Source organism: Corapipo altera, unplaced genomic scaffold (genome assembly GCF_003945725.1).
Source record: "Corapipo altera isolate COAL_440 unplaced genomic scaffold, ASM394572v1 56, whole genome shotgun sequence".
Taxonomy (NCBI): Eukaryota; Metazoa; Chordata; class Aves; order Passeriformes; family Pipridae; genus Corapipo; species Corapipo altera.
The window spans coordinates 2,264,357-2,336,445 of NW_020884896.1; the positions used below are offsets into that span (position 1 = coordinate 2,264,357).

Consider the following 72,089-nt stretch of genomic DNA (forward strand, 5'->3'; position numbering starts at 1 on the left):
ATTACAGTAATATAATTCCTGCCATAATGGCAGTCAAGCATTAGAAAATATAAAACTTAGAATCTAGGGGTCCCTGAATAATACAGAGATACCTAGCATAAGGTAGATTTGTGATCCTATCTCTTCATTTTTGTACTAAGCATCCAAGGTAACCTTATTATCAGCTGGTAAATTAGCATTTTCCCTAAGCAAAGGCTTTCAGATTTGGAAAGACCTCCAGAATCACCAGTTTAAAAAAATTTGATGGTGTTCATCTCTGACATGATTTCTGCATTATCAGACACCTGGCTTCATACCTTTGCAAATTTGATGTCTGAGAGAAAGGGACAGATGTTCTGATAATAATAACCTTCTTACTGTATGAACACCAGAACTAACACCTTCCAGGTAAAAAGACAGATGTTTCTCTCCTTGCATTGCTGCAGTTTTTGGCACGGGGGTTGCTGTAATGGAGGGTCTCTGTCTCAGGAGCAGTTCCGCAGGTCTCCATCACTGCCTTATAACAGTTTGGTTACCATCTAGACTGTAATGCATATGTGGACTGGATCCAGCTGCCAAAAGCCATCTAAGTCCCCTGTGGCTGCACAGTGACAGACGGCTGTTTTGTAAAGCCTGGGTGCACAAATGCATCTGATCTTTGCTGGGGCTGTGGGACTCTGCAGTTCAGCTCCCCACATTGCAGAGCCACTGGCACTGCCAGGGCTTGCTGTGAAGCCTTAATCAAGGGTTGTCCTCCCTAATCCTCTGCAGGTGGCTGATAAAGCCATTAGCTGGCTGGTGGCTTAGCCCAACACGCAGCAAAGATGGGGACATGAAAGTAAAGACAGTCATGTCAGCCCTGTGGAGCTGCTGTGGTATGAGATACATGCCACCACTCCTGCTGCAAAGCCAGTGGATCTCTGCTCCAGTGCACATCTATCACAGGAATAAAGACATAGCAGCAATAGTGCTAGTGCTGGCTGCCAACCTGAGAAATCCACTGACTGCCAGGGCTCTGCTCACCTTTGGCTGCCTCCAGGATTATGAACTAGGCTGATGACGGAAGAAAATTTACAAGGCAATAGCTTTTAATTGCTGTCACCAATTAACGGTCACAAATACAGAGGCAGAGCAAAAATGCTTCTCTCATTCTTCAAGGAAACAAATGCCTCATCCGTTTCTTGGCCTTATAGTAAAAAAAGAACCTGTTACAAGGATTTATCTGAAATTTTCTGCTTGTCTGAGCAGGTAGCTGATATAAAAAGATCAACACTTTCTAACAAAACAGGGCAGGGCTGGCTTTCATTTTATAATGACAAGAAAACAATCTTTGGCTTTGTAAAATGAAATGAAACACAGAGAGAGGTGGGAATACTGGCTTTGCTAAGTCCTTCACTCAGTTTTTCCTCCATGCTTTCTGATCCCTCCTTAACTGATTATTTTGCTATTTAGCATGGTTATTTTGGTGGGTAGGACTAGAGGACTAATTGGATGGTATTTCACTCCCCTACTGCATCTTTAAGACCCTTTGGAGAGTTTTCAGAACATACTTCCATCTCATGTAATTTAAACTGAATTTAAAATTAAGTTCTCAATTTTAACTCTTCTTTTTTTCATACTGTTTAAAAGTGACATTAGAATTGGCACCAAACCCAAAAATAATCTGGGGTTTTCTGTAACATCGGGCAGTTACTGGCCTGCTCAAGGCAGCTGAAGACTTGTATGGCATCTGATGTAATTTTATCCCAGGCTCTGCTTGGAAAGTGAGGTCTTGCTATACCTCTGATGAATCTTGAAGTTCAGTACATGAAGTTAACCCCTCACCTGGCCATCTTTGTCTCTGCTGTGCTGGAAGGACAGGGCTGATATAGCTCCTGCACTGAGGCACTCCTTCATACTGTAAAGGTGGTAAATTTTGGTTGAAGTTAATAATGCTTGAACTGTGTCACTTCTCTACTTGGGGAGCTGCTGCCTGAGAACCTTAGCTGAGGCCAGAGTTCCTCTGTCTTCTAAACTTGAGATTTTAAGTTCACATCTTTCTAACTCATTTAACCGTGAGCTACCAGTACTGGTGTCAGTTAGATAAGAAGGTTAATTTGTGCTATTGTTCCTATCTATTGTGATATTTCATTGGTTTTCTAGGCTGCATGACAGGAAGGGAGAGGTTAGGTCTATCTTTTTCGTGCCTGTGTGTTAGCTATGCCAGGATAGGACTAGCAGCACCAAAATTATTACTCCAATAATGTCTCCAAAACACTTTGTCCTCATTGCTTGGTTATGTTGGAAATTATAGTGGGCTTGAAGCAGAGCTTTGGGGCCTGGGTTTCATCTTCTTTTTGCTATAGCTGCTGCACAAAGTTCTTGTATTGTGAGTGAAGAATTCCCTCTAATGATCTCTTCAGACATGTTCCTGCTTGCTGCATATGTCCTTCTAATGTCATAGCCCAGTACTGAATTAGTGTCAGGATTAACATGAATTTCCTTAACATGGGGAAGTGGGACAGGGCATGAATATTATCTTTGAATTGCCCCTGGCTGGTTTTGCCAGCCATCTGTCCAAACTGTAGAACAACAATCATTTGTTTAGGCTGAATATGGTACTCTGGTTCAGATCTGTATTGCTGTTCCTTTCCATGGGATCTGACTTGCCCCTCTCCACTCTAACCAGTATATCCCAGCACAGAGCTCTCTCAAGACATATGGAGAGCTTAAATCACATTTTATGGTGTGTCAGAAAGAGAAGGCTCTAGCTCTGAGAGACTTGCTCCAGAATGGCCAGCAGCCTTGTGCTTAAGGCTTATGCACCAGCAAGGCAGCAGACCCAGGGTGAATCAAGGGCTCTGCCTGAGAGGGAACAAGAACTTGGCCTGGACATCCCACGAGTGCCTTGAATGCCAGGCTGATGTTCTTCAGAAGGTTTCTGTCTTTATTTATACCAAGCAGAGAAGCTTTTTCTCTCAAAGCTACACTGAAAAAAACCAACAAAAATACAGTATAGCTTTCTTTGGCAACTAGCCTGGCAGTTTAAGTTTTCCTAATAAAAGCTATGGGAAGTAGGGAAATTCTGTTTTGCCACATCAGGACATGAGAACAACCATACTGCAAGATAAAATAGCCCTGATAAAACAGAGCACTGACACAGCTCTTCTCCTAGTTGAACTAGGCAATGCTTCTCGTGGTTTCATACCCTGGGTGACACAGGCTATAGACAAACATGATAACCACTGAAATGTTTATACCTAGTCCCCTTCTGTGGTATGCCCCAGCTGGCTGTCAGACCTTCCTAACTTCTACCCCAGCTTCTGTAACTGATGGAATCTGGATCTGCCCTCTCATGCCCAAATTTGGATTCAGAAGTCAGGCTAGTATATACATTTTTAAAAGATAAATCTCAAAATCTTCTAGTAAGGCAATCTAAAAAGGCTGCAATTTCTACAGGAAAAAATACATGATGTATGTTTTTCAAAGGCCTAACTATAGTGAAGTGTAATAATTGCCAACATGTGTATCTTATTTTCAAACTGTAATCCAGCCAGTTTCAGTTAATAAACTGGATCGTGTATTTGTTTACAGTATTCTTTGTTTAAAAGAGAAATCCCATTTATAATAATCTCATACACATGAAAGTCATTTTACTCATGCCTTATCAATTGTTCATGAATTTTAGAATATTCTTTATTTCAGTTTCACTAGAGCAAGAATTATTTTAGTTCTGAATATGATTAAAGAAACATTACTGCAATATATTTGTTTGCTAAAGCACCGCAGATGAAGTGAGAATTATTTCTGTCCAGTACCAGATCTATCCTGGGGTTTCTGTTGGTGTACAACACTGATATACTTTTAGCCAGCCCAAATACTCTGCCATGTGCCAGGTAAGACTTTGTAGCTGAGTGACCAATATCACCTTTTTTCCTCGTTTATTCCAGTCTTTCTCACTGTGAACGCACATTTCAGACATTCCAGATCTAAGTGCTGCTATCACACAGCACAGCCTTGCAAACAATATCTTTCAGACGCTGCTCTCCACATTGTCCAGGTTGCATCATTCCCATGCAAACTAAGTCAAATTAATGACTTTTTAAAGTCCCAGTTAGAAAAGAGTAGAAAGCACATACATAGGAGTTTCAAGGAGCAAGGACTTGTTTACAAAATCTGTGGTGAACTTAAAAGTCGCGTTCAATTGTTTTTAACAGCTGCAAAACAGAATGTTCTCATTTCCAGGTCATTTAAGTTTTATGATGGATTTAGCCTAAAATATTAACAGAAAAAGGTAAATGGTGATGGATTTTCTGCTGGAATATATACTTTTTTATCATCATGCTTCAGCTTTTATGTGAGGAATCATTTTCGTTAATCTCGAGTTTGAATTGATACATTTATATGCCCTATTTTCCTGTATTTTGCAATCCCAAAATAAGTATTTAACCATACAAAAAGACTTTTTAATATTTCTGCCTGGTTTTGTTCCCCTTACTTCCCCATTCCTAGCAAGCAGGTCAACTGTGAGATACCCATATTCCCTTTGAGCGGCATCTTGCTTCACAAATAACTTCCCTGACATCAGTGGATGTACTTATTATGTCTGGCAGCAGCTATTGAACTGTGATTTACCAGCCCAGTGAGATTCTGGCAGTTCCAACAGGGTGACTAGCCTGACAGAAGTACAATTGTTCATATAGTTTATATGGTTACAAGCCCAACAGAAGTGGGATTAAATGGGGAAAAATTTGGGAAGGGAATCTAGGGTAAAAGCTAAATAGCTGTGAACACAGGTATCACAATCTGGCTTTTGATCATAAACCATTTTATCAAATGCTGTAAGATTGCTGCAAACATTTTGTGATGTGAAATAGAGAAGCAGTCCTTGTTGTTTGAAGATCACCTGTGCATGCCAGGATGCTTCATTCAAACAAACATTAAGTTTGCACCCCAATGGCCATCTGCAGATACCATTTCAGCTCTACTGGAGAAATCGTGCCAATAGCTTGCATGAACAAATGGAAATTATTATCCCTTGTTTTTTTTTCAGCTACAATGTAATAAGGGATTTTTCTTTATAAGACTCCATCCTACTTACACTATGTGTCCCCAAATCATCATACTTGTTTTGCTGTTTCAAAAGAACAACTTTACAAGCTTATCCTTATGTTTGCTAAATGATACAATAAAAATTTAGTTCAAATGCAGAGCTAATTCTGCAACATTTCATTTAATCTAGTTTATTGTTTCATCATGTTTATTAAATGTTTAAGACGCCAAAGTCTTGTAATACTCAAAGAATGGAAGTTAGTTAAGAGCCACATTTAAAACTAATAAACCTGTCAAACCCATGGGGTCTGAAAATAAACAGCAGGTTTGTTTGTGATGATAACTCTATCCTTACAGAAATCTACACCTCATAAAATTGGAATTGAATTGTTAGTTTCATATGTCTGATTACTATGAATAAGGATGCTGTGTACCTGGATGACTGGCTGTGGGAATGGCTAAGGGTGTGCAAAGCCTTCTAGTTCTCCATCAGAAAACTTAGTGTGGAAAAGTCCATATGTAGGTATTAAGGGAAAAGCCGCCCCGAGTATTTAGAGCAGTGAAGTGCTGCACTTGTGAATACCAATTTTAGAAAGTCAAAATTGATCTAGGTCATCCAGCTCAGAGGTTGGAGGACAAACAGCAGAAGTCTTAAACTCTGGTTCTTTCCTTCTTTGTGGTATTCCCCCGCATTTGGGCTGCTCAGTGACACAGGGAGTAGGCTGGAGAAGTTATTGCCCCACGCTCATAGCCATCACTGCTCTTTGGCTGCAATGGTCTTGGTTTACGCAGCTCAGCCAGCACAGAGCAGCCACCCACCCTTAGCGCTCTCACCTGGAGGATTATACAAGCAAGGGACAGGCAGAATGCCACTGTGAGCCCCTGTGCTAATGTCTTGTAGCCCAATTGCTTCTGTTATTCCAGTTCTCAATGTAAGGGTTCACTTGGATGCTCAGCCAGACTTCCAGAGTTAGGCAGAAGCCAGGACAGAGGAAGGTTCTGTGAATTGCAGCTAATGAGAGATGGGCTGCTGAAGGTTGGCTCTGAGTAAAGGAAGAAGAGGGAACTTCAAAGGGTGAGATAAAGAGCCTGGACTTTGCCTTACATGTGTTTTCCTCAGTGTACACAGTGCATGAAAGGACTGTGGGAAGAGCCTCTGAAAGTGTATCTGAAATGCTGACACCCCAGGCCACAGGCTGTACACAGGGCTGTCTTGACCTTGGCCAAGGTACATGGAAAAGATTTCCAGCTTCATACTGCAAGTCTTTCCATTTGATCAAATGACACAACTGTTGGACTTGGAGGGTTATTTTATTACCTTTGGGCCCATCAGATTGTGAGAGGGATATAGATGGAGGGTTGATCGGTTTGGTAGTTTGGTTTTTTTACTGCAACAAGAGAAGTGAGGTCTAGTGGAAACTACTTACTCCAAAGTGGAAACTTTCTTAACTCCAAGCATGGAGGTGTCTAAGCAGACCTTGCTTCCTTGCTCAGGAACGCATACTATATCAGACTGACCTGGAGGGTTAAAGGGTACTTTGTTTATGAATGCTGCTTTGGGAATTTCCACTATAGAAACCAAAGGTAGTTTTGGCTTGACAAAAAAGAAAACTAAGGATTAAATATTTGAAGCTTTGCTTCTTTTTTACTAATGAGGCAATAACTGGTTAACTGGGGGGTTTCCAAACCCCACACCTTTTCAAACTCTGTCACTTCCTTATGTGGGAGACACTAAAAAGTAAAAATGAGGAAATACTAGAAACAAGAACTTTAACTGTCAGATGAAATTAGTTTTATAGTGTTAATGCAGACAATATAGAAAAATGACAGGATTTGCCTTTAGTATAGGTCTTGTTGAAATAATTAGCACTAAAGAGATGAAGCTTTGAAGATCATAGTCCTGATATGCCATGAAATATTCATTTCTAGTAAATCATTTAAATTAGAAGCATTGAAAAGAGAAATTATTCTAAGATTTCTCACAAAGTCTGTTGAACAGTTACATGAGAATAAGGAGGGGGAGTGGGGAAGGAAAAGTTGTTTTGGTTTTGTTTCATTTTTGACTCAAAACCTGAAATGTGGCTTACTGCTATTACTGATTAATTCCTTGCTATTTCTCTCATGTAGTCATATGATGCAGACCAAAACTAGGAAGGAAATGTTTGAAGCCCCTTTTCCTGTTTCAGCAATTTGTACTGTGGGATATAGAGTAATATCAATCAGCAAAACTGCCCAAGGTGTTAGTTAACACAGTTGTGGAAGATTTATTACCACCCAAAACATGAGAAATTCTTCTCAGTTGGCTGACTTTATAGTAGTAAGATCTCAACAGAAAAAAAAAAAAGGCATTTACTTTGGTAATGTTTGGAAAAATTCCCTTTGTACTACTGTGTTGTAACAGGCTGCCAGCCAATGTCATCTGCATCTGCTTGGTAGTAAAAAGATTTTCATCATTTCTTCTTACTAAAATGAAACATTATAGATATATATATTTCAAAAGCACCCTGACATTTTAAATTAGATTACATACATTTAGTTCTACTTTGAAAAGGAAAACAAGGTTCACACCACTTATAGTTTGGCTTCACTTCCTGTCATTCAGTTCTCTCTTTTTTCAATCACCTTTCAGCACTGTGCCAACCAGTCTTAAGCAGAATGCCTTAGATTAAATGGGCCCAAGTTTATACAGCAGAGAATAAAGGGCACAGTGCTACAACTCTGAAGGAAGTACCATGAGTGGAGTTTCACCCACATACTGGGAGTCTGGAGCCTGACTTACCATGTGAGCTGAGCTCACATGAACCCTGAGTTCATCACAGTTAGTGCTTTGCCCACAAAACTAGAAACAAGTCAAGAGAACAGATAGTCATTGGAGACATTTGCAACATGAGCAAATGGAAAATTACTGAGACAAGGACATCTTGTGTCCTTGACCTGTGTTTTCAGCTGTCCAGCTGTCTGTTACCATTAATAATTTTTACTTATTTGGATTGGGACTGTGTTATCCTTGGTACAATACAAAGACCTAAGTGATTTTTTATTCTGCTTGAAATACATTTTGCATGATCCATGGAGACTGGCAGCAGCCAGAGCTCTGCTTTATTCTCTTGATGAATCTATACCAGAGCCAGAGGTGCTGGATTTCTGGCTGCAGAGCACCACTGCAATGGTGAACTCTGGTAGGGCCAGATTCAGCCATAGGACAAACCCCTAAGGTTTAGGGGTCCCTCTTTAATCCAGAGATCACAACTTTGTAGACAACCAAGAAGGTTCCACAATAGTTCATCAAACATGCATAAAACATAAGAAGAAATACTTCAAACTCACTAAATACCCATCAGTGTTAAGATGAATCTCCACTTAGACTGTAAAAAGACTCTGAGCAAAGTCCTTCTATTTTTGCTAGAAAACAAGATGTTTTTACCCTCTCACACCTTCCCTGCATATCAATTCTTCAGAAGGCTGAAGAGTAATAGTGTTATTTCCTTATTTCCATCTATTAGCACTCATTTATCATCTGTTGTATCACACACAGCTCTCTTTGGGCCTGCCTTTCTCTTCCAGTTCTGTACAACAGTCTGCACAACAGCTTTAGGGGCTCCAGAAACAGGGATGAATAATGTCTGTACAGAACTTTGCTAGCTTCTAAAGTGTAGCTCTTGGAAATGTGGATAAAAATCCAAATTCATATCATTTTACCTCACTTTTCCCCTTTCTTAGGGGCAGTAAAGTGAGTTCCCTCCCTCCAGAGCTGTTGCAGCGCTGAGCCAGCTGCCCTCTCAGTAATGCTCCTGAAAAGAATGGGCACAAAGGGTGTCTTCTGGGGTATCACTTCTCATGGCTGTAATAAAAAACTGCCAGCCACTTCCTAAATGTAACATTTCTTAGGAAAGAGATGTTACCCACAGCTCCGTGCAAAATTCTGCCAACTTGTTTTTGCAGAGTATGTCTTGTATACATGCATATTAAAGATCATGATTCTCCTGAATAGCCTTAAGTACTCCATGAATAGCATAAAAGAAAAGAACAAGCAACTCCTTTAAAGCAGCTCAGTGCTGTAAGTCACCCCTTTGTCCTCGTATCATAGAGTCAAATAAAAATGTGACAAAACAAAAAATATTAAAAAAACCTTCATGGATGTCATGCAATACTTTACTAAAATTGGTATTTACAGCATAAACAAATGGAGAGCAACTCTTCTAAATTAATTATTAAAGTTACCTTTGTACAGGTTTTGGATTGTTAATTTTGGGAATGCACCTTGTAGATGCAATTATGAGGCACATCTGTTTTTATAGTAAATAAATGCCTACGGTGTGCAAATCTAACCCCACTGGTGTTTGCATGGTATCATGTTCCACAAGACATGCAGTTCTGTGCACTCATCATCCCTCTTGCACATATCAGATGTTGTCAACATTTTGGCATGGAATTCACTCAGTGCCACCTTCTGGATTCACACTCATGGCCCCGAGGTGCCACATTGCTCCTGTGGGCAGAGTGAGCAGACAGTTGTATCATCCTGCTCTTGCACCTGTTTTGGATGTATTTACTTTTCCTCTGCCTTTTCTGTGGATCCTGTATTGACATATGTTGCTCAGACAGAAGAGGGAGATAAGAGTGGTTTAGCAGTAATGTGAAGAGCATTTTACAACATGGAAGTATAAAAGCACAAGTTTTAACGAGTATGACTGGAATTATTAAAATGCATAGCAGCAGAGAAGCAAAAGAGCAAGTTATTTGTTTTTATTATAACTGACAATTTACTAAGAAGCAGATTGTTGTTAATGAAACTACTCATATGGGTAAAATGGGCAGGAGTTGGCTTTATAGTTCTCTAAGGCTGAATTTAATAACTTTGTTATTTATCCAGAACATTTTGTTTATTACATTGTTGTCCTTCCCGAGTAACTCGGTGTATAAATTTCTCTGCTCCCCCTCTTCTGATTCTATGATTGTTAGAACCAGAATGTATTCATTTAAATAATTCAGCAGATGCTGCTGTCTCTAACCAGAATTTCACATCTTGGGTACTTTTTCTAAAAAGTTTGTCAGAACAAGTCTTCTCTCATGGATGCTCCCTTAAACCACAGTCATGGTGTGCCACCCAGAGTTGGGATAGCAGAGCCCGGGCACAGACTGGGTTTGGAGAGAGGATGAGGTCCTTTCATGTCAAGCATCCCCTCCATGTTTCCCTAGAGATGAGTGACTTTAAATACAGCTTAAAAATAAATGCATCTTCCCATGACAAAACACAGGGAGGAAAACAATGTCTGCAGTAGCTACAGATATATGATGTGTAGTGGAAAATTGATGCCTAATATGGTGCAAATGATTACCTATGCATGTTTTATTTAGCTATGACTCACTTCTAAACAGATCATTTGTCATCCTGCAAGGGACAGAGGGGAGAGAGAGATAATATCAAGCCAGCCCCAGTTTATCTTGCTGGCAATGCAAAAAGGCTTACTTTAAAATGTCCAATGCTATGTTTTCCCTCTTCTGTGGTGACTTCTACTGGGACTGACATTCCATTTCCCCCTCTGTCTGCGATAATATTCTGCATTTCCACATGCCCAACAGTATTTTTAGCACATATTGCAGTTCCCTATATGGAAAGCAGCACCACGATGTTGTATCTCAGTCCAATGGTATCACTTCAGGCCATTAGCTGGTACTTAAGTCATACATCCTTAATTATATCAGATACATAGTGGGACTGCATTCTTTGCCCTGGAAGGTTGCTGTGGCATGTCATGTGTCAAACCACACCACAAGCAAAAAATATTCACTGTACCTTTTTGGGGCAGTTCTTGCAAAATATAACCTGCATGCACATTCCCCTTCTGTGCACATGAAGGCAGCCAGGCACCAAAAGTGAACTTGGGCTCTGAATCCCAGGGGTGCCCAGTTTGCATCTCCCTCAGAGGTTGATTTTGTCACCCTTTCCTGCACAGAAGCTACATCAGTGTGGTGAGTTCCAGCCTTGGAGCTGGTGCTTGACGTTCACGTACTGCCCTGAGCCACTTCTGAGCCTAGGTCCTGCTGCTGCTCCTCACCATCTTTTCAAGAATGACGTAGCAACTTTTCTGAGTTTTTCCCTGGATTAAGCACAGCCAGCTCTACACATGACCACACAACATGCTCCTGCAAACACAGGGGAGTGATAGGATTACAGCAGGTATCTGGAGGGTGAGAGAGGGTGGACAGCTTCTTTTACACCAGAACTTGTTTATGCTACCTGAAAGCATTCATGAAACTACAGCCACTGCTGACTATCAACTGCATGAGTAACCTACCTAAAAGGTTCACCTTCTATTTGTCTCACTTGAAGACAGGTACAGATGAAATTCTTGAGAAATAGAAATCTCTGGCATAGACCATGTTTCCTGAGACCTGGTGTTCATGGAGGCTGAAGAGACACAAAAAGCACCTGGCCTAGGTGTGCTCCTCTGGCCCGTTCCCTCCGACAGTTTGGCCTCAGGAAAGGTGTGGAGCTGCTGCAGCTGCATACCAGCTGGAGCACACATGGCAAGCACAGAGGTCACACTTAGAGCTCTGAACCTGGAGAACCACTTAGGCTGAACCAAGTATCCTAGAGAAGCTCTGAAAGTGAGTGCTGGCCCCATGGCATTCTGTGCTCCTCCTGAAGCTGTGCCCAGGCATCCTGAAACCTCTTTCAAAGTAGGATACAGTGTTAAAGGAACACCAGTTTATGCCCACACCAACAGCATGATGTATAAAGTCAAGAGCCTCCCATTCGTGCAGCTCCAAGAGGTGGTCTGGACAGACACCAGCACAAGCGTGGATTCTTCTGCTTGTATCTTTCTAGGTTGTCTCATTTTTATGCCTAACAGGAAAAAAATGGAATCTCTAAATTCTTATATGTATTTTCAAAAGCAAAGGATTAGTAAAAAAAGAATCCCTTGTGGGCTTGGGATTTTAAATTTTTTTATTTGTAAAATTAGTTTAACATTTTGAAATTACTAAAAAAACCCCAGATTTGTACCACACTGAGGCTTAGAGGTTTTTTTTAACAAACATGATTTGGTTCAACCTCCATGTTTTCAGAGTTAAGAAAGTGGACCCTGAGTTTCCTCTAAATAAGCTTTTAGAAAAATAATTCACAGAACACACAATGACCAGAAAACATTTGCTATTTCACAGGGACAGCTGTAGCAGCAGGGAAAGAGACTTCTGAGCTGGTTCCCATCAAATGATAATGTGAGATATGTGACCTCCCTAATAGAATACTGGAGCACTTGTTTGAAGAGTAAGGTACTGCTGGCATATTTTCAAATCCTGACCATATATTAGTTCTCATCCACAGCTGTCTAAAGCCCAAATAAATTAGCTCAGGTTTTTCACATTGCTTCATTCTGACAGGAAAGACTAAAATGTTTTTATGTTAGGAGTGCTGTAGGTGTGCAAATATTGGCTACTAAATAGAGTGTGATATGGTCTCATCTATTATTTTGAGGAATTTTAGAGGAGAAATTACCACTGAAGACCTCTAAAAAGAGGTATAGCTAATGAGTATTGAAGTTCTACCATTTCTCAGACAAAATAAAATGAGTAAGTATTGAATATGTATAATGTATGAGCAAATGCTTCGAGCTTACAATCTCATGATTAGTCTTTATTCATATTTGTATCTAGTTAGATTCAGTGGAATGAAAGGGTCTAAACTTAAAAATATTTTTCTGCAACCGTTGTGATTTTTTAAACAGATGGAGTATGCCTCCCCAGGAGGGGTAGAATAAGGGAGTCATGCACATTAACTTGTATTGGCACAAGTGCTTCTGCAGAGAGTAAATTGCTCACTGGAAAAAAATACAGCTATGAATTTGAAGATAATGTTAAACGAGTAAGTTCAGTTGAAACCTGATCACAATCTTTGCAACCTGTAAGTTTTCTTAAAACTTTTAAAATTAACAAAAACCTACATATGAGACTTTTTAAATATATCAACATGCTTGCAAATAATTATATATTTCCTCTACTTGTTACAAATGTTACTTGTGCTGGAGACAGACCTCTGACTAGGCAGGACCTCCCTAGCTTTATCTTCCCCATCCTGTCTTTCAGGGTACTTACAAAAGAAAGAGGACAGGGTGTATGTCATGATTATATTGACCTGCCCTCTCCTGCAGCTGTTGGCAGGACATGCTGCAAGAAAACTGTGTTTTATAGTCTCCTAGTTTTGTTTTCTACTCTACCAGAACTTAGGTTATGGCAGAGGACATTTCTTTGGCTGTGCAAAATGGAACAAATGGTTTCACTTGTGGATAAATATATTTGGATTGATTTATTTATGAGGGGTAGTTTGTTACTACTCAAATGGTGTTGTAGATCACTGAACAAAAGTGAATTTATACTATTACAAGCTTTCTGAATTGTGTTGCCTTAGACTTTAATACACATCCTCAATAAATATCGTGGTGGATGAAGGCCTGTACTCTGCAATGATTACTGGAGGAGGAGATTTTGGTGATCCCTGGAAGAAAGGTCCTTCCTTATCTAAATGGGAATGTAAAGGAACCTCCAAAGTGCTGGGGATTTCATATTTCCTTTCACTGTGCTGTCAAGAAATATGTTATCATTTTGGGTAGTGTGTCCATTTCTGGTGTCTTCTTAATTATTTTCCTTACAGTGACTCTGTAAGGATAGTTCTGTTTCACCAAAAATGACTATTACTTACACCTGCTTCCAAGGCACCAGCATCCTTGGATTATCACTCCAGTGTGATTATTGGGCTTCTTACTCCATAGTGTTCAGGACTGTAATACTGGAGAATGGAGTAATGCTGGAGGAAGGTGACAGAGTAAGCTTTTGTATAATTGAAAAAGCTATGAAACTAAAGCATCTGCAACTACTGCATAAATAAGCCACTTGACACCTTTAAAAGTTTCAACATACTCTATTTTTGGCTAAAACTAGCATCTGTGCTGACAGCTTACATGCCAAGTTTCAGCTTGATGCTGAAAATTTGAAAAATCCTGAATAAAAACTGCTAAATCTCAGGAGCATATAAACACTACCTGATCCTAACTGACATTCAAAATAGACAGTAGTTAAGCTGCACTATTTATATAGTACTCTGCTTCATACTCTGAAAGATAGAAACTAATCTCCTTTAGATGTGCTTTACCAAGTATCTGATTGGGTCACCTGAAAGGTTATTATAAATAGACCTACTTGGCTAAATACAAATGATGTTACAGTTTGGCACCACTGTCTTGGGAAGGAGTCTGTACTCCTGCAATGCTCTCCAGCAAATCAGGCACCTCTGTACTCAATAACAGGAAATTCTGCAATACCAGCTAAAAATGTGGGACGCTGTGCTACAAGCAGAGGCTGGTTCCCTTGTTCTCCTGCTGCCAGCTAAGCCCCTTGGAAGGAGCAGGGCCATCCTTGCCTGCCTTCCCGACACCCCTGCTCCCCTATATCCAGGCTTTGTGGCACAGGGAGGATCTACACACATTTCCTTATTGCCTCTTCTGCTGGACAGAGGGTTCACAAGAAGCTTTGCAAGAGCTTTCCTCTGCCCCTTTTCTTTTTCCAGAGAGGTCAAGTGGAGCAGCACAGGGTGGAAGTCCAGGGTCACTCAGATTGAAAAGGAAAGTGATGTCCTGCTCACGCTACCACCACTGGACAACAAAGCCAGGAGCTGAAGCCAGTCTGAAATAAAACACTTCCAGATTTATTTTGAAGAATTGTAATAATTTAGACAGGGAACTGCTATACAAAAAGTGTTTTGTAACTACAGGATTCTCTACTGCCTCTACTATATGTCTCAGGAACTCCAGTGAAGGTGAAGATATTTGCAAAAAAATATCAAAATATTTCTTTTTAAGGAGAATAGGTGCAGGAAAAGTTCAAAGGGAAAACACTTCTTAAAATGTAATTATTCAGTAAGAAGTCAGATGTATCAATCCTATTACCTAGAACAATGCTTTGCTTTTATAAAGTTTCTGCCCCTAGAATCAAGCACTGTGGTGGATTTTTTTTTAATACAGGGATACAGGGCAAGGATAGAAAATGTGATTATTAACCACTTGTTGGACATTTTCTCTGAAGGTGACAGAAACAAAACAGCATTATTTGTTCATTTATTATGTAAATTTAGTCACCATTACATTAGTTGTGTTTACATCACTCCTTCTGTCCCACACAAACTGAGAGGAAATTTTTGTGCTTTTGGGTGGATGAGAAGGTTTGATTAGAATAGACACTGTTTAGGAGGAAACAAGTTTTGAGTGAGTATGAGTATTTATATAAAAGAAGCTAGACAGTGTCCACAAACACATCCTGATCTTACTTACTCATATTTGTGCATTTTTTTTTAAAAGGCCATCAGTGAGTACACTCCTGTGACATGCACTGAGTGCTGTCGGCAGCCACGTGCCAGCAGTTCAGGGTGATTGAATGGCATCCACAATGCACACCACAGGGATGCCCTTGGCACCCATCCCATCCCATAAGCACTTCTGGTGCTTCTGGAAAATTGAGTTGTGTCCCTTGCTGCCTCTTGCTGGCACATAGGGAGCTTCTGGTTTCAGAGCCCACACTGACTGAAGGTTTGTCCTAAAGCTGCTTCTCACCCCAAATCTGCTGTGAAACCTCATGTGCTCCTCAGAGGTACGGTGAACATTTCAGTCTATATGTGTGTGACAGGCCTATAGGGACGCTACAGAACAGTTTGGGGTCTTGTTGGGAGTTTGCTTCTCCCTTCTGTGATTCTGGTCTGTGGCTGCCATAGCACCACCCCAGTGTTCTTTATCTCTACTCTCATAGCTACTGTAGGTTGAAAAACAGCCTGTGGGTCTATAGCAGTGTCTAAGTGGAACTTTGCAACTAATAGCAGTGTGGGAAAGTTAAGAAAATCTTGTGAAAGTGGAGGAGTTGGGTTTGAAACTGATGGTGTTTACAGGAGACAAGCCCTGGTACTCATTTTGAAACAACCAACTTTCTCAAATAACTTACCTTGAGCAGGGAAGAAAGGAGCCGTGGAAGAGGGAAGGCTGAGCCTAGGAAAGCCAGGCACCTGCCCATTTAACATAGCACTCAACAGGTTCTGCTTGTTTCTGGGGCACATCAGTGTCTGTGCTACAGTTCCACAGGCAGATCCAAACCCAACTCCAGCTGCACATGAGGAACCAGATTTCGGGAGAACTGTCCTCAGGGCTTGCTCTGCTGCAGGAACAGTCCCATTAGTACCGTGGTAGAGGCTCCCCCTCCACTTTGGGTTTCCATAGGCTTGCAGCAACAGATGAAAAGCAGAGCTGGTTTATCTTACAGACCAGCCTGAAAAGCGTGGCAGGAAAGGTGCATATTCATTGGCAAGGACCAACCATTCAGTGGGGGGTCAGTAACAGCCACAGCCCTCTGATTCCAGCTACCATCATATGTCTGCCAGAGGCCTTTCTTCCTTGGGAGAATCAAGACCTCCACAAGTTGTTCAGACATCTCTCCTATTTATAAAAGTTAGCCATAAATAGGAAAGACAATTAGAGTTAGCTAACCAAGATATTGAAAGAAGTAGGCACTGTACTCATCCCATTTAGACATTGCAAAAGGAATGCATTAAAAATTCTCAACAGTCTTCAAGCATCCAGCTCTTAATCCTGCCCAAACCAACACATGGGATTAATTCTGTCTATGCCGTTTGCCCTAACAGTTTCCAAGATACACATGCAAATCACGGTATACATGATATGACCTATATTTATTATCTTTAAAGCTCAAAAGCAAGGAAATTCTACCACGTGAAACATGTCTGTGAGCTAATAAGGAATTTCCAAAAGCCAGGAACCGCGAGTGGGATGATGTTTTCTGAGCAGAGGCCGGCTCCCTTCCCTGGAAACGCCGCCACGCCGGCGCTGGAGGGAGCTGCAACCCCGGCTACTGCCGCCTCCTCCGGCACCCTCCGTTCCTCCCATTCCCCCTAAGCGAAGAGGATGAGCATATAGAAATTATTTAAATTTTATATCTCTCTGTCGCAACCGTTCAAGAATGCTATCTTTTTAAAGCAATCCGACTCTTTTGTTAACCACTAAGTAAGTGCAGATTTGCAAAGCCATGCTAAACAAATCTTAATTCTAACAGCATTTTACAATTTTGTAGGTCATATGATGACAAAGGCACAGAAGCTACTTTCTGAATTAAGCATTATTACTGCCTCCTCATTTGAAACTTCTTTATCATGGCATATTTGTTTCTTATTTCCAGTTTGAATAGAAACTGGATAAAATTCTGTGCCTAATATCTGCTTTTCTCTCATTTAAAAATAAACTCTGGATCAAGCATGACAAAGGTAGTGGGTTATGTCCCAGCCTTAACTTCTGTCCCTTGCTAAACACTGGGGAAGATCATGTTCCTGTTATATTCTGTAATAATTTAAGTTAGATTAACTGCAGTTTAAAGATTGAATAACCAAGATCAACTTTCTGGAGAGAAGAAATGGAAACCTTAGTAAAATTATGTGGTCACTAAGTGAGTGCTCTTCACTTAGTAAATTATTCTCTTGCCATATCTTTCTTCCACTGTTTGCATGTTTACACTGTGTTATCACAGATAACCTCACTCTGGACATCATTAAAATAGCCATAGCATTTCTAAAGGAGAGGCTAATGATTTCTTTCAACCCAAAGGTCCTGTTCCATGGCAAGGGGTAATATAATATTCATCTTATTCAGGCAGACAAAAACGAGTTAATCACTAACCTAGAAAATCATCTGTTGCCTAGGCACCAGTGTCCATAAGCCTTTTTCAGTTAGCTGGTACAGCTGTTGTATTGCACCAGTCAGTGATGACAAGAACCCAAAGTGAAAATGTAATGATATCAATAAGACAGAACTGCTGATTACCTCTTCCTTCTCTGTTCTAGGAATGCTCAAGCTGGATGCATCATGTCTGATGATGTACCTTCAATCACAAAGTTACAACTTGCCAAAGAGAAAGATATAACTGAGTATCTGCCACGACAAACCAACCTGCATGTAAGTGCTTCAGATGAATTGTCTGAGGAGTTCTTTGCCCTACTTTTTATAAAGGCCTATAAACTTTTTTAAAAAATGAGGCTTTCCAAGTACTGGAGGATGTCCAAGGGTAAGTGAGAGCTATAGATTAGTTCATCTAATGTTAGTCATAAGGGAAATAATGTGGACTTAGCTCGGGAGAATTTGAGTGCACCTTGTACATGTGCTCCTGGAATAGAAGGAGCTTTTCTCTCTTGCAAAATGAAGGCATATGAGAGAGGGACTAAAAGATAGAGTAAGACAAGCTCAAGGTTGACATATGTCCAAATTTGCACCAAGAATAATAAACATAAATGGACTAGCTTGTTAGCAATGGCAGATGGATTCATAATCATTTGGATTCTTTTTGACAAAATTCTCCAAATTTATACCTTAGTCCAACTTTCAAGGGAAACAGATGGCTGCAGATAGGGGAAACCAGATAAGACTGGGGTCATCCCTTACAAGGTCTAAGGTTGTGCAGTCTCAGAACAGTTATGATTTGTGAGCAGACGTGAACTTCCATCTTCCCTAAATGATGATGTGGGCAGGTGGCACAGGAGGGTACTGCAGCTCAGGAGTTAGTAGGAGTCCAGAAGTTATGCTGTCTCTGATTTTGGTGATTCACATGGCAAATGTGGTGAGCTCTCCAACTGAGTCGGCAGAGTAGCAGGTGGATTTCAGTGGCATCTTGCCTGAGTTCTGCTACAAGGTCACTGAAAAAGATGCTTCTTTGTAAAACATTTCCATTTCAATGAATCAAGTCTTTCTGTTGAAAGCGAAATGTTTTGCTGAAAACCTGTTGTGTTGGAAAACTCCCAGCCATTTCTTTCTCGCCTACTCCCATAGAGAGGAAATGGGTTGTCTCCAGCCTTTGCTTCCTCTTCTGCTTCCCCTTGTGCCCACTCAAGGTCTATCTTACAAAGCACACATCTGTTTAATCATCCAAATATTTTTTACTGGGAAGTGTACAAGATCTTCAAAAGGTGTGAAGAGAAAGAAACAGGACTACTCAGTAAAAGAGGGAGACACAGTACAGATGTGAGTATATTGCCAACTGAATGGCAAAATTCAGCCTACCTTTTCTAAAGGACACCTTTTCAATTCCTAAAAAACCAGTTTGCACCAGAGATGTTTGACACCATTTGATTGCAAACACTAGTAAACCATTTGAGGATCAGGGAAAGTCCAATAATGGGCCAAACTTACCCCTAATGTTACTGAATTAAACCAGAGGTAATTTTGGCTATGACTGAATTTGACTTCTGACTGCAGAGAAACATGTGAGATACTCTCATTTGTCATGAAGGTACTAGCCAGGGAATTTAGCCCTTTTTATTTTTTACCTTTGTGTATCACTCCCAAATGCCACTCTCTCTGAGTGCGTCTATTACTTGTAAGCATTTACTAATCATTTGTGAACAAATGTTAGCATTTAGTTTGGTTCCATCTGTCATTCCTAGTGGCGGTCTGTGCCTGGCCACGTCATTGCACAGAGATGTGCCGGTGACTTTTTCCCCTTCCTGAAAACTTAAACTCTTTGGATAGAAGAAACATATTTTTGAACCATTTTAAAATAAGTTGTCAAGGAGGTCTTATTCTGGTTGAAAGGATCAACACCCTGCTAAGGCAGGACTGTTCTTTCCATATGTAGAAGGAAATCTGTTCAGGGTCACATCCTGCCTGTGTCTCCCACCTAATCATTCAGGGCTGTTACTGCAGTGTACATACGTTTATCTGAGCCAGCAGCATGGCATGCCAGCATGGAGTCCAGTGGGACCGCAAACTCAGCCAGGAACCACGGGGGATATGTAGGCCCAGGCAGCATGTGCTTGGCATGAGCAACAGTTTTCAGCTGAACTTCACCTTTCCTCCTATCACCAAAAAATACTGTGAGGTAGCTGGCACCATGTGATTTAAGATTTCTAAGCAGCTTAGAAGAGATTTAAAAAATTAAGGAAAGGGTCCTTCAAAATACAGGCACTGAGTGTGCATGGCCCTCTGTCAAGACTCCCAGGCCATCTGGCCAACAAATTCATAAAGTTTGTAGAATGGCAGTTGCATACTTCCATTTAGTTTTGAAAATTGTGTATGCTGTATATCCTACGAATCTTGTGTTTTAGAAGACAGACTGTCTTTATCCTGTTTTCTGACTGCTCCATTGCCCACTACCCCAGTTCATCACTTTGGCAACAAATGACTGCCTCATTACAAGCAGCACTGCTGCTCCCAGCTAGCACCCATCCATGCTATCAAACTGAAAGCCAGTTTAGACGTGTCCTTCACCTCTGTGGTTACATCTTTGACTGTTTTGTGGATCTATGAATTATCATAGAATCATAGAATCGGCCAGGTTGGAAAGGACCTCCAACATCATCGCTTTTAGTTTCAAACCCTGAGCACCAGATGTATGCTACATTCTTTAGGGGTAGGAAAATGTGTTTGCTTCTCCTTCAGTATGTGGTCCCTTTACTCTCTTACAAAAATAAGAAGAAATTTTTAACAGTACTTTTGTGCCTATTTTCATAATTGTCATGAGTCAAAACATTCACTTTAATTAGTTTAGTTCAGTAGAGTGCTTCAGCTTCAAATAGCACAGGAGAGCGTGGACAGTAAAATTTATGTCTTTGATGTTGCATTAGCTTTTTGAGAGATAATTTTGGTAGAAGGCTATTTCAGTGTTTTTGAAGCTGTCAAAAATCAGGCCTTTATAGCTCAATGGAACTGAAAAAAAAATTATGAGTTTTTTCCTATACTTGCCTTCCTACGTTTCATTTTCTCTTTGTTTCATCTCTCTCTGCAGGTTCAAGGGAGCAGATCTTTCCATGTTTCAAGCCGGCACAGCTCCACAAAACAGCTGTGCCAATTATTTCTAGTTAGGGACTGCCACTGGGTGTAAAGCTGCTTGTACTGAAGTTGCTGCAATTACTATCATTATGGTATTTCTTGGCATGGAAAGGAAAAAGATAAGTGAGTGTTTGGGGAGCTTTGTTTAAGTGCAGCAGGCCGCTTATTCATGCAAACTGCTGAGAGCCACTGGGAAGTAAGCACAGTGAGGACAGTGAACTTCTTGGAAAACAAGATCTCATATTTAATTTGGTAAGAAGACAAAGCCATTTCTTAAGGAAACCTAAAAAACTCCAGGTCTGCCAGTTCATTCAGAAAGGAAAAGCATTTTTCAGTGCGTTAGATTAACACTGCAGTACCTATTGTGCCTTTGCTTTTATGCAGCTTACAGAGATCTTTCCCACAGCTCCTGCAGGAGCTACTTGCATAGAGCCAATGCTCAGAAAAACCATCACGTTTACCTCCATCTGAAAAACTATTTTGAAGATTTGTTTCAAGTGGTCTGTAGTGCTATTCACACTCTGTTCCTGAAGCTGGGAAGGAAACTCTTCTTCAGACACAAGATTAGAGTGATCTGAAAGAAACTTGTTTCGTCTGGCAGCTAATGGTTTGAAAGACTTAAATTCGATGTAGTTTAGGGTACACGATATGGTCCCCTCACACGCAGCAGGGCTCCTGTACCAAGCCAAGGGGCAGTTCAGTACCCTACAGCCAAATGCTGCTTACATTTGGTCTATATTGCAACTAGTTCAACATAGCACCTCTTCTCAAGACAATTTGTCTTCATATAATTATAGCAAAGCTTCAGCATGCCCAGGGAGCCGCACAGAGGCTCCAGCAGAGGGTATTGCCTCAGGCTGCCCAGACCTGCCCAAATGAAGGGCCAAGACCTGCCAATTGCACACCTCTGGCACTGCTCTGGCTTTGCCACTGAACAGAGACAGGACAAAGACTTCAGTTCAACACTTCATCTCATACATTCATTACACATCCATTCTTCACAATATGGTTTAGTCCTTCACAATAAGGTTTCAGCCTCATGATATGGTGTAGTGGGCACAGTGGTATTTGGTCGAAGGTTGGACTTGATGATCTTGAAGGGCTTTTTCAACCTTAACGATTCTGTGATTTCTGTGTGAGCGTGACATGAAGCCGCGAGGAAGGTGCCAAGAGGTGACAGGACGGTGTGAGAGGTGCCACTGGCAGCACAGCCCGTGCGACACCCAGCACAGCCCGGGGTGAAGGAGGAGCGGGTGTGCCTTCACGGTACCCGCGCCGAGGGCCTCTCACGCCAGATTTATATTTATATTTATACTTATATTTATATTTCTATTTCTGTTTGTGTTTATATTTATTACTTGTGTGTTTACTCTTGGCCCCACAGCCGGGCAGCCCTCTCCAGGGCGACTGCGCAGGGACAGCCCCGGCCCCAACCCGACTGCCCGGCCGGCACCGCGCCGGTTCCTGTGCCGCAGAGTTTCCGTCGCCGTGTCCTCCGCTGCCCCCGCGCCGCGCCCCGGTCACCAGGCGCGTTTCCATGAGCCGCCTATAAACAACATGGCGGCGGCGGCGGCGGCAGCGGCTCCCCTTCCCGCCCGCGGTCTGTAGGTGGCGCGGCCGCCGAGGGGACGCCCGGGCGGTGGGTCCGGCGCCGCCGGCTCAGCTGCGCCGCGTTCCGCGCTCCCCCTCCTCTCCGGGGCCGCGGCGGGGGCGGCCGGCCTGCGCTCCGCTCCGCCCCGCCGTGCGGGGGTGTCTGGGCGCTCGGGAACAGCTCGGCTGCTGCAGTGCCGCGGCGGCGCTGAGGGTGCCCGCGGGGGCTCCTCGGAGGAGGGCGCGGAGTTTCGGGTACCGGCGGCAGCTAAGGGGCGGCCGGGATCGGGACCATGTCACTGCAGAGCCCGCCAGCGGCCACGGCCGCCGCAGAGCTGCCCCCCGGCCCCGGCAAGGGGCTCCCGCCGGGCGCGGAGCTGAGCCAGGGCAGCACCGCGCCCCCGTCAGCCGAGGAGGGCGGCGAGGAGGAGGAAGGAGAGGAAGAAGGGGAGAAGGAAAAGGAGCGAGAGAAATTGCCGCCCATCCCGTCGGCGTCCACCGCGGCTGCCGGGGTAGGTCCCGTCAGCGCCCGGGCAGCCGCCCCCGGGACCGGACCGCGGACCAGGACCGACTGTGCCGCTCCGTGTTCGTTTACTGTGTTTGCCGCTTTATTTGGGAAGGGAGAGGGAAGGGAGGAAGCATCATGTTCGTTTTCTTTCATGTTCTTTTCCGTTGAGAGGCTTTCATTCAAGTTTCTTAAAAATAACAAGTGCATCTGTAAGCAGTGACATAATGAAGCTATAAATTCTCCACCCGCTTATAGTTCTTTAACATTTTACAACGGTCTGCTCCGTCGGGTTAGTCATGACTGAGGGTTTGCAGCACTGGTGAGTGTTCATTAAGGGTTCTCGGGGGTGGAGGGTTTGAGCACAATACACTTAATGGCAAGAGAGTTAGATGAGAAATAGTTCTGTATTTTTAACTTTTTCTTAAGAAGTCTTCGGGTTTTTAGTTTGTGTTGAAGCAACGATGACAGAACAGAACGTTTTGATGAAATCATGAATGAGTTAACGCGGGTAAAAAACTGGGAGAAGGGTGTTTGCCAGAAAAATTTCATTTCAGAAGCCTCCTTTGAGATTTTTAATTAAAATGAAGTTGTCATTTTCTTTCTGCTGACCATACAATGTTACAAAACATAAAATTTTCCTGGCATGAGTTGAATATCTTACGTAGCTTGGTGTTAGAACTTGGGACAAGTTACTTCAGTCCAACAGCAGAGCAAAAACATTACTAATCCTGTAGTTAAGTAATACACTTATGAGATTTTAGTTCAACAGTTTTGATAAGTATCTGACTTACTAGAAGTTAGCATTTTACGTAATTGGATGTTAAAAGATTGAGCATATAATATTTATGAATGTCAGGAAATAATTGTAATGTTGAACTAAGTAATTATATGCAAACTACAAACTCCTTGGAGCAATTCTGCCAATTTTATGTTTTGTCTGAATGTTCCAATCTTCTGAAAGACTTTCAGCTTTGCAAATTTGTCAGAATGTGGAAGGCTGTGTTTGTTCTTGTGATTCAAATACCAGTGTGGTGGGACAAGTCTGTAATGGACAAGTGCCCAGGAGTTATTTTTACCTTTGAAAATCTCCAGACTTTGAATGGCAAATACCAGTCCTTTAGAATAAAGATACAAGTGATGGCGTAAAATGTGTCAGGCTTAGCTCAGCTAATGAAAAATGTGTGCACCTGGACAGCCGTGGAGAATCCCAACTGCCTTAAAGAATCAGAAAAACTTCCTTGTAGTGAACGTCCTTCATGTGCCTCTGAACCGCTGCCCACAGACACAAGTTCTCTGAGTTGACCTGCTGCAGAGGAGCTCAGATCTGGTGGATGTCACTGCTTGTCAAATGTAGGGCAAGGCTTGAATTTCCAAAGAGCTGTATATGGGGTTCAGTAGTATGTTACAGAGAAGGAGAGAGTTTTGTGGAGAGATGTCAGAGGCGATTCCATAGCCCTGGGTTTCTCTGTAACAGAATGCCAGTTTTGGTTGAAATACACCAAACAGGGAATGCTGGTATGCTTTTGCAAGATCTTTGAGTTGCTGTAGAGAGGGTATTGGACCCTTGATCTGCTAAGCCCATCACATCTAATTCCAGGGGTTACTGAAGTATATTGTGACATTCATCTTACATAGCATGATTTTAATACAAATTCTTGAATTAAAAATTCTAATGGAATAGCTGAAAATGAGTTGCTTAATGCTTGTTTGATTTCTTTCTTTTATTTCCAAGGAACATTGTGGCGATTAAATTAGTCCATGAATAAATTAACTTGATCCTGCAAGGAGTTCAGGCTTTTCTTATGGTCCAAATGGTGATTAGAAATAATGCACAAGGAGTGATGGTTTGGGTGTCAGTATTCAGATTCTGAAAAGAAACTCGTGGGAAGGTAAATAACTTGCTCCCTAGTAAGCAGGAACAAACAGAGATTTCTGTGGAGCAAAACCAGTCCAAAGTTACACCTTTCAAGCTATGAATGGGAGGGGAAATCCTGCTTCTTGTGTAGGCTGTTGCATTGTCAGTTGCCTTTTGGTAATGAGTGTCCTCCATGTCTTCTTGCACAGGGAAGAAAATCTTTTAGTTTTCACTAGTCTTTGCTTGCCACATACATATATGGCTTTTAAATAAGCAATGTTAGGGCTAACATAGGATTTTCAAGAAACTCTTCTAGATGATCTTTTGCCTCTTCCCAGAGGGCAGTCTGTATGTGCTCTTCGCAAACAGTTTGACTTGTTTTCACCATTTAATTTCACTTCAATAATGAAAATCATAGATTGATAAAATATAATGCTAGTACCCCTCCAATCTTATGAAGGGTGTAATGTTTTGGAAAACTTCCACTAAGAAGCCAACAGAGTTGTGGATTATTAATATGCTCTTAAAACAGGACTAAAGATGACTTTGATCCACTTACTCCCTCTAATCATACTCAATCCTTATGGTGGGGAGGGGGTAGGGGAGTGCATGTTCAGTTTTCTGATGGCAGTATGTGTGTAGAGTCTTAGGCTCAGAAGCTCAGTGACCTCCTACAAAATTTTGTAAGTATGACATGGTGCTGTGCTCTTGTCCTAGATTACACCCCAGGAGTTGTCAGAGTTCCTCATTAATGAGCATGAAGTTTCCCAGTATTCCTCCAGAGCCTTCCAATGAAGCTTTTGTCCATTTGTTTGTCCATATGTTTGTCTTTGTTAGAACTGCACTTGAAGCAGGATGATGGAGTTATAGCATGTGCAATTTTTGTTCTTAATGATCACTTCTGAGGGAGGTGGCATTAAGAAGAAAGTTTTTAAATAACTGTTCACTTGTAGTATTTTATTGGCATTGCTGGAGTAAAACCTAGAAAGCTAAGTCGGTCAAAAAGGGTGTCACAATAATTTATTTCATAAGTCTCATTTTCTCAATTATCTGTGCTATCTATTCCCTATTCATCATAATTTGGCTAGTCTGAGCTTCAGAGGTTTTCTGCCTGGAGCATATGTTTTGTGACAGAGCAGATTGACCTCAGATCTGGATTTGTTTAAAAGTTCTTTTTCAGTCAATGATTTTTGTTCAGGGTCTGTTTTTCTCCAGTCGCATGCCGGGTGATTTTTTTAAGAAGCATCTTTATGATATTTCGAAGATTGTAGAACAAAAGAAAAAGTTAATGCGGAAATTACTGCCGTAGTTACATTTTATTTTTGAATGTTTGTTTCATACAAGGAATTTGGAACTAGAAATTGAAACTTGGAATTTTTAAAGCTAGAAGTCCTGCTGATTGTTCAAGTTTGTTATGTACTGAGTTATAAGCCATGGAAAAATAGCTGTTTGTGCCACAGTTATTTAAAATTCCTGGCAGTGTTCCGGGTTGTGCACACTGTGGTGTGGTAGGTTTATGGGCTGTTATTACCCTCCTGGTGGTATTTCAGGATGTTGTGGTGGAAGTGAAGTTCTTTCCTCAGAACTCTGGCTACATGTTGTAGTTCAAATTTATTTCTCTTAAGCGGAAAGGGAAATGTACTGGCTTAAAAATTTTGATAGGATGCTAATTATTCTAGGGTTTTTATTCTCGTTATGGGAATTAAAGTTTTGATTTGCATGGAAACATTTTTTTCCAGCTGAGAGCAGAGATGCCAGTTATCAAACAAATGAGTCTTTAGGTTCGGTGAGGCTGAAAATCATGATGTGCAGGAAGAGTGTGTATCTTTTTTTAGGTTGACCTACCTTTTCCTGATATAAGCTGATGACTTGGAGCTGATATGAAAATTAAAATCTTCATCATGCGACTTCTATCATCTTAGGAAAACCCCTTAACACATCCATACTTTGCAAATTCAAGAGTAAATACCTATATCTAATAGCACCGAGTGTAAAACAGACTAACTGGTGCAGTGTTTTGGAAGTCTGTTGTGTGATTTCACTTCTGTTCATTGTTAAAACACATTAGCACACAACACTTCTTAGCAGAGACTTGTGCAGGCTCCTTGTGGCAGCACGTATGGGTACTCAAGTAGAGTTCCTTTTAGCATTTGTGTTAACAAATGTTTGTTGGTTAGCTTTTCTTACGTAGCAGCAGATGCTGACGATTGGAATCATTTGGGAGTTTTACCCAGGTAGTCAGTATTTAAGGTTTAGTAGCAAGTTAGAATTTTTGGCTCTGCATTTCAAGTCTTGGGAAATTTTTCAAGAATGCTTCAGTATATTAGGGTTATTTGGAAAAAGGAGTATGTGGCACTTTAATCTGTTTAAACTGAACTGGATGTAGGGAGGAATATAACAGGAGTTAGACATTTGGATACAGTTTGAATATTGTCAGCATTCTAACTGTATTGTGTTTTCCTCACGGTAGTCCAAGGATATCTTCATATCCTGCAAATTACTACTTGAGGTTTTTTAATGTAATGAAAAGGAATTTTATGGTGCATCTCCTGATTTAATTTGAAACAAAATTGCAGAATCATTATTTATGTCTCATTTAGTTTTTACCTCTCTGATTTCAAGATATTTAAGATAATTCTGTGTAATACCTCACTAGTAAGATTACTCTTTCAGTAATGTATTAGCCCTTTATAGCATACTGTCATCTTAATTACAGGGGTTGGAGGGAGGAGCCAAAAATCAGTTTTCCACTTTCAGCAATTTCATCACAACTATCAACCAAAAGAAAGAAGGCATTGGAAACAGGAATTCACCTACACAACTTGTTATACCCAACATCAAAACCGGTAAGAGAATAAAAGCCCTGTGTTACTTGGTTACCAAGGTAAGAAGGTGCTCAGTTTTCTGCCAATATTTGTATTGTGATAGTGCCAGAAAATCTAGAAATCTAGTTTTCATTAAATTATGCTGTGTTGTACATTGTACAGGCAGGCAGTGATATATATGATAGTCCATCCTCAGTAGAGCTTGTGTCGTAGAGACAAGTTGGAGAAGAGAAAAACAAATAGACCTGCAGGATGAAATAATCATCTGAAGTTAAAGAAAGTTACCAATTCAGTAGTCTATCTGCAGAGACTCTTTGTCTAACTGCAGTCAGGCAGTGTCTCTAGAAATTGTGTCAGAATTTTGGAGAACATTTTTCAGTTGCCATCTGAAGGATGTCAGGGATGAGGCAATCATAAGGCTTTTAAGGGAGGCAGTTGCTGAGAGATGGTGTTTTTCAGTGAAGATGAAGGCCAGTGCTGACACATAATAAAATGCACAGGCAAAGACTGATAAGTTCTAAAGAGCTTTAAAGGCAAGAAGGAAGGTTGCTGTGGTATGATGAGGTTAAACAAGAACTGATGAAAGGATAAAGTGGAACTCTATATTCAGTTTGGTAGGCTAGAATCATAAAGCCTAGATGAGATGATGTTGTGGTTAGACCTGGAATTTTTATTAGGTTTTTGGGCTAGGATATGGAATTTCGGTATTTGGGGCTCTTATGAAGAGTCTGTACAAATATTTGTCAGGTTTGTATTGATTTTGTCTCTGAGCAAGTCCCTTTCAGCCTTATTGTGTTGTGGTTGGCTAAGTCATTGTAGCAGTCAATGAATTTGAGGCTAGAAAAAAAACTGTGTTAAGAGATGGCTCATAACTTGCAGCACTGGACCCTTACTAAAGGAATCTTTGTATCTGTTCTAACTATGCTGAAAAATGAGAAGTCAGTGCAAGATTTTTTTTCTTTTTTTTTTAAATCAATTTTTGTTATGGGATAAAGACGTGCTTTCTACTTCCAAAACGAGGGCAATCACTGAAACAAAAAAGGCAGTTTTGTTTGAATGATGTATCAGACAGGATTCTGTGCTTTGCTCAAGTCACTTTGTACTACACAGAGGAAACCACAGTGGCTGGAGATGGCCGGTAAAGAATTCTCCCACTGCTGCATAACATACCAGAGTTAAGGTCAAAGTGGTGTTCTTGAGGGCAGTATGGGGGCTAAGGCAAAAAGAGGATGCTGCAAAGCAGGTCAGAGCTCTGTCAGTGGTGTAACAAAGCTGGAAAATGACCTTCAGGTGGCCATTGCTCTCACCTCTGTATTTTAAAGAACTCTTCATATGTGAATTGCATAGAAGCAATTGCACTATTGCTGCAATCTAAAAGTCCTCAGAGAAATAAAATATTTTACCTTTCTTGGATAACATTATTTTCCTCAGAAACTAAAAGTGGCCTCCTATCAATATTAGCTACTCAGCTGCCAGCCTCTATACCAGAAACATGCATGCAGTTCATTCGGACTCCAAGCTGCTGTCTTTCATTATTTAAGCCTTGGTTGTTTCCTGTCCAGCTTCTGTTTGAATAGTTACTTAGTACAATCTTAGGTTACAATATGAAAACCTGATGCTTAATAAAATTTAGGACAAAGTAAAATTAATATTGGGTCAAGCAATGTGAAAAATGCAGTACCCTCTTGCGAATTCATTTCACTAAACAGAAGAAATATGCTCCTCTCCTGCCTTCCTGCCTTTTTTTTTTTTTTTTTTTGTAGCTGGCAAAAATGCTGAACTGTAAACATCTTTCTCTTGAAGTGCCCTCAGTTTTGCTGCACATAATACTGTCCCAATTGTAATTATTGCCTCATAAGTACTTAGTTGTTAATTTTCTCCCCACTAATGCATGGCAGTATTTATTATAGTCAAGGATATATTCTTGAAATAGAGCTCAGTCTGTAAAATTGAGCAGATATTCTGGTAGTTTCAGGATCAGAGTAACTTGCCTATATAAAACCAGATTATTTTTAGCAACAGTGCAAGGTGACTATTTTGAGGCAGTATTGTATAGAATAAGTAACAATTGAAACAGATGTCTCAGTTAAAAATGCTGCTTTTGCTCTGGCAATCAGGAATAATGCTTAGTTGGTGTTTTGGCATGTGTTTGTTTAAAAATATATATATATCTATATTTATATCTATACATGTGCTATCTCTCTGAGCACGTGTAGATATTATATATATATGGACATATAGTGGTCATACTTTAGTCTTGAGTTAAAGGATGTTAATTTCACTGAAAACAAAAGTATGGAAGAGGTAACGCTGGGAAATACAACATGAAGGCCAGGGAGATGTTTGTTTGCTACATAGCTGCCCCATATAACAGGTAACAATGGTGTGGTATGAAATTTATATATTAAATAGATTGATATAGTTCCTCTGTAATGTTACAAATACAAGTAAGTTTTGTTTGCTTTAACTATCTTGAAAATTTTTATCTGCCAGCAACTGTGTTGATCACCATGAAGATAACTGCTGTTCTAAATTCATTTACTCTGAGCTTCCCTGTGCTACTCAATTCTGTTTTGTATCAATGAGATTTTCTTCCCCAGAGTTTTTGATCATTCCTTAACCAGCCATGCATTGCTGAATCTTTTTACTTGACGTAACTGGGCAAGAAGCCAGAAATTGTTTTTTCTCATAATATTGTGTTATTACTGCTTATCAACTAAATAAGTAAAATTTCAAGTTTCTCCTGGATGAAACTTGTGACAGATCTTAATTAGTACTCTTGACTGGCAAATGAGCAAATAAATCTATTTACAAATCAACTTGAATGATGACAAAACATATTGAAGTTAACCCTATTTGTTAAACATATTATTAAAAATCAATTTTAGCATATCTAAATTAAACTGCATATATTTCAAAGAAAACTGCATGGATGGCAGGGTGCAGCTTAGCACCTGCAGCCTCAGTTTGCTGAAATGAGAAACAGTTTCTGTCAGCAGATGTGAAGAGAATATTTTCCTCATTTCAGTGTATTCAGCTGGTTATAACTCAGTAGGTTATAATTCAACAGGTTATAACTCAATTTTAAAATCCATTTAAAACTGAGAAGATAGAATGAGACAAATGAAAATGGCTTGTTATTCTCAGAATATAAAAATAAGACAAAGTCTTAGTTTCTTTGAAGTCAGTCCATCCTGCCTTCAGGAAATGATGCACAATAGCAGAGCACTTGTGTGGCGGGATTGTTTGGCAGCTTGGCTTGAATTACTTTAGTATGTTTGTCCACATTGTTGTTTTTTTTTTAATTACTACTTTTCTCTTCAAATAGCTTTAAATTCCAGCTGTGAGAATGGACAAGGTTCCATATCTGTAGTTGATGCCATACTCAGGGGATTGAGGGCAGTTCTGATCTGTTATCCCATGAATGGTGGCTGAGTTAAGTCACAATGACAGTTTCTCTGTCATTAGCATAAGTGAAAAGAACCTGCTTTTGGGATGTGGGGATTTTGTTAGCATCTGTTTCCCTGCTGTGATAAATGGAGTAGGGAGCAGAGTAGTGATACTACTTTGATGTGTAGTTAATTTTTAAAAAAAAACACCTCTTGGAAAAGGCTTAGAGAACTCTTAGACATAAAGATCTTTCATAGAGGATTTTTGTTAAATATGTTTGACTTTTCAGGACAGTTTTATTTTATGTAGTGTCTTTTATCCCAAACATATGTCACAATTCATATAAATGCTTTTAAAAATGTGCAGTATACATCAGATTTAAAAAGCACTTTGAGGATATTTGTCATAAAATGAGTGTTGGAAATGCCCTGGAAAATTTTTTTCATGTTTTGGATGGGTTTACCTTAGCTGGCTACCAGACACACTCTGAGCTGCTGCTCCCCCTCCTCAACAGGACATGAGGAGAAAATAAGATAAAAAAACTCATGGGTTGAGATAAAGACAGGGAATCCACTTTCCAATTACTGTCGTAAGCAGAGCAGATTTGAGGATATTAATTTACTGTCAGTTAAACAAAACAAACCCAAAACTCAAAACACCTTCCCCTGCCCTGACCACCCATGCCTCCTTGTTCCCAGTCTCAACTTCTCTCCTTTTTTCCCCACTCTACTGCCTTCTTTCCTCCGAGTGGCACAGAGGAGTGAGGAATGGGAATCGCAGTCAGCTCATAACTTGAACTCTGCTACCCTTTCCTCCTCACCCTGCTCCCCTGCTCCAGCATGAGGACTCTCCCATGGGATACAGTCTTTCACAGACTTCTCCAACATGAGTCCTTTCCATGAGTTGTAGTTCTTGAAGAACTGCTCAAATGTGGGCCCTTTCCACAGGGTACAGTCTGTTAGGAATGGCGTGTTCCAGCATGGGTCCCCAATGGGCCAGAATTCCTGCCAGCAGCTGCTCAGGCATGGGCTCTCCACAGGCTGCAGGGGGATCTCTGCTCCACAGTGGTGCTGCAGAGGGATAACCTGCTTCACTGCCTGTAGGGAAATCTCTGCTCCAGACCTTGGAGCATCTCCTCCTCCTCCTCCTTTTCTGCTCATCTGTGTGTCTGAAGAGGAGTTTGTTTGTTTGTTTGTTTTATAATCCCTCCTCTCTCAACTGCTGTGCAGTGTTTTTTACCCTTTCTAAAATATATTATCACAGGGATGCTACCAGTGTCAGTGATGGGCTCAGTCAGCTTTGGCCCTTGGTAGGTATGTTTTGGAACTGATTGTGTCTGAGGTAGAAGCAGCCCGATTTCTCCTCTAACAGCAGCAACGCTGTTGCCGAATCTTGCCTCGCTAACTTGATACTATGTTCTCAGATCAAACAGAAAGTAAGGAGTAAAATAGAAAGACCTTGGTAAAGCACTGCTAGTGCTAGAATGGCAGCCAAATTTATTGAGGAAATGTTTAAAGATGCTATTGTTTCACGAATTCTGTGTAAGACAAAAAAGTTTACCTTTCCCATTTAATTTATTGGAGGAGTTCTTTAAGGAGGCAGTAGATGATCCGCAGTCAGCTCTAGATAAAATTATATGTCACAGTGTAGAAAAATGGACTGAAGTCTTGTCCTTGTATGACAGTTGGACTTTGGTGTGGTTGAGCTTGAGATTTTTCATAGCTGTAGGAAACACCATTGTTGCAGTTTGTATATCACAGTATTTAAAATCTATATTGTAAATACAATAGGGGGCAACACTGCTATTTCTTTCAATTAGTCAAAGTTTCCATCATGTCTGGGGAGGTGCAAATGGTAAGAAAAATCCTTGTTTAAAGATGTAGGATCAAACACTGTGTTTTCTTTTTTTTTCTGGTTCCTATACATCTGCATTTTACTAACTAAATATTTATGGATATGATTGCATTGTATTTATTCTTCTTTACCTTTTTTTAGTGAGAGACCTACCACCTATTTGCCTCGACGTACGGCAAAAGCAGCGCATGTCTATAGATCCGTTACCCCCAGAACCGAAAGCACCATTTCCTCCTGAACCTTCCCTTCCCATTCGAACCAAAACTGTGAAAGATTTTCAGTAAGTTATACTGGTGTTCTTAAAAGTGTACTTTCTTTCTTTCTTTCATTTTGACCTAGTTCATACATGTGATTTTGTTAATGTCAGATGAGGAAGCAGTTGAGTAAGACTGACAGAGTTTGGTTGTGATGGTGGAATCAATAACTCTGTAGCTGTGAAAATTATCAAAATTTTTTTTTTACCTTGAAGTGTTGTTCCATGCAGAAAATGGCAAAACATATACTTCAGAGTTAGAAGTTCAATAGGTGTTTAGTTTTGGAAAAAAATATGATGGTGCTGTCTTAGGTATTTTGTTTATACTACCAATTATTTCTCTTTTCCGTGTTTGAAATTTTGTGCATTCGGTGAAGAAAAGGAATGTTTTTTGATTGTCCGGTGTGTATTTTGGTGGGAAAGGCAAGTGGTGTAAAGGAGAATTTGAAAAGTTGAGGAACTTGTCACTGACAACTGAACCACTTTTCTCTGGTCTCCACTTGAACATTGAGTCATTGACCACAGGTCTTTGACTGCGACCATCCAGCCAATTCCTTATCCACCAAGTGGTCCACCCATCAAATCCATGTCTGTCCAGTTTAGAGACAAGGATATCATGCAGGACAGTGTTAAATCATAGAATCAAAATCACTGAATAAACTAGGTTGGAAAAGACCTGAGATCGTTGAGTCCAACCTAATATAGGTTTGGAGTAGACCTTTAAAGTTCATCTAGTCCAACCTCCTTGCAATAAGCAGGGACATCTTCAACTAAATCAGGTTGCTCGGAGCCCTCTCCCAGCTGATTTTGAATGTTTCCAGGGATGGGGCATCCAGCACCTCTCTGGGCAACTTGTGGAAGTGTTTCACCGCCCTTATTGTAAAAAACTACTTCTCATACCTAATCTAAATTGACACTCCTGCATTTTAAAACCATTACCCCTTGTCCTGTCCCTTTTAATCCTCTGCTGTGAGCCCCTACTACCCTTCCATTGCCCCTCTCCCATGACTGCCATCCACCAGGAATGGCTAGGTTTTTCTTTGTTGGATCTGGCAGCTGCTCCCTACACTGAGCCAGGTTTTGGTTTCCCCATGCTGAGACTTTCTTGCACAGTCCACTGCAAAGCTAGAGGAAGGGGCTTCCAGGGGAAGGCCTTGAACAAGTCCAGGTAGATGATATCAGTCATACTTCCATCACCCACCACCACTGTAACCCCATTGTAGAAGGCCACCACATTTGTCAGGCACAATTTGCCTGTAGTGAAACCATGTGGGCTGTCACCAGTGACCACCTTGTCGTGTGCCTAAGATTGTTTTATTTGAAATATTTGAAGAGAAATAAAATTTTGCAGAAATTTTAATGAATGTAATTGGTTTAGGAGCTTTTATACTTAAATAAATTAGTCTGAGAAATTTTATCTCGTGTTAGTGTAGCTTCAGCATAATTTTGTTCTGCTAATTATTTGTCTTAACATACTGAACTGTGACATTGTGAATTAACATTTTGAATAAAAGACATTGCTCAGGTGTATCAAACACAAACTATGCTTTTGTTCTCTTATAATACCATGATCTTTAAATGACAAGGAAGATGTGAGAAAGATACTGATATTATACTTGTCTGTCTTGTAAGTGTGCTTAGTGAGAAAAACTTAGAGTTTCAGTGCGTTCTAGAGTCTTAAGTGGTTGAAAAGATCAGACCCTTATATTACCAGTATTTTAATGTATTCTTTCTAGGGATGATGTGGAAAAGTCTAAGGCATCGGGAGATTGGAAAGCTGTACATTATTTTTATTCTACAACATTTGATTCTTTTCTGGAGATAAATGCTGCGTTTAAGGTAGAAAATAATTCATAATACTATTCAGTAATTACAGTGCTTTGCATCTTCGAAATGCTTACAAAAATATCAGTTAAAGGCTTGCAGGCAGTTACTCAAAGACCACTATGATCATTTTGTCACAATCTCACTTGCCTTTGATAGACAATCTGTTATTGCATTTCTTCATTGATTCCAGTTTAAGCAACTGTATTTCAAGTTTATGTGGAGCTTTAAAATTCCAGTATGTAATTAGTTTTGTGACACTATGACTGTGTGGATACTTTCTACACAAATTACAGTTTTAAAACATCCAAACTAATGCAGCTAATGTGGAGACCCAGGCAAATCTGGAAACAGAAATTCTCTGTCCCTTAAAAAGGGTGTGATATGGGCTCTAGTAGAGCTGTTCATGTGTTATGATGGCATGCTTGGTTTTCCTTGAGAAATAGCTATATTTGTGTTTCTTAATTCATGCTAAATTATTATTTCCTGCCTATTATAGAGCAAACTATGCTTATGATATTTCACATGCACAATAGGGCCTGAACCTAGACAAATAACCTGTGACTTTTAATTACTTTACAAATATTGAATGCTTAAAAGGTCATTGCTTTTGTCTGATGATGGATCCACAACAAAGATAAAAGATGAAAGTTCGATGTAATTCATTATTTGAAGCCATCTTACATTTTTAAAATAGAATGGCAAGGTAATGGAATTACCTGAATATTGCCAATGTGTCTGAGTACTGTTGTTTTGCTTCATTTTTCACGTATTAATTACAGAAACCTGTATTCTTTTGTTTTGATAAGGAAAATAGTTATATATGTTTTCTTAAACTGCTAAAATTATCTTTTTCAAGGATAGATAAAATATTTGAAATATCTCAAACCCAAAATGCTTCATGTATTATCTAACTTACAGAAAGATACCCATTCTCCATTTAATACCATTGAGGACTCTGGAATCGATGCAAAATTTGTGGATGTTGTCTATGATGCCTTATTAAATACTGTAAGTAGAAGAAAATAATTCATGTTTTAAAACATAACAATTATTTCAGTGACGAAATATGCTAAGAAGCAATTTATACCAAAAGTTTTTCTCAGGTATGCATGATTTCTGAAGAATCTCTCAAAACACACTTAAAACGATCCCACGAGAATTTGCCATAGAATCATGAAAGCTGCTCTAGTAAAAGAGGAGGAAATTTTTCCTACTTGTAAAGCACAGTTTATATTGTGGTAAATCTTAAAGGCCACTTTCAAGTTATGACATGACTTGTGGTGGGACACTGCATGGTGGGAAATAAAGAAAATGTGAGGATGGGGATAGCAAAAAGTAAATACTGTGCCTAGTAAACAAAAGGCAGGAGTAATTTAGACATTATATTTACAGTTTTTAAGTTAGTTTAAGTGTTGAAAGCCACAATTGGCACAACCCCAGGCCTCAGCTAGTAATCTGTGAGGAAGATACTTAGGACCTCAGCATCATAACATAAAAGATTTCTTCACTGTCTTGAATCACAAGCAAAACAAACTTATTTTTTTGTTACAATATCTTGTATTGAACATGTATAGTTACTTCAGATTTGATTTTTCCTCTCCTTTTTCCATAGCCTCAAGATGTTCAGAAGTCAGTCTTAAAAGGAATAATTAATGGTCTGCTACAAGAATGGACAGGGTAATTATAACAAATGTTTGCATTAGTGCTGTGTCAGCACTTAAAACTGATGTTTTGTCTTTATTGTTTTAGACAAAGAAAGAAAATGTTGTCATGCAATTTATTTGATGCATAAGAACTTAATTCTTTTTGCATGGCAAATCTGCTGAAATACATCTTGAACTCTGTCAGCTGACATTTAACCTTTGGGAGGCAGATCTAGACCCAACCATACGTTCCTTCACCAAATCTCAGCTGCTTGTTCCCAGGGCATTCTTTTGGACATCTGATTTGGGAGATGAGTTAAGGAATTTATTTAGGGTAAAACTTATTGTCCACCCCCCAACAGCAACTAGGGTAACTCCCTGATTTGAAGTTTACTTCACAATACCATTTGTGTGTGGCAGCAGCATAAAAAGAGCAGTGCAGGATGCAGAAGGGGATAGCCCAAAAGTAGTTTTTCTGGGAGATGACAACATGATGATGAGTTCTTAGCATGAAGTAACAGAAGTGAGAATGCAAAGTTAATTCATAAAAAGATATAGCAAGAGACAGTGCCTTGTTGTGACTCACTTGTGATCCAGACCTTGGCTATTCCTTTCTCCATTTTATGCTACTTTTTCTGTGCTGTTGCTGCATGGGTGCTTTTGGTTATGTGAAAGCCTTGATAAATGGCAAGACATACAGAGGCTGCAGTGGTAGAAATGTGTGGAGAATTCTTGCAGAAGACATCAAAGATGGGGCAAATAAACTCATCTGTGGTGTGACTCAAGATAGACAATAGCATGGAATTGCCTCTTTGGAGAACCTATTATTCTTCAATTCTGGTCACTTTTTGACCTTCTCTCGTGTTACGCTACAAAAAACAGATGATAAAATAGCCTGCTGCCTTTAGGGAGTTGTCAGAATCTGTAAATGTCCTTTTCAATTACTGAGAGCAGTGAAGATTCTTAAGTATGGTATTCTGTACTTATTGACCAAGCAAAATAAAATTGTGCGTGATTTTATGACTCTTAATGTGTGTAAATGATGCATACATATGGTTCTGTTTGTTATTTTATTCATTCATAGGCCACGAACAAAAGATGATCTTAGAGCATACTGTATACTTTTACAGGTAAGAAAAATAGTCTTTTTGTTTAAAAATGTGTTTGCTTAACTTATAATCTATAAACCAGTATGCTATGCAAACAAGATAATTTGTATAGCTGAGATACTTCACATCTATGGAAGAAGTGTAGGGAATGCATGATGGGAGTGGGACCTTAATGGAAGATAGTTGATGGGGAAAGGTTGCATAGACTAAAACTATGAACTAACAGTTAGACAGGTAATTGTTTCCTGTTATTTTGTGGGTTGAAAGAACAAATGTTTTACCATGTTGTTTGTTCTTATTTCATCCTTATTCCCAGATTTGCTTTACTGATATGCTGTAACTGAAATTTTCAGTATATGCACTTTCTGATATTGCTGTAACTTTCTCCAGTGTTGCATTTTAAACAGCAGACTTTCTCCAGTTTATCTAACTGGCTGCACTGTCTGATTTTTGTCTGAGTTCACCTATTACCTTTGCTACTGTAGGTGATTTGTGTTTGCAGCAGATTTCCTGTTTAAATTTTGCCAATGTAGGTAACACCTCTCCACACAAGGAGTGGTTCCTACTGTTATTTGACAATATCAGATAGTAATTTAATTTTTTGAGACAATAGTTTTCTTCTTTGGGGTGGTATACTAACTGTGAATTACAAGGGCTATCTCCTGCTGAAATGTGGGAATGTGTGAACTCAGACAAGAGGGACTGACATGCAGAGAGGCAGAAGCTACAAGAATCATTTTACTGAGATGAAAAGCACATCACTCAGAGAAGTGTAATTTATGTGCTACAATGTAAAGGCTAATCCAGAAAAATACATTGGTTACTGCCTTTGGGCTACTTGTGGGCTTTCTTTTGGAAAAAAAAAAAAATCATACTTTTACAATAGAGCAATTATGTATTTCTTATTGGGCTAGAAGTTGCAAGCCAATTTTTCCATAGTTTTGCCTCTGTCACAGCTATTTTTATGAATTCCTTTCCTGTGTAATTGAATTGTATTAGCAACAACAAACATAAGAAAAAATCCTAATGACTTTTCTCCTTTTATGCAGTTTATTAACCTAACACATTTTTTTAATCTTTTTCAGAATCCTCAATTTAGTAACACTTCTACTTATGTCATCTATGCTCACTTGCTAAGACAGATAGCAGCCTTAACAGAAGCTGATCATCATTTCCTAGTGCACTGGTCTAAAAAGTAAAAAAAAAAAAAAAAATTAAAAAAAATTAAAAATTCCATTTTTAGGATTACAATTGTTATTGTATTTCCATTGATGTTGACTGTTTTATAAATTATATGAAAGTTAATTTAATTGACTAAAGAGATTGGTTTTGTTGTTTTCAAAGTACATATGGACATAGTCCACTAAGTGATACTGATTTATAGATGCAATATGTATGTAATGTATAAAAATTAATATCTTTATGCAAAAAAACCATAATTGGAAAAAAAACTTGCCTAAGTTATTCTTCCATAAGACATGCAAAATAAATTGTGTGTAAATTTTTAGTTACATGTTTATATGGTACTATTAAAACAAACATATTTATGATCTTTGTTTAAATAAAGTTTTATCTTGCATAATTTGCAAAAGATATTGTAATGTTACTGTATTGTGTGAAAACTATAAATGAATTAGAGTCCTTGCTTCATAGTGTAATAGAGGTGGTGAGAGAGTGTGGTTAGGGCATTAGATTTGTAATTAATTGAAATAACTCTAATAGCACCTCACTAATAAAGTCATATGGGAGTAACTGCCCAAAGAGCAGCTCCCAGGTTGGTATGCAGATTGCTCTCTTTGTACTGACTGTGCAAAAAGTTCAGTTTGGGGTAAAAAAAAAATAGTTCGGCCATATTCACAATTCCCTTATCTCCTGGGGAACCTGTTAGTAAAAGATTTTATTTTCTGCAAGGATGGAAATTTGGTAAAATATGATTTCATTTGAACTGGTGTTTACAAATAAGGTTTGCACTCTTGGTTAAGGATGCAATAGGCATATCAAAACATCTATTAGAAATGGAAACCATTAAAATAGGAGAGACCTTGTTTAGAAAAGGATATTTTAACATACCTACACATGTATTGTTGTACTATTATGGAAGTGGTGCAACATGTAATTTAAAATGTGCACTTGTCACAAGTACTTGAAGTACTTTTCCTCTTTATTCAATAGGACCAAGTATCTCAAAATAAAAAAATCAGAATTCCTCAGTATTCAGAGTATGGAGTGAAATAGATAAGGTGTTTTGTTTACTAAAAGTCAAGAAGAGGTAATGATTCTATTGCTCTTTTTTGTTTTTTACAGAGCAGTAGTTAAGGGCACACTGAAGAGAACTACTGTGTGTCAATATTTAAAAGCACGCTTCTTCAAACATTATATTTCAAATTGTGTTTTTATGTATAGGACGAAAGCATGTTTTTGAAAAAATAACACTGAAATCTGATAGCATAAACTCTAGTGTAGACAGTGATCACATGAGAGTAAGTGCAGCATGTCTATTTTAGGATTTCACAGAGGAGGTTCAAGCAGGTGGTGGACAGGTTACTGCAATTCATTTCTTTACGTCTATTTCCTGCAAAACCTGAAGAGTTTCCACCTATGGTGAAATGTAACTGGTGGATTCCATCAGCAACAAAAGTCTTGGCTTTATTCAGTAGGTATTTTTCTTGAACTCTGTATGCATATGTATGTTTATATATGTATGTTTGAATATATATATATAGATGTCAAAATATATTTAGAGAGAGAGAGAGGATAGTTTATGCTGCTCCTCTTCTGAGGGAGACTGACAATGATGGTGGCACAGTACAAACTACAATAAAGGTAGTAAGCAACAAAGAAAGTCTTCTGTTGCTTTCCAGTAGATAATTGCTATGCATCATTTTCCTGTGACAACAACTGAAGGTCATTCAAGCAGAAATCCACAGAAGTAACCAGTGGTAAAGGTTTCCCTTAGATTTGTAAAAGAAATGTCTTAAATTTGTAATTGCCGGAATTTCATCTGTAACTGGCTTACCCCCACAGAACTATTTAGCATCCAAAGGAATTTAGGCAATGCATGTGCTTCTTAAATCCAAAACAACAGTGTAAAAGTAAATTTGTGCTCAGTTCAACATAGAGCACAGCAAATTTGACCACTGCAAATTCAAACCTTCTCCTCAACTCATGCCAAATAGTTTGGTGATTAGAGCATATACTTTCTCCTTTCTAGGAGAAAATAAAGACACCAAATTAAAATTAAGATTGGAATTAAGATGCTTTCACTCTCAACACTTTTACTTAAAAGCATTCTGCACAGTCCTACCTGTCCAGAATTAGGCACATAAGCACACCAAGATGTGTGTTTTCTAGTCATCTATGAAAGAATTGCCAGTTCCTTAGTTCTGGAAAAAGGACTATTTAGTAAATCAAAAGACACTACTTTGTGTCTGACTGACCAAAATTAAACTATGTTGAAGTGCAAATAGAGAAAACTTACTGGCTGTTTGACATTGTATAAATGTTGCACAGTGAGATAGCTTAAATGTGAATTAGTTCTCTTCATTTAGTCGAGTACTTAATTTATGTACAGGTGAATCCAGATGGTATAGTAGTTCCCTGAGGAAATATGTATATCTCTGCATACTATGTTTTATGCCCCTCCCTTTCCATGCCTTTTGCAAAAGGCATCCAGCACAAACAGGTAATTTTTAACTGGAAAGCATGTAGATGTTCTAGCCATAGCTACATTTGAAATTAGGTGCATTTCTTAAACATTTTCATTTAACAAACTGCGTTTTCATCAATTTCAGCAGAACATAATGTCCTTTATCTGTGAAACCTCAATTTAGTGTATGTCAGTAAGGGAGCTTGAGTCAAACAGGTTCCCTTGTCATAAGTGGGCTGACCTAAGGATTTACTATTTTCTACAGCAATTAATATGCTGTCATAACATGTTATGTTATAGTGTAATTCTGTAGCTAAGACTGAACTAAGTTCTGTTGCTAAATTATTTGTTTATTAGTATTAGTTTATTACTATTATTTTAGACTTAGCCTAAAGTTTCCGACTGCACTGGTGCTCATGATGCCGAGAAATGAGTGCTCTGAATCCAGGCACTGTTTTAAAAGACTATTATGTTTTCTTTGTAGATGCTGCAAATAGTCTAATCAGTCCTCCTATTATTTCATATACGGATTTCTATAATTCTACACTTGATCATATTGATCTTATGGAAGAATATCATAACTGGCAATGCTATGGGAATTCTCACAGGTAAGAGGAATAGCTGGTTGTTTCTTTTTAAGTAGTATTTCAAAGCACTATATCTATGCTATGTGTATCTATATTAAATATAGTGAAGATATATATACTCTCTGTGTGTGTATATGGTATACATACCATTTATGTGTATATATATCCACATTAAATACTGTATTTTATTGGACAAACATAACATAGCTACTACTTGTTATACTTCCTACTGCATGGATGTTAGATTGACTGGAATAAATCTCATTCTGTCTTTGCAAAGTGGAGAAAAGATGCAAAATATAGATGATAATAAAATAACTTTATTAATTATGAGCATAGACTTCTAATTGTGTCTTACTACAAACGTATTTTAACCTCCAGTACATTCGTAGACAGTGATAATGTGTGCATACTTACCACTTAATGATGAAAATGTATGCAATTATATGTATATATGTGGCTCCAATCATGTTTGTTCCAGTGAAATCAATTGCACTATTTTTGTTGCCTGAAAATAAACACACAAGTTAAATCTTTGGACTCAAAGCTTGCAAAGGTATTTCTCCTCTCGTGAGAGGCAGCTCAGCCGTATGATTTGGAGTCATCCAGAGAAATAGACATTTCATCTTTTTGCTGAAGTTTAAAATCTTATTAATGTTTTCTTAATAAAAATGGTTTTTTGCCTAGCTGTGTTTTTCAGCATATCACTGTGTATCACTCAGTCTTTACAGCTTGAATCACAAGATCAATTAAAATTTCCCCATGTCTTGAGACTTTTCAGTAAGCTAATTTAAGACGTCAGCCCTCTAAATGTAGCTTTTTGTTTATTGTGTGTGCAATTTTCCTTACCTTTAGCAACAGTTGGGGAAAACTTGGAGACCATAATTTGTTCCACTAAAGCAAGTATTTCGGGTTAGACTTCTGTCTGATACCTGATACTCTGCTTGGGAAGGTAAAAAACCAAACAAATGAAACAAACCACACAAAACCCAAATAAATAAATGAAACAATTGCTCCAAACCCCATGACACACGATAGCAAAGCGTGCAGTATGCTTTGCATAGTCTCAGTCAAAGCACTGGTATATGAATACTGCTGAGCTTCAAATGATTTTTTGATATATTTTTTTTTCCATTGGAACCATCTGGCTGTTTTGGCACCCACAACCTATCTTATAAAAGGGCTGTGAGATTTCCACCTGCTCCAGTTCTTTTCAGTTAGCTGGGTCACTGGGAATTATGTCAAAACAAAGTTTACTTGACACATAATTGTTGGAGTAGCTGAAGTGAAGACTCGCTGCATTATTCTTAAAGTATAAATAATTCTGTTAATTTGTTGCATGGACTTTTTTTTTTTCAATTTTACATCTTTTGACTCCTTGTTGTTCCACTTAAAACCAAACAAAAAAAAAACCCAACCTGACAACAGAGGCCGAGTAGGAGCAAGTCCTCGACTACCTTCCATGTGGAATGTTTTGAAATCCATACTTCTTTTAACTAAGTCAACACACTTTGGTAAAATATTTTGGATTAAGATTTACAAGAGACCAGGTGGGCTCTGGTTGTTTTGATGTGAACTTCTGCTAGGTGATGTATGAGCTAAATAAACAAAAAAACTTACCAAAATAACCAGTAATTTAAAAATCTTTTACATGATGAATTCTGAAGTTTTTCAAAATCATTTTTATTATCTGATTGCAGTGGAATGTGGCTGTGATCTGGTATTTCAGAAGTCCTAAACACATGTAACCCCAGGATAAATCTGAAGGGCCTGTGGAAAACCAGTTCCTTTGAAAATGAGTTCTGTACATAAGAATGCTGCACTGAGAGAGATGTTTTTCTTTTATTTAATAAGAAGATGTTGTTTGCTTTAATTCAATGTAGTAATTAAAATTTTGGTATTTAAAGCAGATGATGACTGTTTTTAGTAGGTCTGTTGATGTTAATAATAAACAATTAAAAATTATTTTTATTTAGGATAAGCATTATTACAGTTTCTAGCAGTAAATACAAGTTACAGTTTGTTCTGCTAAATTGAGTATCTATATATGCAACACAAAAACCCCCAGCAGCTATTTGCAAATTACTGTCAGTGGAGGGAAGGTAGTTACTGAATGGTAATGTAATAATTCACTCCTGTATTCTTAAAAACAATATGCTATATGCTAAAAAGGAAATATTTTATATTCTTTTCTCTTGTTGCTAGGTTTTCTTTCTGTCAATACCCATTTATTATTTCTATAGCAGCAAAAAAAGTTATTATTCAAAGGGACTCTGAACAACAGATGATAAGTATTGCACGGGTAAGTCAGCGATAAATGTTCGTGTCTTGTGCCTTGGTATTTTAGTAAATTTTTTTAGATTGGTATTACACACAACCTGTCATTACAACTTCTAGTATTTCAGACTACTCCAAAAAAGAACTTAAGCTATTTTACTATGACTAGTCTACAAATGTCCACGCTGGATTTTTTAGTTATTTCATTTTTTTATTTTTATGTGCTTAATTTCAGGATGCTTATATATACCAGTGTTGTGGAGAAAGTTATAGTAATTTACTTATTCTTTTCCTCTTTTGAGAAACCGGCATGTGCTAGCATGCTGTGTTAACAAGATAAGTAAGGAAGATTAATTCTATGAGAATTTTAGACTGTTTCCTGTTTTATCCTGTGAAGATATGTTGTCACGGAAGACCAAGATTCAGCTGTATACTTTCAAGTCATGGAAGAGGTACTGCTTCTGGGCAGCCTCTTCTGTTTTGAAAGAGGCATTGTCTGCCTCCTTCAGTGTTAATTTTCTGCAGGTGCTAGGTGAAGCTCTTTTCCTCAGTGCTCTATGTAGCAGAACCACCACGTATCCATTCTTGTCTTGCTGGATGCGCCTTGTGAATAGCTGATTAAAGCACAAACCATTTCCAGAATCTATATTTTCAACAGTTTGGAAGGTTGAAAAAGTTGCTGCACAATTGCCACTTTCTTGTTAAACCTCCTGATAAGTTAGTTCAAATATAGGGAAAATGCTATCTGCAGTAGGAAAGAAATTGCTCTTCATCTCTTAGATGATACTGAAGCAGATATGATGTTAGGGAACTGTCTTTAATGCAAGATACTGAGAACTTCTTACATTTAATAAGTGTGGCACTTGGGTTTTTTAAATGAGGATACTGCATGTATGATGTTTCTTTTTCATTCAAATAGCAAAGCCTTGTGGATAAAGTCTCCCGCCGACAGAAACCTGACATGAATATGTTATTCCTAAACGTGAAAGTGAGGAGGACACACCTTGTTAGTGATTCACTTGATGAGGTAACAAAAAATCGTAAATGGTGTGTTGCTGCAGAATAGCTATTGAACTTAAATTTCAGTTTGATAATTCGTATTTAAATCTTTCTGCACAAAGAGATTGGGACTATAACTGCATAATACTAAATAAAAAGAACTTAATTACTGTCACAATTGCAGTGCTGCAGAATAGATTGTGTTAGACATTCTGAAATTCATTTTCTGTGCTCATACTGCTCCATGGATAAGCCCATAATGAACATACATGCTTGCATGTGGTATTTTTTTGTGTTTGCAATTTTTGTTTTAAAAATACAGTGCATAATTAGCAGGGTATGTAGGACTTCAGTCCATGATAGGAGCATGAATAGTAAGTGACTAATCCCTAATGAGTTTGTTCTGTTCTAATTCCCAGAATATTTTTGTTCTTTTCCTTTGCTAACTTCTCCATCTTATAAGAATTATTTTGGGCTTTTTTTTCTTAAATTCTTTTAACAAATTCTTCACATTCTTGAATGTAATTTTTCCTTTTTTAGAAATGAAACAGATGTGTCCATTAAAGTAGGCAATTCTTCAGTATCCTCTGAATCTTGATAGTTAACGTTATTTAATGAAATCTAGTTCCCTATTTGGCACTGAGAATGGCCTGATCATATTGAAAAATAAGTCCAAGTAGTGAAAACAAGATCAATAAATTCTGATTACTCATGTCAGAAAATGTAAGTTTAAACTTTATTTTCCTATATTAAAGCCTGTCTATTTTGGCCTTGTCTCCTAAGACGTAAGAAATATGAGTGGTAATATGAGTGGTAATACTGCTTTCTCTCAGGCATCACACTAATATAACCAAGAGCAACTTCAAAAGTTCTGACAGTCAAAATGTTCTCCTATTTATTTTTATTGTTTTTTCCTGCCCATTTCAGAGATGAATAAGAATGTATTATATTATTCATATTCTGAAAAGTATGGGGAGTGGCAGGTGGAGGGGGAAGATGTCTTATTTGTATTTCAGATTTTTAAAAATAATTTGGAAAGGAAGATCACTTCTAATAAATAGCTTGTTTCAAATAACATACCTGTAGTTATAAAATGTGTGCAACAGAAATTTACTTGAGCAGCTAATAACATGGAAATTATTTTGGTACATGCATCTTCCTGACTGATTTAAAAACTTTCTCTGGAGCTGACCAGTAGTTAATGATTTAAAAAAAAATTGTATAGGGACTTGATCTGAAAGATCACTGTTAATTATGAAAGGCCGTAATCTAATTCTTAGCAGGTTTTTTGCACCCCTGGATGAAATGCTGTCTCTTAGGACAAAGCAATGAAATGAGCTTTTACCATTGTCTAAAAAAGAGTTGTAAAAAGCAACTGATACATGCTGGCAGGTATCTTATGCTGAACTGAATGGTGTTCAGATATTGAAAGTTTTAGCTTACCTCCTTATTTCTAAATATTTCCAAATTATGTCGAATTATTTTCTTAATTTCTCATTTCTTCCTGGTAGAATGTCTTCTGTAAAAGGTACAAAATTTTATAGGTCCAAAATATTCCATACAGAATCAATTCATTGTATGTAGTATTTCATTAAGTCTGTTTGTACACCAGCCAGCTTCTTTTCAAGCCTGGAGAGTGACACTATGTACAAAGTAGTTGATGATGTCAAGTAGTCATAATTGTCTTGTTTCTGTAATTCAGTCATTGTTTTAACATAGTTTTGACCTATTAGTAGAACATTCTGCAAATTAATAGTTTAAGCAATGCAAGATCTTAGATACAGAGGTGTGTTCTCTATGGTTAGAGGTAGTGATAATATGTTAAATCTCATTTTTCTTCTTCCCTACCTGTTTTGCAATAGCTAGCAAGGAAGAGGGCAGATCTGAAAAAGAAGTTAAAAGTCACATTTGTAGGAGAAGCTGGTCTTGATATGGGTGGCCTGACAAAAGAATGGTTTCTTCTGCTGATTCGCCAGATTTTTCACCCAGATTATGGTGAGTCGTAGTAAATGTTCTCAAGTACAGTGTGAAATTTTGTTTGGACTCTGTGTAAACACTGCTCCAGGCATAATGAAAAAGTTTTTTTATTATAAACACTGGTTTCAGCACCAATCCAAAACATAGCTTTGTACTAGCTGCTATGAAGGAAATTATCTCAGCCTAAGACAGTGCAATGCTGTAGCGAATATTCAGGTGGAGATAAGGCCAAATGTATTAGTTTATCATCTACCATCCTTGACTCTTTCCTCTCATCCTGCATTTTCTCTTTTTACACTGCCCTCAGTTGTCTTCATATTGCTGGTTTGGGGAGTTTTCCTGGGTTTTGTAAGTAGCTACATTGGATGCTGTTACTGTGCTCAGTTCTAGCAAACTGCCGACCCCAATCTCCCATCAATGTTTCTGTTGGTAGCACTGAGAATATCTGCATGTTCTAACACTGTTTCTGTGACTAGGATGGGCAGAGGTTATGTCTTACTTGAATCTTTGCCATCGTATATTCTCTTTGTGGTATTTGTGTGGCCAGTATTCTTTTGTGGTCTGGGATAATCTCAGGAAAGACAGGTCCAGTCAGTGCAGAGACAGTGTGGGCAGGTGTGAGCCTGAATGAAATAGCCTGCCTCTGCTGCTGCCAGGACCTGTGAACCCATAATGAAATTTGCATGCCCAAAACAAAAACCAAGATTTTTTGAGCAAATAGGAGATTGTAAGACATGAATGAGCAGTCATAAACAGGCAGTCCAATCTACTTGGTTTTTATTGTATACAGAGAGGAATCTGGGTGGGTTTTATTCCCCACTCTAATATTTGTTAAATGAATCGGCTTTCCTAAACTGGGCATGTATACATTACTGCTGATTTAATGGGTTAAATTGTTTCCAGGCTGGCTTTTAAATTAGAAACATTGATTTCCAGGGACTTGAGTCTAACACCTGATAGTCATTGGTAGAATGCAAGAGCTTGTCTACCTTTGTCTGGGAGTGTTCATATCCCTTAAATCCGTGGTCCTTTGTTGTTTATAGAACTCCTTCTAAAGGTACAGAATTTTAAGTCATAAATATGTCCTCAAATCTGCTGAGATCATTATTTGCCTGTAGCCCTTTTTGTAGTAAAAAGGAGTCTGTGTGGAGACATTACAGTCATGATAACAGCCTTAATAGGAAACAATTTATCCTGGAGAAAGTGTTCTGTAACTTTGACAGTTCTGTTAGTAAAAGTGTTGTCAGCAGAGCTTGGTAACTGATGCGTTTGGAAACATTCAGAGTAGTTTATTTTTTCACCATCTCTGGCAGGGTTCCTTGCTTTAAAGTGTAAATTCTTTCATTGTTATGACTGTCAGCCAAATGTGGGAGGAGTTCAGAAATATTAATGTCCCTTCGAAAGGGATGGTATCCTCTGCTGTCTTTAATGTTTAAGTTGCAATTAATGTATGTCAGAAGCTTAGAAGGGAAAACATCACTGTTCTTACCCTTTGCAGGTTAACTAATCCTGCAGATTTAACTCGTGGAATTTAGAAACTCGTAATTAACTCAGCTGTCTGCCCTCCTATGCATTTTGCAATGCTTTGTTCATCTTGCTGTGGACAATTAATAAGTGGGATTTGAAACCTATTTTGTTCCTGCATCCCTGCTGTGTTTTAGTATGTGAACTTTACTCTGGCTTACATGCAACTGTTCTGTCGCTTCTGGTGAAAGAACTATCTGAACCTTTTGTGATGAGCACCTTTTTGAGCTAAAATTCAAAAGATAAATTGTTCAGGAGAGTAGGGAGGAAAAACATGAATGCAGATTTTGCCTATAATTTATCATAAGAACTAGATGTCCCTGAAACAAGTTGGATTTTCATTCTTTTTTTTAATCAAAATGACTTTGATTTTTCTTTTTATTTAAATATTATTTTTCACCAACTATATCTTCAAACATAGATTGCAGTGAGCTGTTGCATACAAGATGTCCTTAGAACTACTCAGTGCTTTGGTTTGTACAGGCTGTGGAAACAATCATGAACTGTTGGCCCATTTAATCGCAACAAATTAAAACCAGTCATCATGTTTCATCCAGTTTAATTCAGCATTGCTGAAGTTAATTTCACTGTTAGTGCACACTTATCTAGAGTATGTCTTGCTTCTCTGAGCAATACTTCTTAGGCATCTTGAAGCTGTTATCTGCTTTCATTATGTAGGTTTTTATGTTCTGTCACTCTTTAAAACAGAATGTTCCATATCTGATGCAAATAGCAGTCAAACTTGTCTATACTCATGATTTCAGTAGGATCTAGCTTGTCATTTAGACCCATGAGTAACTTTTTCAACTTCTCTGATAAAATTTTTTGGCAGCAAATGTGAAACTAACCCCTTTACTGCTAATATGTGTGTATAACATAAACATTTTATGGATTTCTATTCTAAGAAGGTAAAGCTTATGGTATTTGTATTATGGGATTCATGCCAGCATTTCTAAAGATTGTATCTGTTATTGACCTAGGAAGAAAGGAAGAAATAAATGATTTTACATTGCAGTAAGAAAATATTTGGTTAGACTGTTTAATGTTCAGATGCTGAAGTACAGTGAAGAAACAGATTGTACAGAGACAGTGCAGAATATCCACAACTAGAGGCCCTGAGGAACATGTTGCACCAGCACCCAACAGGGCTGGTGGGCTTGAGCCTGCTTCAGGCTTGGCACTGCCCTTGCTGGTCCTTCCCAAGCACCTGCCTGCAGACTCCTGCCACAGGTGGGATGAGGGGGCTGAGAACAAGCATGGAGATATGGGCACACCAAGGAGCACTTCTAAGGGTGCATGTGTAACAAAGATGAGGCTTTGTTGAAGTTCAGGCTTTGTAAAGGTCATGTTGCTGTTCTGCAGGCATGTTCACCTACCACAAGGACTCACACTGCCATTGGTTCAGCAGCTTTAAATGCGATAACTACTCTGAATTCCGACTGGTTGGAGCTGTATCCTTTCATGTCCACTAGACGGTGCTGAACCACGAGCCATCCCATGAGCTGGCACGGGGGCGAAATAAGGCACTGGCTAAAGCTCCTTCAGAGGTTGTATATGCAACTGTGCTCCATTTTTAATGAATTTTTTTGAATGTCATTCTAGCAAGTGAACTAAAAATAGGAAGAAAATGATGGTGTGTGGGTACATCATACATTTTACAGTCAGAAAATACTAGAATCAAGAATAAACATGCAACCTTTTTTTGTATATAAGTTGTAATTTTTAATGTACTTAAACCTCTGAGTTTCATTCAGTAAACATCAATGCACCTGTATGCATTAATGCTTCATTGATGGTCAATTGGTCCCTGTTGATCAGTATGTGGCTTTTTGCACTTTGCCAGTGGAGGTTTGGTTTTATATGTTTAGATTTATTTAAAAGAAACGTTGATATATTGAGCTCTCAGTAGAACTTATTGTGGATTGAAAATATATATGTATACAGTTCTCTTTTTTTTTTTAATAGCAATACTTTGAAACAATTTATTGTAGAAATACTTGTATAGGATATTATGAAGAAGATTGTCAAGTGTTCTGTCAATGTGCATCATATGACCATTTTAACCACTACTTAATTGTAATGCAAAACTGCATTTGAAACTGTCAGTCCAGAAAAAATTAAATCATTTCCATTCCTTCTGTTTGTGGAGCATGCATTAGAGTATGCTGAATAAAATCTTAAAATATTTTTTCTAAGTTACTAAAATACTAACTATAATAAGGCTATGTTAATTTTGCCCTTAACATTTGACATATATAGCTTATGGGACTTGCTGTATATAATAGCATAGCCTTGGATATTCGTTTCCCACCTTGCTGTTACAAGAAATTATTGAGTCCTCCCATTGTTCCCTGTGATCATAACACGCTTGTAGGCATCTGTGATGTCACATTAGATGACCTGTTTCAGATTATGCCTGTAAGTATTATGGGTTTTTAAGAAGCTAAATAACTGATTTAAAACTTGATTTGTTTATATTTAATGCTTGAGTTATAAACTGTTTGAGAACAGCTTTTTTTTTCAGTACAAGCTGACAAAGTCTCCTTTTCTTCTGCTGAAAACAGAAAATCTCCATGTTTTCTAGCATAGCAGTATTTTTCTATTACTTGAAGTTAGAATACCAAAATCTGATATGATTTTTCTGATACACATTTTCCGTAGTAGGAATAAAATTGTGACAGTTTATACTGAAATAAAAATACACATATTAATTAAGCAGTGAGTTTTTCTCTGTGCATGCATTTTAAATATACAGCTTTTTCCAGCATACTTTCTGTGTAAAGTAATGCTTCTGGCACGTCCTTGCAGAGTGCATCACTTAGTTTTGTAGATTCACTAAAGAGTTCTTACTCCTATTGTAGGAATTGGCCCACGGACTAAATGAACTTCTGTCCTATGAAGGCAATGTCGAAGAGGATTTTTACTCAACCTTTCAGGTCATTAAATACACAACTGTAAATGATTCTCAGACTTGTTCAGTAATTTTTACTGATGTTAAAATGGCAATGGAGTGACCTTCTATGGTGTAATTGCTGATTGTTTGTAATATAACTGCACAGGTTTCAAGACCAGTACTGTCCTGGGGCCTCTGGGCATACAGAGGCTGACTCTGTGATGGGGCTTTAAGCTGTTGTTCCCTGACAGTGTAGGTACCTCCAAGTGCTAACTGCTATGGTCACATAGCCAGCTGCTGGGGCATTTCCAGCTCTTTCTCTGACACCATCACCTTGCAATCAGTGCCCTGGCTTGCAGAATTCATCTGGCTGCAAGACAATCCCTTTTGTGTCTAACCCAGAAGCTAGTCAGAGCTTCCTTGCTTCCTTAAGACGCTCTGTCCAGGAAATCTCACTTCAGCAATAGCTTGTTCAAGTTGTGAGAGTTTTGCCTGACCTTTATGTCTTAACTGCTGCTTCAGTCAACGAAGTCTTTTTCATTTATTCATTGCTTTAGAACACATACCAGTTAATAAAATTTCAGGTTGGTACTTTTTAGTTCCTAGGTAAGCTACAGCAGAACAAATACCTTCTTAATTGTATGTGCTATTCCTAGATTGTTCTTTTGTATGAAAAACTCTGTGCCTCCAGAGCCTGCAGGTCAGTTTGACATGTGTAAGAGGCTCAATTTTTTTGCTTCAGATACTGATTTCTTGAGCAATTTGTTGAAAATTGTAATTTTTAACTTCTAAAAACCCAATAACCCTCAGAATTACAGCATATGGTAAAGAGAGAGACGGGGGAAATATATGGCATAATAAATACCAGATCTATAATTTATGAGAATATGAATGTATTTTCCAGTACTGACCTTGACTCCTCTTTTTCTTTAGGTTTTTCAGGAAGAATTTGGTGTTATAAAATCTTACAACTTAAAGCCAAATGGAGATAAAATTCCAGTCACAAATCAGAATAGGAAAGGTACCTCAATATATATTAATTACACGTATTTGGCAGATTAAAGTTTTTTCATTCCTGTAAGCCTAGGTTTTCGTTAACAGTGTGAAAATGAAATTACTGTAGTCCTTTCTAGTATGCCTACCAATTTAATGGTATCTAAAATGAAATGCCTTCATTTTTCATAATTCACTACAGTTCAGGAGAGCAGAACAAATAACTGATTAAAATTATTGTAATGTAACAAAATAAAATGTTTTTTTCTTTTTTAGAATATGTGCAGCTCTATGTTGATTTTCTTCTCAACAAATCGATCTACAAACAATTTTCAGCTTTTTATTATGGATTTCATAGTGTCTGTGCTTCATATGCATTACTGGTAAGAATAGAGTGAAACACAACTCTTCACTTCTGCTTTAAGTGTTTGACAATGACTTATCTAAATTAAACAAATTGTGCTGGTTAATTTTAAGATTTGTAAAGAACATTGATTAATCCATAGGCTTGATTAAGCCAACATATGTAGAAAAAATTAAGCAGGTAATCAACTGTTCTCTGCAGTGTTCCATTGCAAACAGATAAACCTAACCTGAAGAGCTTTATTTATCAGTACGCATTCACAGATGCTTCACAGGCTCTCTTGTGAATGTTTGAGGTTTCTCTGTATTCCCTACAGTTATGAACTGCAGAGCAACTATGTCTGTGTGCTCCTGAGTGACTCCTCTGAAAACATCTTACTTTTTCCAGGAAGAACACTCAGTGAGGTTGAGATTAAACATTCTTCTCTCTTCAGTCCTGTTTGGCTGTTGGAATGACTTTGTCATTTACATCATCCCTTCTGCACTGAGAAAGAAGAGGCAGTTGCAATTTACATGAGATTTTCTCAGTGCCTGTGAAATTAGTGAACTATGACGCTTGCAGCAAGGCGAGATGTGACTGACTGCAGGGAAGGTTCTGGAAGGAGAATGAGAATCCATTGAAATGCCATGACATACTGCCATGCAATATTGTAATATTGTAGTAAATGAATAAGTAGATTCTGCATGTGCAAGTTTAGTGGTTTATTGTCATAAGTACTTGCTTTGCACAGCAGTGGGTACAATTAAGTGCCAAATTTTGTCAGCTACCTCCACTGGGACTGGTCAGTGTAAATTAAATTGAAATTGTAACCAAAATTGACATCAAGACCCTCCCTCAGAATTTCATCCATAAAAACTTAATTTTCTTCCTGACACATTTGTAATCTAAACAGGTGGCAGGCAAGTCAATGTAATAAATGTAAGAATGAAAAAGAGGTGAGGTACAAAGGAAATATGCTAGAATATTGTCTTATCCGGTAATTTGCTTTTTACTACCTGCAATAGTAAGAGATTGTTCAAAGTGCTGAGGGATTAATTTTTCTATAATCAGTATATATCCAAGTCAGAGACTTATACTGAATGATATTCTGTTAATTTTTCTATAATGACAAAATAAAAATTTAATCTTAATATAGTAGCATAATTTCTCATCTAAAAAAAAAAAAATATCTTTTATCCTTGATTTCTGGCAGCTGCTTCGTCCAGAAGAGGTTGAAATTCTTGTTTGTGGCAGCCCTGAACTGGACATGTCTGCTTTACAGCGAAGTACCCAGTACGAGGGCTACCAAAAAACTGATCTTACTATACGGTAGGCTTGTGTTTTTTATTCTAAATACTGAGTTTGAAAACATCATAAAATTTTAACCTTTCACCAGTATTTCACCAAAATCTCTTCAAGGATAATCTGAGAATGATTGAATAAAAACCTATTTCCAAATAAGACAAAGATGCTTATTAAATTATCCTAGGTAGGAAGAGTTGGGTCCTTAATGGTGTGTGTTGCTGAATATCCTTAAAAGGTTCTGACTAGATGGAAGTGGAGATAGTTTAAAAAGAATAGCTTCAAATCCTCCATAAGAAATCTGAGTCTTTATTTTTATTATCCTGTCTTCTAAAAATAGTCTTTTTTTTCCAATTCTCTTTGATACTAAGGACATTTATATTAGTGAGTGGAAAGCATTTATCTTTGGAAGGTGGGTTAGGGTGTCATTTGGCAAGACATAATTCCAAAATTAATAAAACATTGTACTTATCAATTCCCTAGGAATTTAACCTTGTGTATTGGGATACTAGTGATGTCCTATATATATTACATTAATTAAATTCTCAGTAAGTGACATTCATCATGTAGTACTTGTGGTTGTATTATTATCTTCATACTGTTTTGTCATGATATTTCATCTTGCAACATTTTCTTCTCTCTCTGCCCTGAGCATAGATACTTCTGGGATGTAGTACTTGGATTTTCTCTTGACCTTCAAAAGAAGCTGCTACATTTTGCAACAGGAAGTGATAGGGTACCTGTGGGAGGAATGGCCGATTTGAATTTCAAGATTTCAAAGAGTGAAACATCCACAAATTGGTAAGTAGTATTTTTGGATTTTTAAATTTTTTTCATTACAGTGTTTCCCAAGAGACCTTATTGCTCTTGAATGTCTTTTTAAAGAAGAGCAAACAAATATACAAGAAGAAACTTCATGGAATCCTTTAGTTTGTCTTCAAAATACCCATTTATTGATTGCATAAATTTTGCAGGTGACTATCTAACATAAAATTGTTTCTCAGTCAATGTTTATATTCGAGGCCTGTAATTCTTTATTTATAGAGATCCCATTCATGTTTTCAACTCAAATAAATTATTCATTTAATCATTCTTATATGACAGCTGAACAAATGAAAATATACTTGAATCACCATTATTTTTACTGAATTCTTTGAATTTTATGGCATTATTTATAGCAGCCCTTGCACCTGCAGAAAATGCTTGCATTTTCTCTTGACAGTCTAAATAAGAATTTTAACATGTATGGCTGCAAAGATGTAGCATTCCTTTAGGGCCTCTGGGGTATGGCTGATACAGAAGTTGCTCAGAAGATATCAGAACAAAGCAGTCTTGCAATTTCATTGTGAGGATTAAATTGTTCATGCCAAGTTCTTATGTTTCTGGTAGTGTTTTATTTTGTATTGAATTGACTTGAGACATTCTACACACTTTCTAGCTAGTATTTTCGTTCTCAGGACTGGAAAAGTCAGTTTAAGTAATTTGGAAAGCTGTATAGAAAAACTTGCTGCTCTGAAACTTACTGATAAGCAGTAATTACTGACTTTATCTAGATTTCTCAGACATTTAGGGTAATCAAAATACTTAAATAGAATTATAGTTTCAAAGTAAAATTTTTTGGGGGTTTTCCATGGAGAGCCGAACTAAATGCATAAACAAAATGAACTTTGGTTTTGTTTTTAATTTCAATTTATCTTGTTACCGAGATATTTCTAATGCTGGTTCCAATGATGTTAAAGGAGCATGAGCATCTGAGGAAAAATGAAGAAAAATCAGTCAACATTGAATCTCTGTTTATGTTCCTTCTGTAAATTGTTATTTTTCTTAGAAATGAGAAAATGGATTTTGAAATAGTGTGCATTTTAAACTGATGTAGATTTGTTTTGCAAGAGAATTGTTGCTGTCAGACTGCCTGCACAGGGATGAATGGAGATATGTTGCTCACACAATAGGATCAAAGAATATAATAGCAATAAGAATTGGCAAATTAGTGAAAGTTTCTCAACTTTCCAAATTCTGAAGCATGTAACTCCAATCTGATTGACAGATCTTTGCTAATCCTTTAAAGGGCAGGGAGGGGAAAGTAGCTTGAGTTTTCACATCTAGGGAGTTCAACCCCCTTTCCAGGAGGTTTACCAATGATCATATGCCCTTCAAAACACTGAGGGATTAAATGAAAAGAGAACTAGAGAGCTTTTGAGCCACATAATAAAGTTTAACTTGTAAGTGTCCAAGTTTTAGAAATTTTTCAGTGTGTTTTCCAAGTATTAGGGGGAGCTTCAGCTCATTGTCTTTCTCCTCTCTCCCCTCAAGTAATCAGTTGTAGGACCAGGCCATACCCTCAGTGCTGTCCTGCTTGTCACTTGAAAATTTAAAGGACAAGATCCCTGGCTTGTTTTTAGCTGAGGCTCATCAAACTAATCTGTTCTAGTGAGAAGCAGAGTTTCCAGTGTTTCAGTCAGGCATTCCTTAGTATCTGCAATACATGTATTCAAACTCTCTCTCAGAAGAAACTTGCAGCTGAAAGTGTCCAGCATTTCAGTTGGCTGAGGGATGTCTGTAAGGATGTGTTCTACCTGGCTGACCTTGAGTTCTGTATCCTCACATAACTGTGGTTCATCCAGGTTTATCTATACCTACTGCAGGACCCACCTTCCTTCACGTTGTGCATTCTGACTATACCCACATTTTGTGTTCAGAGACAATATGTGGTACCTGGAGTTTCCAAAATCTGGAAGGAGATGTTTCCAACTTAACAAAAAAATAAAGAGAGGGAGTTGCAGGCAAACAGATTCACCCGAGGTGCTTATGACCAATAGTGGTGTTATTTGCATTCAGCAGAACTTGAACCAACATTAGGATAAATGTTTCTTTTACCGGGTTTCTTACTTAAGTAATGTTTAACTGAAAATGTGTAGGCAGTTGGCAGTGTTCTGCTTCTATTGCATTATTATTAAGTGTGTTTTGTTGGGTATTTTTGAAATTATTTTAGGTTACCTGTGGCACATACCTGCTTCAACCAGCTTTGCCTCCCTCCTTACAAGAACAAGAAGGAACTGAAGCAAAAGCTGATCATTGGAATTTCAAATGCAGAGGGGTTTGGTCTAGAATAACGTTTAATAATCAAAGAACAGCATTTTTATGTAGCATTCACTCTCTTCTGATTGTGCCTTTAAGCTTTTCATTATGTCTCTTGATACCAGTTTTATCTCACTTAGATTATTTTTTTTTTTAATTAAATGTGAAGTGTATGTTTTCCCCTGAATGGCAATACATTTACTGCTTGCTTTGTCACAGAAGGTAGCTTTCTTTGTACAAAAAGCTTGTCTCTTTGATAAACAAAACCTAGCTTAGGCAATTTCTAAGTTTTAGTTTTTTCTTGATAGCACTTTATCATTAATCATAATTCCTTTACATCAAGGTTTCCCACTGGGAGATAATATACAGAACATTTCTTTATTAGTTAATCCCAGTGGTAGAATGTTTTCAATTAACATTAATAATAGAGAAATATACAACATCAGCATGTAGCCATTTTTTCACAAAGGCAAATATGAATTTTAGTCTTTATAAAATGTATGTAGTTTTATTATTCTGGTTTTCCTTCTTAGTGAAACCAGTTGTCTAAGAAGTATGTAAATAACTGCCTGTGAAGAAATAGGGTTTTGATAGTGCCATTTACTGCTAAAAATTATTTTTTATGAATAAGAGGTTTTAAAGGTTCTATATTCAGTTTTTACACTTGATTGTACAAGAGTGTTAAAAGGTATTTTTTCAGCTTGGGGGGATTCAAGTTCAAGCTACAGGTATTAAGGAACTTGTATGTTCATTCTTTACAGCAAAATAACCAGATCTACTGTAGCATTATAGTAAACAAAACTAGATATTTAAAACAAATTCCACATATGGTGAAATGCTTTCAGGAAGAGGATTAAATCCACAGTTCATGGCAAACTGATATAGTGTATCATGCTAACATTTTTTTAGCAACTCTGTTGAAAGTCTTAAGTAAGATGTGACAAAAGTGAATACAACAACATTTCAGAAGAATGTTGAAGCTTTCATTAACTTGAAGACCAGCATTTAAAGACAATGTTTTGTGTTTTTCACTGCACAAACTACATGAAATGAATAATTGGTATGTCTGCTCTGAGTTATCAAATTAGGAGCTGGGAAATAAATGGTTCTAAAATACTGATGTAATTGTAAGTCTGGGTTTTATTCATTAAATGGAAAGAATTTATTAGCATGCAGTATAGTATTTTTAAATATGAATAGCTACTGTGTGTTCTATAGATTTTTCTTGCAGCTGAATGAGGCCCAGATCATTCAAGACACTTTGACATCTAATTTGTCAGCTTTCCCCATTGACTTCTGCTGGGGCATGGATGATTAAATATCTTGTAGTGTCTGTGCTCAGATATTATATTAGTCTTCTTTTCTCTCTTTGTATTATTTACATATAATCAACAGATTAACAAATTATGAACAAATTAATCTGTCTAATTCATAGTTTCAAAGCTGTTGTGGATATTCTTCAATAGCGAAGTGTAAATTTGGTTTTATTCTATATCTTTATGAGTTACTGGTGATTTTACTGTTTTATTAAAGCAGAGATAAATATTAGGATATTTTAGAATATTTGGCAATGTATTCTTTGTGCTGTCCTTGAAACCAGTAGTAAAATTTTTGTTGACTTTAGCAGAGAACTAAACTGGGTTAGCACAGAGAGTGTTAAAAGCAGCACTGAAAAATTCTGCATTTTACATTGTTTCTCCCAAATGGAGATTTTAAAATAAATTTTAACTTACGGGATTTCAGATGCTAAGAAATAAATGAAACTTTCACCATTGCACTGAATGAACTAGACAGCTTCAAGCAATGTTAAATTTCTAATAGCTGAATATGGTTGTAAAGAAATCTGGAAATAAACACTGCCCCCCTTCCCCTCTCTGTAGAATTGGATTCATGAAAGGTTGGCTTATGAATAAAGAGCTATACAGTTTATCTGAAAACATGGCAAATTAGCCAAAATATTTTTTTATGGCTCAAGCCCACTTTTAGTAACTATTTATCTATTATTGTTAAAATAAAAGCTTTATCTTCTCATTTTCACTGAATTGCACTTTGCCTTCAGTTTAGTTTTATTTATTGGAACTTTTTTTTTATTTAATGTGTAATATTACCTCAGAATTCTAAAAATGCTATTGTATTTGCATCAGTTTTTAAATAAGATTGTCATTCAAAGACATTTTATATATTTCCTGATGTTGATAGATTAAATAGTAAATTTTGTATTTGTTAAATGAAAGCATTGCACTGTATTTATGAAATAAGACTCAGATAATTTTAAAACTTTTCTTCAACGATGTTTTACTGTTCTTTTGTCTTGCCCTGTAGTCCAGCAAATCTTTTTTTATTTCCATTATTGTTTTGTACCATGCAAAAGAAGTCTGGTTGTATAAACTTGTTCATTACTAAGTATCTATTTTTATGTATTAAAACTGTGCAGTCATTAAATCAAATATTTCAATTTTTGGCCTCACTTGTTTAATTTCAGATTTCCAAAACTGATCATAATGGGTTTAAGATTATTATCAACTTTTCTGCTTTTGGTTTATTTTTCTTTTAAAAAATTTTCTTAACAGTAACAGTTTGGCTAAAACATTGCATGACTCACTGAAAAGAGACTAAGTTTCAACTACCAGACACGCACCAAGAATTATATTTCATAATTATACTCAAAATTACAGGTGTTCTAGTGCATACCAGAGTGTAATAATGCTGTAAAATAGCATGGGTGCTCAACACGGAGCCAACAACGGAGGCAGTTTCTCATGGAGAACAGAAGGCTTCGGGGACACCTCATCACAGCCTTCTGGTACCTGAAAGGGGCTTATGAAAAGGAGGGAGAGGGAATTTTTTATACAGGCACATAGTGACAGCACAAGGGGAAATGGCCTCAGACTGAAAGAGAACGGGTTTGGATGTTAGGAAGAAATTCTTTACTCAGAGGGTGATGAAGCCCTGGAAGAGGTTGTCTGGAGAAGTTGTGGATGCCCCATCCCTGGAATTGTTCAACACCAAGCTGGATGGGGCCCTGAGGAACCTGACCTAGTGAATGGCATTGCTGCCCACGGCAGGACAGTTGGAACTAGATGATCTTTAATGTCTCTTCCCATCAAACCGTTCTATGGTTCAGAGATTCTAACTTTATTTCCCTTATTTTTTTTTTTTACTACCTCAATTGCAAGACTATTTTGAGGTGCACAGAGAGACAAAACCACAAGCTGTTGTATGTTTTATCTTGTGTATTTTTTTGCCTAATTTTAACATTAAAGTCAGGAGGGACAGGTAACAAGAACATCGTGCTTTCTCACAGGCATAGGTCCTGATCACAGGACTGTTATCTGACTGGATTCAAACGTGCTTCTTGTCTTCTTTGTACCATTCAAGCTACCTACAGATGGCAGCAAAGATGAAGATTGAAATAGTTTAATAAGAGGTCAGACTTTCCTCTTAACTAGCAGTAATGAGGTGTTGGTACTGGTCGACATGCTCCAAAGACAAATGATATACCCATTGTTATTCTTCATAGCTGTGGCATTTAATATTCTTTTAGAATCCCTCTTTGGAAAAATATCTTAAAGGTTCTTCAAAGCCTCTGTTTTAATGTCCTGACTGTCAGCTGATCATGTGTTTTTTCTTCTAGAGCACATCGTTCTTTTCCAATAAATTTGTTTGAGTCAAGTAAGTTTTCAGTCTATTTGTAATTTTTTTTTCTTCAGGGTCTGTGCTACTATGGTGAAGTTCCTTGCACTTTTAAATATTCATAGCATATAAGAAAATAATAATGGAACAGCCTGGACTGCCACAGCTGTTTTACTTGTTTTAGAAATGTTCTAATTAATAGTCGGATAGGTTTTGCTGTTAAATTAATGAGCAAAAATGGGCCGCCAGCGATCTGCACCTTTCAAATTGTTAATTAAATTCTTACTGAATTTTTTAAACCCTAGTGGCTTTATGTAAAATACAACAGATATGGCAAGGGTTCTTATGGTCTGATGTAGGTATTCTTAACTGTAGAGTGGATTTTGTTTATTTGGTTCTTTATAACATGATTTCATATTAACCAGGAGAGATGCATTGTTCTCACAGAGTTCTTAGTTATCTTTACACCAGGATCTCTGGCAGCTACCATACTATGGATAATAACAATCCAGCTTCCACTAGTCTCTGTGGGCATTACCAGAACAGAACTATTTGTAACTGTGTGTATGTTATTCAAACCATCTTGTCAATGGGGGTTTACTCAATGTGCTTTCAATTTCTGCTCTAGCAGAGAGCTTGAACATTAATTTCTTTTGCTATTTATTTTGTGTCAGTAGCCATACTGCGGAAAGGAAGAACTGTGTTTTGTGCCCTGGAAAATCAGTCCAGCTGGATATGAGGTAGCCAAAGCACAGTCATTTTGAAAACAGTGTGGTTTAAACTCAAACACGTGGGTCTTGGTTTTGGTTGTCTTCTGGTGAATTAGTGTAACCTCACACACCTTGTTTCCAAGAACTGTGGTGGCAGCATATACAGTGCTTGGGGGTTTTAATAGTTGCCCTTAATTAGTAGGAAGAAATGGGTAGATGAGCCAGTAACATATGCCACACGGAGCAAAGAAGGCACTTAATTTTTCATCTCACTTTTCTACTTTACAGAGAGATCTTTTCCCAAATCTTTCTGGATTCCAAGATGAAAAAGTATCCTGCCCGGATTTTAAAACTCCCTGACAAGACATGTTCTGTGATACTAAATGCATCATATTAATTCTTAAATGTTCATTAATAGAAAAGTTAATTAACCATGGCAGATAAATGTGGCCTGTGTAAAATAGAGATGAGCACAGCAGCAGAAGAGAAAAAATTTACTTTCTTATAGAGAAGTTCAATAGAATGGCTTTTTAGTTGCAGAAATCTAATTTTATTTCCTTAGCTAATGAGGTTTAATTTTTCTAGTTTTTAATTTCTTAAAGAGTTTAAGAACTGAAATTATTTTTCTTTAATTCAATCACCATGTTAGATAAAGGTACATTTGAGTAAACTGTAATATTTTCCTGCATACACCACTGTGTAGTGCCTACTGCATTGTCTAATTGTACTGAAATCAGTGAAATGTTCTACATCACTATTCCTTTGGAATTCTAACTTTTCTGGCAATTTTTACTGTGAAAGAAGAGTTTTTCCAATCATTAAAAGCATTTGTATTTACTGAAACTGAAGCTTTTAAAGTAAAAACATAGATTTGTTTCTATTGCATATAAACAACCTCACTGCATTTTGGTTTGAGTGGTTTTGTTTTAGGACTCAGAATCTATTCAATATCGTATTTCTGCATATTGATTGAAATGCATTAAGCTGTCATGTGAAATGGCACATTCTGGAAGGTAAAAACTCACTTCCCAGTAGCTTGTGCTACTGGAAGTTACTGTAAATATATGAAAAGGATTCCAAGGTTAGTAATTTCTTGCTTTGCTTTGTTAGTTGCCATATAGGGGTTGAAATCTCCTAACCTATTACAACCAAGCTGTGTTTGAAATACCTGGGGGATGTTTGCTTCATCCTATTGATCATCTCCTAGCCCATGCTGGCCCAGTTGCTACCGGTGATGGGTTTCACATACTTACAGGTGTTTTTAATTGTATTTCTTACATTGGCATATTTAATATGCATTAATTATTCCTTTCAAAAAGTGAACTCAGTTTCTTCAACACTCTGTAAGATTAGGCAAGAACTCACAGGTGCAGAACTAAAATCTCAGTGAAATTAGTTTGGAACACTCTTTCATTTTCCTATACTTGATTTTAAGAGTTAAACATCATCCTATAATCAAAGCTGTTGAGGCAACATCAACTCAGCTATGCTGAGAACTGTGTCTTCTGTTCCTCATTCCCTGTTATTTTGTGTAAACTACTATAGGCATGTGACCAAAACACAGGAGATATGATAGGAGTAAGTTTTTATGTGAAAGTTATAGTGTTGGAATTTTTTTTCTCTCTTGGCTTGATTTCTCATCCCCATGTGCTACTTGTAGTTGTGTGTGTTTTTCATTTGTAACTATTTGCAATTTGTGCACTGCAGCTGGGAATCTGAAGGTGTAATTGCTTGCATCATTTTTCATATCATTGTTCAAAAGAAAAAAATTACCTGGATTTTTCTTCCCTGTCTTCAGGGCACCAATTGATGCATCAAGGCTTTTCTATTTTGTGGTGCAAAGGTATTCTCGGTTGATCTTTTGCCCTTGAATTTCTTCTCAGTTTATTTGTTGCCGGCTTTATTAGTTGGTCTTATTAATTATATATGACATAAGCATGGCTGCTATGCTTAATCGTACATTCAGTATAGCATTTTCATACTTGCAGGTGCACTGTGAAGAGGAAATTACTACTTTCATCCAGCACAACCAACCCTTGGTTAATTTCTGCTGTCATTACTTACAGCAACAATCTGCATTCTTTGTATAGTTATGCTGCCTTTCACCGTGTTCGAGATCTACCATCATTCATAATAGATAGGTAATTGTAGAATGATAAATGGAAGCTTTCACTTTGAATTTCCCTAGATTAGAAAATCATCCCTTTGGCAATTTGTGGCATTTTTTTTCTACTTTTTTTTTTTTTTACTAGACCTTGGGTTTTATTTTGCATTTTCTTGAGACACAGGGTAATTTAGGGGAATTTAACAGACATTTTAGAACTGAGTTGTCACTTATCCAGGTTAATTATTTGGCTAACTCACTTGTCAGTCCTTAGCCTAGCTGCATGCAATGTCAATCCTCTATTTGCAGCACATTTTCACAAATCAAAGTGATTCTAATATTAAGGAAGAAAATATAGACAAAGCTGCTGCAAAAGGATAGTGATGTGTCTAGGGTAGAACTTGTAAATGTGTCTGTGCCTCTTGAAAAAAAGGCTGATGGAAAACAGTGGTTCAAGGCGGTGGCAGGGGGAAGTGGAGAGAATTGCTATCCTTCATCTCTCATTTCTGGGGAGCTACACAGAAGCTACATGTTGAAGATATCCTGTATGGGAGAAAAATTGCTGTGGGATAACACTAGAAGCTTCAGATCAGTCATTGTCACTCAGTCTGCTCTTCCTTTTTGTTGCTATTAGCTTATTATTTGAATTACCTTGGGAATGTTTGCTTTTTTCCCTATTGATCTTGCCGTAGCCCAGGCTTACCTAATTTCTGCTAGTCATGGGTTTCACATGCTTTGATAGAATTCAGATTTAAATTGAGGAATCGAGCTCCACTTACAAGATGAGAAGGGAGGCAAGGCTTGTCTTGGACCATCTGAAATCCCAACCTTTTTGACAATATGTAGACAGCTGAAGTGTTAACAGTATCTATCTCAAGTCTGTCTTGGGGGACCCATTTTTGACCAATCCTGATGGCAGTGCTGCTTGGAGACCTTGTTTGCCCAGGTCATATCACAGAGCGCTGCTGCTGCAGAGCCAGTGCAGAGGCTGCAGATGGGGCTTGGCAGTGCAGCAAGTTGGCTGCAGCCCTTCACTTCAGCTCTCTTAATGCTTCTCAGTTTTTCCATTTGGATTCATTAGCACTTGTTGATGTCAGTCAGTCACCGAAGGCCAGATCTCAGCTGAAGCTTGCTGAGAGTCTTGCCTCTGTATTCAGTTTTGATTTCTCAGTCTTTTTAAAACAGGTTTTGCTAGAAATTGATAAGTGTAGGTGAGCAAATAAATTTGAAATGTTGGTTTGTTACAAAATTGATAAGATTGGTAGGTCAAATATCAGTAATTTCTTTTGAAGGAAATAACTATGGGGGAAAAAAGCCACAATCTATCTGCCTTTTTTAGGTTTCACTTGTTCATGCTTTTTAGCATGTGGCCACAGAGCTGTCCTGAAAATGTCATAAATGCAAAACCCTGATGTGCTAAATTTCTGCAATTAGCATTTGTCCTTAATTAGGTCCATGTAGGTATCTCTGTGATTCCTTCACTCAGTTTGAACCCCAGGGTCTTTTCAGCTCGGGGGCCGAAGAAGAAAACCAAGAAGCAGGAGATTCTTGTGTATTGGGTGGATCAAGTACTACCACCAAGTTGTCAGCCAGGTGGGTGGTGACTGTTAGGAAGTTTTTTAAATCAAGGCAGTTTTGGAAATGTGCAACATTGATATAATTGCTTCATTTGTCTTAATTATTGCAGATTAAAGGACAAAACATCTGTACCAAACACCATTTTAGAGCTTTTTATTAATAACAGCTTATCAAACATAAAAGCAGTGATATAAAAAGAATGTGGAAATTTATTGTTAGGATCTCAGAGCTTCATCACAATTATTGAATATTACTAGTCCAAAGTAGCCAAATAAAATAGTCTCGTATTATCTTAGCATATGGTACATTCTGGGTATTGTATGTCTGTTATATCTTGTAAAACTGGGTAACAGCCTTTCCCATCTCTTGCACTGTTTTTTTAGCATAGGCAGAATGTGAAGAGAGAACCACGGAAAATACTGAACCAAAAAAAAAAGGGTTGTTCATTTTTGTGTATTAAAGGAATTAAAGGACAGGGTTTCTTGGATTTGTTTAGTTTTGGTGGTTTTATTGGTGGTGTTCCCAGACTGCCCACAAGCAGAGCCACAGCTGTGGGTGAAGGGAATTAAAAACCAAGAGGTAACTCTAGGGCAATGTTCTAGTTTGTAACTGCTCTTGACCTACTATCTAGCCAGTAGTGTAAGTGCTTATTTCACTAATTATTTACTTTTGTAGCAAAGGTGTCTGGTTTTTGCAGCAAGATAATAGAGCATCCATAAAATATAGCTACAGGGGTTTGCATACTTGGAGCTATTCAAACTTATAGTAATCATCCCTTGTGTCTACTGGAGTTTTTTGTTTGATCCAAAATTGCTGATAAAATTTAATGGTTAATTTTGGTTCATGAGCTTTGTGGGGAGAAATATTTGGTTTACAAAGTGAGGAAGGTTTCATGCTTTTCCATTCTTTCCGTTCAACACTCAGGTGGTCAGAGCATTTACCAGCAAGGCGGGGAATTGGCATTCCAGTCTTCTGAGGGCAGGATATGAACTTGTGTTTGTCTGTAACTCTTGAGTTCCTAAATCTGTGGTCTGCATCAGGCAGAGGGAGGCTGGTCCTCTACTCCAGGTGAACACACTGAGTCGCCCAGAGAGAACTCCCACCGTCATACTGAATGAGCTTTAGCTTTTAACTTCTGTGGGTGCTCTTGTTAAACTTCTCCAGATGGAATAAAAGCTTCATTTCTGGTTCAGTGTAAAACATGGCCTTCTACTTCCTCACCTTAGGAAAATAAAATAGCCCCCACTGCAATTTTATCTTGATTTATCTTGAGACCCCACCCAGGGTACTGTGTCAAGGTCTGCAGCTCCCAGCACAAGAAAGACATTGACCTATTGGAATGAGTCCAGAGGGGAGACACTAAGTTGATCTCAACTCTGGAACACTTCTCCTGTGAAGACAGGCTGAAAGAGTTGGGTCTGTTCAGCCTGGACAAGAGAAGGCTCCAGGAATACTTATAGCACCTTCCAGTACCTGAAGGGACTGCAAGGGAGCTGGAGAGGGACTTTTGACAAGGATATGTAGTGACAGGACAAGGGGAAATGGCCTTAAGCTGAAGGAGGGAAGGTTAGATTAGATATTAGAGAGAAATTCTTTACTGTGAGGGTGGGAAGGCAAGAGAGGCTGTGAACTCCCCATCCCTGGAGGTGTTCAAGACTGGGCTAAATGGGGCTATGAGTAACTAGGTCTACTGGAATATTTCTCTGCCCATGGCAGAGGGTTTGAAACTAGATAATCTTCTATGTAATTTTCAACCCAAGCCATTCTATGATTTTATATCAATCTTTGTATTCTGTAAATCTTTTGGTTTGATGGCTAAACCAAAATATTAATCATGCTCAGGAGTCATGCCTGAAACCCTTCCTCCTACTCACAAGGCAGGTGTGACCCAAGGACAGAAGGGGCCGAGAGTGGGAAAGCATTCTGGGAAGTGTGGTAAATCTAACAACTAAAGTACCATTCTTCTTCACATCTCAGTATGCAATTTTCCTGAGCAACATGCAAAAATAACAAGCCAGAAATACCTTACTGGATGAAAATACAGAGAACACTATGAAAGCCATCATAGCAAATTGTTCAGTTATTACATAGCACTAACTTCTTTTTTACTATCAAACTCAGAAAATTACATGTTTTATCCTAATTTTAATGCTACATTCTTTGGGCTGCATTTAGCTGTTTGTGTAACATCATAAACCTTCAAACAAGGCCTTGCCTGGCCTCTGAAGCACTGAAAGGATTATTTTCTCTGGGGAAACTGCCTTCTCTCTGGGGAACACTGATGTTGGGTCAGGCTTTGAGCTTGATATCATTGTGGGATTTATTTCCTGATGCCAGTTTACTTACAAATATTTTCTTGTGTGAAAGAGACCTTATCACCTGTTCTTACTGTTACTTTTTGATATTCCAGTCCATATTCTACACTGTGCAGTAATTCTGTGTGAAGAACTGTGGTTTAAGGCATCCTAAAGTTTAAGCTTCTATAACTTACAGACAGATTTGTAAATGTAATTTTTAGTGGGTATTTGCAGAAACCAATCAACCAATGAAATTATGGATGCTTTCTAGGCTATTTCTTCTGGAAAAATCTGTTCTGGGTTGCAGATAATTGAAGAAAAAAGTTTAATTGTTTTTTGCAGATTTTCTCAGTAGAAAAATCTTTGCACTTCAAGTCTGGAGGAGAGCATGCCTATGGCACTTGGAAACCATTGCCATCACCAAAGAACAGACTATTTTGCACAAAATCACATATAGAATTGAATCCAACATGCTTTTCCTGACTTCTAGTTCTCTATTCTACTCATTAGCTGGTTTTTTTCCATGTAGATGAACGAAATATAGACAGTTTTGAAGAATACTGTGTTGAAAAATAAGCATCTGGAGTCTCATGAAACTTTGAATTTTTAATATGCTGAAAAATTCTAAGCTGAAAATAATCCGTTTTGACTATAAAGCTTCAAGCAGTTTTGCAGAGATAGGTGTTGAGAATGCTGTGTCATTTGCATTGTGAAGCATATCCTGTTAAAGTCCTTATTCAAGCTCATGGAAATGCTCACAGATTTCGATAGGCTTTGGATGAATCTCATACTTGCCAACTTGTAAAAATGCTGTCAATACAGATCTCAAGTTTTGACTGTAGAAAATTCAGTTCAAAAACTTGATTGGCAAAGACTTTAATACAACTATTTATATACTCACTAGTTTACAAAATGTGTTCCCCAAACTTAACAACTTCATCATTCTTTTCTTATTTATGCAAATCATAACTTTGTGCATAGAATTGCAATCTGCCCAATGAACAGGCATGTTTGAATCTTTATTTTCTAATATTTTTCCCCTTTATCAAGCTTGGATGTTTTGTGAGTGCTTATATACAACGCATGCAGCATGCCAAAACCATGTAAAGCTGTTATCCCCTCTGTACATTCCTAAATTTCCATATTATTAAGTTACTTCTTATAACACCCTTGAAAGAAAAATACTTCCAGTTCTAAACGAGGAGGAGTTTGTTTTCAGGCAAATAGCATTCCTGTAGGTATTCCACCCTGCCTAGAAGTACTACTGCACCAAATATTATGCATCTTTTTCAAGGAACCTCTTGTTTTTTAATGAATTGATTTTTGTCAAGACAAGGAAAATAGATTGAAATGGGCTTACAACTCTCCAGTCTGAGGGAGGGACCACAATCAGCTGCAGGAACACTGTGGTTCTGAATGTACTATGGAGAAAAAAAGAAAAACAGCATGAGCAATTTTGTGTCTGTTTCCCACAGGTATTTATGCAGCATATATTGAAACATTTTTTACATAGATCCTATTCAGTAAGAATGAATAGTACCATAAATTAGCCACTCCAGTTCTATGTTTGGGCTTAACTGTCCTAATCATATTCCAGTATAACTCCCCTAGCTCCAGATGAAACTCTGCCTGAGGTGAGTTTGATCACTCCCTTACATGACTCTATTCTGTGCAGTTGCCCTGAGGATGCAGCTGCTGCAGAGGGTACAGACCCAGGCCCTGATCTGCAGGCAGTGCCTTCCATATGAGTGGTCTCTTCCAGAACTGTTGACCACTTTTGAATGTTTAAAGTTTTGAATGATGAGCCTGAATGAATCACAGCCCAGAATTTTAATATTTGAAGTTTCTGCAGGTACACTATACAGGTATATTATATACATTATATTGGTATCTCAGTATGGGCTTGTATAACTCACCACCTTTAACTTCATCAAAATCATATTTTTTAAATACTTCTAATTAAAAAATAATTATTTCTGCAGTCTAATTTGTTTTTTATTTATTTTGAAATAGCTGGGGGGTTGTCCGCTAATCACGTGGTCTGTTGCTCTTTTGCCCTTTATTTTAATAGGAGGTGTTTGCCAGTTGTTCTCTAAACTTGTTGAAGAATGTCTGCTCTGTTCAAGGCAAGAAATGCTGTTGATAGGTTGGCATGGAGTTCGTGTGGGGAGCTTGCTCAAGTCAGTGTATATTGTCAGCATCAAAAGCTATGATTCAGAATGTTAGCAGAAAGACGGCTATTTAAACAAGCAGAGCCATACTCCATCCTAAAGGTGCAAGTTCACACTGGGTAAGAATCTGTCCTAAGGCTTTATCTTCACATAATCCTCACTTTAATGCGATGGAGTATTTGCTCAAAAGAGAAACCCCTGAAAGGATTTCATCTGCAGAAATATACCCAGTCTTGCATTATAAATTTTTAAATCATTGTTAAATGTTTTCTTTATCTAAGAGCAATTCACCACCTAATTACCTCTATCTTAAGTATAATTAATGCATTCTTGAATCACAGCATAGCTTCCACTTAATACTGGGGTTTGTGCATTATGGACATCAGACTGCTTAGAACACAGAGTACCCCAGTGTCTCCCTAAAGCTGGGTTCATGGGCTCTGCCTCCTCTGACCCTGCAGGTGGTCTGGTCCATCAGCAAGAGCTTTCTCCTGGCAGACGTCTGCACCTTCAGTCCCAGTCCTACAGTTTCATAAAACTGTTCAATTAGAACAATAATTTAATTTACCTTTATTTAATTTAACTTTGTTGAATTGTGAACTGTTAAATTGTGAAAGGTGAACTGTCTCTCATTCAAGTGTGAAATTGCTGATTTTCAGAAGGAAATAATTTAACAATCCACGAGGGAGGGACTGAGGTGACCCACTGTTGCTCCTCCAGGATGGAGCCAAAGCCTATTTGCGAGCTGGACTGGATTTGCAGCTGAAGGAACCACCTCTTGTGCCAAGGCTCTCAGCCTGCCCTCTCGGTTACAAGACTCTGTGAGTAGTGTGTTAGCGTGACTTGACAATCACAGACATGCTTCAGGCAAGTGAAAATGCTATTTCAGACTACTCTTACAGCACCTTTCCAATACTCTGACTGTCATGTCTCATTGCAGACCCTTCTCTTAAAATGCAAGCACAACAGCTTGCAAAGAGATGGAGTAGAAAGTGAAAGAAACCAGAGTTTATGTTCCTTTTACCTAAAATTTTTTACTTTGTGTATTTAGGTTTGCATTAAGCCTTGTCCCTGACAGCAACTGCCTCTGAGCCTCCCGTGAGCAAAGTGTATTTGGCTGAGCCCACTTCCCAGGGTTCACACACTTCTTTCTGCATCAGTTGGATTTCTGAGCACAATTAGACAAATGAGGAGGTCAGTGGCACACAAGGTAAAATACTGCTTTCTTTCCCTGTGCATTCCCAAGTCCTGTATTGTTACCAGTGCAGAAAGACCATGAGTGATCACAGGATTCAGAAGATTACAAAAGCCAACTTATCTATCAGGTACCAGGACAAAAAAAAAAAATTAAAAAACAAACAAACAAAAAAACCCAAACAGACATACAAAAAAACCAACCAAATGGAAATGGCTCATCTGCCACATCAACCACAGCACATTGTAGGGGCATGCTCATCCCTCTGGTGCCAATTTACTGCCGAAGAGCAAAGAATCAGCATCTTGAGCAACTGATGGCAAGAGGCAGCACTTCATGCAAATTGTAAGGTCATGGATACAGCAATAACTAGGAAAGGATTTCATTAGCAAGGCCTGCTCTGTTTCCCTAAGGCTGGTCATCTTGCTAAATCTGATCTGAAAGCTGTGTATCTGTTGGTAAATTATCCTTTCCTAAGCCCTTTTTCAACATCCACAAATTTTCTGCAAAAACCAGACAGGGACGCTGTTTTTTCAAGCTTGCCTCAGGATCAGTATTACAAAAATCAAATAGGAAAGTAATAAAAATACATCTTCTTGGCAAAGTACATCTCTGGGGAAAAATCATTTAATGCCGAGATTAAATTCAAAGCTGATACATACATGATAAATTTGGATAACACAATTTTCAAAATTATACCATATTTTAAACTTAGGCTCTGATAAATTTTGTGTGTCTGCTTTCTCTGGGAGATGAGTGTCTTGTGGATCACTGAGATCCTTTTTTCCAGCAATTAGACAACGGACGTGGTATGTCAACCTGGTAGGCTATTAAATTTCCACCTAGTGGACTATCACATTCACTGGTATTTTGGGATTGACAGCTGGTGACTAATGTCTCTAATACTTTCATCACAGCTGGCATTTCATGAATAAAGATACAAATTTAGCTCTGAATTTAACTCATTTCATGTTATGAAACATGAATATGTTTGGGGGAACTTAGATGACAATGCACATTCACATTGCAGGTGTGTTTAATGGGCAATCACC

At 38.1% G+C, this 72,089-nt stretch overlaps 1 protein-coding gene across 1 annotated transcript; it reads left to right on the forward strand.

The window, feature by feature from the left end:
- The first annotated feature begins 22,563 nt into the window (after positions 1 to 22,563).
- HECTD2 (HECT domain E3 ubiquitin protein ligase 2) lies at positions 22,564 to 59,812 on the forward strand. The gene is made up of 21 exons (XM_027648064.1): positions 22,564 to 22,978; positions 27,546 to 27,675; positions 33,040 to 33,178; positions 34,888 to 34,990; positions 35,897 to 35,986; positions 36,591 to 36,655; positions 37,706 to 37,751; positions 38,816 to 38,925; positions 40,235 to 40,383; positions 41,861 to 41,984; positions 44,169 to 44,265; positions 45,160 to 45,267; positions 47,102 to 47,234; positions 50,103 to 50,191; positions 51,000 to 51,158; positions 51,602 to 51,676; positions 52,567 to 52,654; positions 52,903 to 53,009; positions 54,183 to 54,298; positions 54,929 to 55,072; positions 57,264 to 59,812. The coding sequence occupies exons 1-21, from the start codon at positions 22,760 to 22,762 to the stop codon at positions 57,382 to 57,384; spliced, it is 2,412 nt and encodes an 803-aa protein (XP_027503865.1). The 5' UTR covers positions 22,564 to 22,759; the 3' UTR covers positions 57,385 to 59,812.
- Positions 59,813 to 72,089: the final 12,277 nt, after the last annotated feature.

What these genes read in the sequence shown, in the direction of transcription:
- HECTD2 (XM_027648064.1), top strand. Translation starts at nt 22,760, where the DNA reads ATGTCACTGCAGAGCCCGCCAGCGGCCACGGCCGCCGCAGAGCTGCCC. An exon ending in CATACTGTATACTTTTACAG is followed by an intron (nt 37,752 to 38,815) that starts GTAAGAAAAATA and finishes AATCTTTTTCAG; the next exon opens with AATCCTCAATTTAGTAACAC. An exon ending in TTAGTGATTCACTTGATGAG is followed by an intron (nt 45,268 to 47,101) that starts GTAACAAAAAAT and finishes GTTTTGCAATAG; the next exon opens with CTAGCAAGGAAGAGGGCAGA.